General features: G+C 32.4%; 9 protein-coding genes and 1 pseudogene across 19 annotated transcripts in view; 5 read left to right on the top strand and 5 right to left on the bottom strand.

Annotated features, from left to right (window-relative positions):
- LOC111277014 (plant cysteine oxidase 2-like) overlaps positions 1-3271 on the top strand; it is a 3316-nt gene extending 45 nt beyond the window's left edge. The window contains exons 1-5 of the mRNA XM_022863102.2: positions 1-468; positions 1687-1808; positions 2202-2361; positions 2460-2663; positions 2759-3271. The exon at positions 1-468 is cut by the window's left edge and continues 45 nt beyond it. Of these exons, the coding sequence (XP_022718837.1) occupies positions 219-468; positions 1687-1808; positions 2202-2361; positions 2460-2663; positions 2759-2889 (867 nt within the window). The 5' untranslated portion in view covers positions 1-218 and the 3' untranslated portion in view covers positions 2890-3271. The remainder of the gene's footprint in view (positions 469-1686; positions 1809-2201; positions 2362-2459; positions 2664-2758) is intronic.
- An 8353-nt stretch (positions 3272-11624) lies between these two features.
- Positions 11625-18312, top strand: LOC111277013 (putative inactive leucine-rich repeat receptor-like protein kinase At3g03770). Its single transcript, XM_022863100.2, has 9 exons — positions 11625-12490; positions 12768-14265; positions 14541-14674; positions 15277-15517; positions 15932-16137; positions 16220-16269; positions 16649-16760; positions 17361-17655; positions 17901-18312. Exons 2-8 carry the CDS (start codon positions 12912-12914, stop codon positions 17637-17639), a joined length of 2376 nt encoding a protein of 791 aa, XP_022718835.2. The 5' UTR covers positions 11625-12490; positions 12768-12911; the 3' UTR covers positions 17640-17655; positions 17901-18312.
- A 903-nt stretch (positions 18313-19215) lies between these two features.
- LOC111277011 (uncharacterized) lies at positions 19216-23428 on the bottom strand. Of its 2 annotated transcripts, XM_089763863.1 has the most exons (3): positions 23292-23428; positions 20504-21545; positions 19216-19680 (listed from the first exon to the last, which is right to left on the bottom strand). In XM_089763863.1, exons 2-3 carry the CDS (start codon positions 20882-20884, stop codon positions 19327-19329), a joined length of 735 nt encoding a protein of 244 aa, XP_089619989.1. In that variant the 5' UTR covers positions 20885-21545; positions 23292-23428; the 3' UTR covers positions 19216-19326. The 2 variants fall into 2 exon arrangements, with proteins under 2 accessions (XP_089619989.1, XP_022718834.1); XM_022863099.2 differs by lacking the exon at positions 23292-23428 and having other exon boundaries at positions 20504-21937.
- On the bottom strand, positions 21945-24077 carry LOC111277012 (histone-lysine N-methyltransferase SUVR3-like; annotated as a pseudogene).
- A 272-nt stretch (positions 24078-24349) lies between these two features.
- On the bottom strand, positions 24350-28770 carry LOC111277010 (putative zinc metalloprotease EGY1, chloroplastic). Of its 2 annotated transcripts, XM_022863095.2 has the most exons (10): positions 28199-28768; positions 27409-27873; positions 27125-27265; positions 26809-26910; positions 25931-26142; positions 25684-25734; positions 25527-25596; positions 24886-24954; positions 24736-24786; positions 24350-24615 (listed from the first exon to the last, which is right to left on the bottom strand). In XM_022863095.2, the coding sequence occupies exons 1-10, from the start codon at positions 28595-28597 to the stop codon at positions 24457-24459; spliced, it is 1719 nt and encodes a 572-aa protein (XP_022718830.2). In that variant the 5' UTR covers positions 28598-28768; the 3' UTR covers positions 24350-24456. The 2 variants fall into 2 exon arrangements, with proteins under 2 accessions (XP_022718830.2, XP_022718831.2); XM_022863096.2 differs by lacking the exon at positions 24886-24954 and having other exon boundaries at positions 28199-28770.
- A 975-nt stretch (positions 28771-29745) lies between these two features.
- Positions 29746-33564, top strand: LOC111277009 (BTB/POZ and MATH domain-containing protein 4-like). Its single transcript, XM_022863094.2, has 4 exons — positions 29746-30203; positions 31411-31756; positions 31906-32185; positions 33066-33564. Exons 1-4 carry the CDS (start codon positions 29830-29832, stop codon positions 33338-33340), a joined length of 1275 nt encoding a protein of 424 aa, XP_022718829.2. The 5' UTR covers positions 29746-29829; the 3' UTR covers positions 33341-33564.
- Positions 33565-36368: 2804 nt separating this feature from the next.
- LOC111277008 (cationic amino acid transporter 4, vacuolar-like) lies at positions 36369-43308 on the top strand. Of its 9 annotated transcripts, none has more exons than XR_016343637.1 (15): positions 36369-36834; positions 37346-37547; positions 37693-37777; positions 37892-38032; positions 38159-38277; positions 38364-38460; positions 39461-39633; positions 39745-39811; positions 40078-40236; positions 40337-40598; positions 41013-41121; positions 41824-41897; positions 42068-42180; positions 42600-42675; positions 42788-43308. XR_016343637.1 is itself a non-coding variant. In XM_089763860.1 (14 exons), the coding sequence occupies exons 1-14, from the start codon at positions 36687-36689 to the stop codon at positions 42900-42902; spliced, it is 1866 nt and encodes a 621-aa protein (XP_089619986.1). In that variant the 5' UTR covers positions 36369-36686; the 3' UTR covers positions 42903-43308. The 9 variants fall into 9 exon arrangements, 4 of the variants coding, with proteins under 4 accessions (XP_089619986.1, XP_022718827.2, XP_089619988.1 ...); XR_016343636.1 differs by having other exon boundaries at positions 42783-43308; XR_016343634.1 differs by having other exon boundaries at positions 41858-41897; positions 42788-42848.
- Positions 43309-48444: 5136 nt separating this feature from the next.
- Positions 48445-54282, top strand: LOC111277007 (cationic amino acid transporter 2, vacuolar-like). The gene is made up of 14 exons (XM_022863090.2): positions 48445-48905; positions 49550-49751; positions 49967-50051; positions 50176-50316; positions 50424-50542; positions 50621-50717; positions 50808-50980; positions 51074-51140; positions 51656-51814; positions 52314-52578; positions 52736-52844; positions 53357-53469; positions 53571-53646; positions 53823-54282. The coding sequence occupies exons 1-14, from the start codon at positions 48746-48748 to the stop codon at positions 53977-53979; spliced, it is 1923 nt and encodes a 640-aa protein (XP_022718825.1). The 5' UTR covers positions 48445-48745; the 3' UTR covers positions 53980-54282.
- A 1073-nt stretch (positions 54283-55355) lies between these two features.
- Positions 55356-57201, bottom strand: LOC111277797 (uncharacterized). The gene is made up of 4 exons (XM_022864214.2): positions 57065-57201; positions 56530-56764; positions 56377-56432; positions 55356-55643 (listed from the first exon to the last, which is right to left on the bottom strand). Exons 1-4 carry the CDS (start codon positions 57197-57199, stop codon positions 55473-55475), a joined length of 597 nt encoding a protein of 198 aa, XP_022719949.1. The 5' UTR covers positions 57200-57201; the 3' UTR covers positions 55356-55472.
- Positions 57202-62673: 5472 nt separating this feature from the next.
- Positions 62674-67468, bottom strand: LOC111277005 (replication factor C subunit 3-like). The gene is made up of 11 exons (XM_089763859.1): positions 67222-67468; positions 66989-67099; positions 66594-66626; positions 66046-66214; positions 65582-65763; positions 65220-65356; positions 65019-65117; positions 64707-64776; positions 64559-64633; positions 63704-63749; positions 62674-63032 (listed from the first exon to the last, which is right to left on the bottom strand). Exons 1-11 carry the CDS (start codon positions 67303-67305, stop codon positions 62974-62976), a joined length of 1065 nt encoding a protein of 354 aa, XP_089619985.1. The 5' UTR covers positions 67306-67468; the 3' UTR covers positions 62674-62973.
- Positions 67469-68584: the final 1116 nt, after the last annotated feature.

Genomic DNA, 68584 nt, shown 5'->3' with positions numbered 1-68584 from the left:
TCTTTGCCAGTACCAACTACCAAGGCTTATCTTTTCGATCCAAACGAACCCATATTACACAATCTGAAACCAAACTATAAAAAACTTCAGTTTTTCTTGGTGGGGTTTTTTTGTGTGTTTTCATTGGGATTGGACTGGTTTCTTTTGATCAAAGATTCTTTTTGGTGTTAGGGTTTATGCATCAAAATAACGATCTTCAATAAGATAGCAAAAACTTTATGATGCTGGAGGGTGGACTGGTGGAGCGAAGAAAGGATATTATGACAATAAGGCATGTAAACAACAAGGTGAGGTACGTGAACAAGGCAATCAAGAAGAACAGATCATACAAGAAGAGAAAAGATCAGTCTGTTGTTCCAAGCGTTCCTGAAATGCTGCAAGAGCTGTTTGTTACTTGTAGGGGAGTCTTTAAAGGCTCTGGAACCGTTCCTTCTCCTCCTGATGTAAACAAGCTACGCAGCATTCTTGGTAAGTTATCAGAATTCAGGGTTTTTTTGCTTGATTTTTGTTAAAAACTGGGTTTGGCTTTTGGTCGTGCTGGTGCAGTATCATTTTTCTCAATGCATATTAATTCTCCCATGAAATAATTTACCAAATCAAACCAAAATAATTAATGCTAAAATATTGATATATGAACATCAGCCAATAAGCCATCTAATCTAAGTCAAATAATTCTTCAGTTTTGTCTGGGCATTTATTTTTATCATTTATAGCAATAGTTTTGGGTTTATACCAAAATCAAAGATGCTGTCACTGTCCAGAAGTAGCTGGATTCTAGTGGTTACATGTAGAATTTAGGGATCAAGATGTTGAGATTTTTTTATATATAGTGAAAATCCAGTTTCTGTAAATTGTTCAGTACTGTTATTTTGTAGTTTTCACTGTTATATAACACATCTAAATCAGTTTAATTTTATCAAATCTTTACTACTAAATATTCTTGATACATGCATGAAGATTGACATTAAAACAAATGGGATCTTTCTTTGATTACTCTTAGCTGTTTATAGACCAACTTGATTCTGTCATTTGCCACTTGGTTTTCTCACTATTCCTGAAAAGAATGATGTTTGAATTTGCCAAACAAACACTGAAGATTTTGATAAGAATAAGAAAAAGGTTATTCACAGAGGAGAAAAAAAAAAAGGACAGGAGATGAATGATAATGGTTGCTTGCAGATGAGTTAATTCAGTCAAAGTCGTGGCCTTTTTTCCTCCATACACGTGTGCCTCTTGAGTGGATACCAAACAGTAATTTCAAAAATGAATACCTTATTATAATTTGCTTTAGGCCACACCAATCTTTTGCCCCTTTTCAATACCCCATGTGACAATGTGAGCAACCTTAATAACTGCTCCATCAAAACAATTTGATCCATACTCAGATTTTTTTATTTAAAATTGTCAGGAATTTTGATTATTAAAATTAAAAATTTAGCACTCTATCCATAAATTAAGCCTTTAATTTGTTGCCTTAATGCTGTATATATATAACAAGGTTTACTTATTTCTATGTGCGCATACTGGTTTTGAATCTAATTGAATGAAAATTTATTAAATATTTCTATCTTCTTTGTGCATTGTGTATGAGAGTTCTATCATTTCTTTATTTAACTTTTGGTGATTAATTTAGTTGCATTAGTAATGGAACCGGCACTATTGACATTGTATCATTTTCTTTGGTAGATAAGATGAAGCCAGAAGATTTTGGGCTTAGTAGAGATCTAGAGTTCTTCAAGGCTACCGGCGCTGTTAAAGGAAATCCAAGGGTCACAAATACAACCATATACCAATGTGATGAGTTTTCGGTAAAGATATTGGCTGTCTCTCATTTATTATTTGGTTACATATTATTGATTTTTAAACTAACCATATACATTAGTATTATTTTCACAGATTTATTTGAAACTATATTATTGGTTTACAGAAAATGGTTTTTTTTTTTATGTTTTTTATTCACACATTCTATCATGGACTGATCAATTACTGAAAGGATTATATAATCCAACCTATGGATAAAAATGTCATGTGGTTACATGTCACCTTGATTTTGGAAGCCAACAGCTCCGTGGCTTGTTGGTAGGGCATTGCTGGACTTTTAGTTTCCGTTATCAGTTCAAAATTTGACAACTTCAAATATAAAAAGGAAAAACTTGATTTTAAATGCTGATTGAATTTCTTGTTATTTTCCTGTTGTGCAGATGTGCATATTCTTTCTTCCAGCAACTGCTGTCATCCCTCTCCATAACCATCCAGGGATGACTGTTTTCAGCAAGCTTTTACTAGGAAAAATGCATATAAAATCCTATGATTGGGTTGATCCTGTCAATTCTGAAGACTCTATGCCACCCAACTCCAAATGTGAGAATTAATCCATCTTTTGCTTGATCATGAACTAATTTGAATCTCAGAAAAGAATTTATTTTTGACCTTGATGTGATTATTATTCAATTTTGCAGTAAGATTGGCAAGGTTGAAGGCCAATAGTGTCTTTACTGCCCCATGCGACACCTCCGTCTTGTATCCTACAACGGGAGGTAATATCCATCAATTCACAGCGATAACACCTTGTGCAGTGCTTGATGTTCTTGGTCCTCCTTATTCTAAAGAAGACGATCGCGATTGCTCCTATTACAAAGATATCCCATACTCAGCTTTCTCGAGTAAGTAAAGTTTTTGATCACTTATCTGCTTAATCTAGTTTAGCTAGGCAGGCTGTGTCACCAAAGTCTTAACTCGTGTCAATTGGGCTGTGCAGATGGAGAAACTAGAGTGAGTGAAGAAGAGATTGAAGATTTTGGATGGTTGGAAAAAATTGAAGCGCCAAAGAATTCAAGGATGGATAGCATTGAGTACTTGGGTCCTCAGATCATAGAAACCAGTTACTAAGAATGCCTGATGAAAATAGTTATAAGAAAGTCCGATAAAGATGGGAGAAACAGTCCTCAATTGGTGGTGTAAAGTGCTGGAGTTTTAGCTGGACTTTTTGTTGAAGTGATCAGAAATGTTGAATTCTTAATTTCAGTAATCACAGAGTATCAGGTGCAAATTCAGCTTCAATTACCTTTAAAAAGTTAGATGTTAATTACCTTTCATAAGAAAAAGATAAAAAGTTACAAAAAAAGAAAACAATGAAATTATGGTCAAGTTTGGCAAGATATAATTGTTTTATTCCGTTGGTGCTTTGAAAGTTAGCCTTGTAAATGGTGGAAATAGCAGTGTTTTTTTGAATGGTGTTGATGAAATGGTTACGTACTTTTGCTTTGAGCAACTGGAGGTATTGTTGGTTTGACCGGTTAGGCTCATGGTTTATGAAAAATTTTCCTGTAGCTTGAGAAAAGACTTGGGCTCCAAATATTTAGTCAATTTTGGTGAAAAGGTTGGTTTATATTAATAACTCTTCTCATATACCACCTTTTTTTCATTGGGGTTTGACATTTTCTTTGTCTAGACTTATCCATAGATATTTTTCTTGCAAATTAAGGTACAAGAAAATATTATTGTATATTATACATAATAATCTCTTACAGTTTCAAATATCATAATATATAATAATATAATAGATAATGCATTAGACGTAGTTCCATGCATTCACGTCAGTAATTGAATCTTGGAAGTTTCATATTGATGATAAAAATTCTTAAAATAATAAAAAAAATTGCCATCCATTTTTATTTGACAAAATTGGACGTGAAAAATAAAAATAAAAAGGAAAGATGAGCAAAATGGAGGAAAAAAAAATGAAAGAGTAAATTCCAATAGAAGGTACATGGCCTTTTGGGTGTAAAAGAATGTCTGTCCCTTCTTAAAATAAAAATTAAAATCATGTACTAACTGGGCCATTCAAAACATTTAAAACATTCAAAAGATTCAAATTCTCTGGTAAGTAAAGTTTTTGATGACTTATCTGCTTAATCTAGTTTAGCTAGGCAGGCTGTGATACCAAAGTCTTAACTCGTGTCAATTGGGCTGTGCAGATGGAGAAACTGGAGTGAGTGAAGAAGAGATTGAAGATTTTGGATGGTTGGAAAAAATTGAAGCGCCAGAGAATTCAAGGATGGATAGCATTGACTACTTGGGTCCTCAGATCATAGAAACCAGTTACTAAGAATGTCTTATGAAAATAGTTATAAAAAAGTCCGATAAAGATAGGAGAAACAGTCCTCAACTGGTGGTGTAAAGTGCTGGACGCTGGAGTTTTAGCTAGACTTTTTGTTTAAGTAATCAGAAATGTTGAATTCTTCATAGCGAATCAGTTACAAACTCAGCCTCAATTACTTTAAAAAGGTTAGATGTTCATTATCTTTCATAAGAAAAAGACAAAAAGTTACAAAAAAAAAAAGAAAACAATGAAATTATGGTCAACTTTGGCAAGATATATTTGTTTTATTCCGTTGGTGCTTTGAAATTTAGCCTTGTAAATAGTGGAAATAGCAGTGTTTTTTAAAATGATATTTATGAAATGGTTACGTACTTTGCTTTGAGCAACTGGAGGTATTGTTGGTTTGACAGGTTGGGCTCATGGTTTATGAAAATTTTTCCTGTGGTTTGAGAAAAGACTCGAGGCTCAAAAGATTTAGCCAATTTTGAAGAAAAGGTCGGTTTGTACTAATAACTTTTATCAAATGCCACCTTTGTTTCATTGTGGTTTGACATTTTCTTTATATAGACTTATCCATAGATATTTTTCCTGCAAATTAAGGTACAAGAAAATATTATTATATATTATATATTATATATAATAATCTCTTACAGTTTCAAATGTCATAATATATAACAATATAATAGATAATTCATTAGACGTGGTTCCATGCATTCAGGTCGGTAATTGGATCTTGGAAGTTTCATATTGATGATAAAAATTCTTACAATAATAAAAAGAACAATTGCCATCCATTTTTATTTGACAAAATTGGATCTGAAAAATAAAAATAAAAAGGAAAGATGAGCAAAATGGAGGGAAAAAAAAATGAAAGAGTAAATTCCAACAGAATGTACATGGCCTTTTGGGTGTAAAAGAATGTCTGTCCCTTTTTAAAATAAAAATAAAAATCATGTACTCGCTGGGCCATTCAAATTATCATCGTCATAACCCTCCAACACCCCATGAAAAGCCCAAAAAAGTGAGTTTTAAGTTATAACTCGCAGAAATTTTTTTTTTAATATATATAAAAAAGACAAAAAAAAAAAGTTTTGTTGAAATCTGCTAGATTTTTTGTAAAAAATATTAAGGGTAAATTTCAGGTTGGCCATGAAAGAGACAATTGCTGACTTCTAAAACAAATTTTCAAAGAATGAGAATAACCCATGATCTTCCATTGAAATGCGACTGATTGCTGCTGCAAACATAGGAAAGTGACAAGAACTATTCATAAAGGAATCAAAAATTCAAAATGCCAAAACTGTCCTCGCCATATACAATTTTATATGAAAAAACAAGGGGTATCCCAGGTATTTTGACCACTAGGAGGGCCAGGATTTGGGGTCCAAATCTGTGGCCACAATGAAGTCTCAATTGGGTCATTAAAAAACATCCAATCTCCCATCAATATCTTCCAACAATAAACTTTCAACAATATTGGATTTGAAGTTTTGAAAATTTTCCAAGAAAATAATTCAGCAATAAGAGTGAAAGGCAAAAGAAAGAAGGAAAAGGACATTGTTTCCCACAACCTTTAGCATATGTCAATTCTATGGTGAGTTTTTGTTACTTTAATAAGTGGGTCTTGATATCTTTTAGAAAGTTCCCCAATGGAAATTTGCTTTTCCCTGTTTGAGTTCCACTGCCTTGCCGGTTACTCTCACTGTTTCCTCCACCACAAACTAATGTTAGCAAAATTGTGTAAAGAAATTTATGAAATCTATTTCCCAAGTCAAATCAAATTAATTTCAATTATGTACCTTAGACTTTGTCTTTTTTTTTTTTTTTTGTAATTTTAGGTCTTCACAACAGGAGCAATGATAATGTTAAGATGGATTAGTTAAGTGAAAATTGACCATTAAACTTCATGTTTATTTGAAACCTATTAAACTTGGGTTTAACCAAAACAGGAGGCATTGAAAGGACCAGAACTTCTACTTTTTCTTAAGACAAAACCCGTTGGTAGGTTATAAATTATAGTAATAGTAATGCTAAAAATGTAAACGAATGGAATTTTTAATATATCGTTTACGAATATATTTAATATTTATTTATTTATTAAATTTAACAAATAATTTAAATAATATTTTTACGTTCGTTTATTAAATGAATCAAATATGAACAAAAGTCTATTTGACGTGTTTGATTCGATTATGTTTATAAATAAACTCATTTAAAAATCATTTAAAATTCGTTCATCTAGGGTTTATTTATATTTATTTATTATTCAATAATAATAAAAAAAATTTATATTTTTATCTTTTATCTTAATTATATTTTATAATTCGTTTATATTCATTTAAGATTTGTTTAAGGTCTGTTTATTAAAATTTATTTGGTTATAGTTTATTTATTATTCATAAATATTTTCGTTTAATATTTACAAATAAATTTTTTTTATTTAACTTAATTGAATCAAACACAAATAAAATATAAACATCTTGCTAGTTATATAAACCAAACTCGAACAAATAAAATAATTTTTTTATTAATCATAAATTGATTTCAAACACCTTTAAAAGTAAATGAATAAACCATAGATATATGTTTGCTCAGTTCATTTACATTCTTCAATAATACTCAATAGCTAAAACTTTTATTTAGAGGGATTATTAAATTGACTTATATGAGATTAAAAACAATAATGACCATAAAATTAATTAAATGGTTATTAAATGCACCTTTTTTTTTCTCTTTACACTCTAGCTTTTTTTTTTTTTTTTTTATAAGTGAAATTATTTACTTATCCTTTCTCACAAGTTTATAAATATCCATTTTCAAAAAATCATATAACTTTTTGAAAATTCATTTCCAAAAAATGAAATGTAGACATCAAATCTGTCTGGGGTCTGTTTATTTTTGTTAATTAGAAATAATAAAGAAAAATAAAGAAAAAAAAATAAAAATAAAAAATTAGGAAAATTCTAGGGTAGTTGGATTTGCTTAGGGCTATTTTTTCGGAGTTATCAAAGTTGTGATAAATTCAAAATTAGAGATTGAATTTAAAAAGGATCGAAATTCCTTGAACTTTAGGGGTACCTGATCCTATAAATACAAGCTTGCATTAAAAAAAATAGAAAGCAATAAAAACACAGTGTTCAGAGAAGAAAAATTACATGAAAGCAGATAGAAGGTGTGAAAATTTTTAGGGAAATTTTTGGGAAAAAAAATCAGGGTTTTTTTTTTTGAAATTTTTTGGAAAATTTTTAAATTTCGATAAAATTTTTTATGTTGGTTGAATTTTTCGACATCAGTTGAATTTTTTTATAGGCTTTTCAGAATCCAATGAAGATTCCAATGAAAGTTGAATTTTTTGACAAATTTCTAACAAACCAACCCATTCGGGGTTAAAAAGTGAGGGAAATAAAGGAAATGATGAGAGAGAGATGGGAAGAGAAAATATGGTGAAAAAAGATCGAATTCAAACTTTTATGTTGGTCTCAAAACGATGTCGTTTTCACCTTAAGAAGCCTTAGGGTTTGAGCGTTTCTATTTAGGCGACCTAACTCATAGCGTTTTTAACCTGTGTTCGCTCGCCTCCAGCTTTTAACTCCAGTTGAGTTGAGTTGTGAGTCGAGTTGCCAAGTTGCGTCTTGGAGCCACCTTTTCTGTCTCTAGCCAAGCCAAATAGTTTCATTTTTTTGTATTTCTTATTTTTTTTGTATTATTTATGTGTTTGTTTTTTTTAGGGGCATTTTTTTGCATGATTAAGTTTAAAGAACATAAATTTTTTTTAAGAATAAGCATTAATTATCCAATGATGAAATTTTTAAAAATTTTCAAATGGTAAATTTCTATAAAATTTATAGGTAAGAAATTTTATTTAAATTTATCCGAAATGGTGAAATAATTTAGATAAATTTTAATAAAAATAATTAATATTTATTTTCAAACAAAAAAAATATTAAAATTTTGAAAAAATATTAATTACCCAAGGTTGAGATCTTAAGAAATTTTAAATAGTAAATTTTTTTAAAAATTTTTAGGTGAGAAATTTCTCTAAATTTATCCCAAATTGTGAAATTATTTAGAGGAAATTTCAATAAAAATAATTATATTCTTTTTCAAATAAAATTTTAGTTGAAAATATTTGACAATAATCCAAGAATGAGAATCTTAAAAATTTTAAATGATAAATTCTTAAGAAATCTCTAGATGAGAAATTTCTTTAAATTTGTCTTAAATGGTGAAATAATTTAAATGAAATTTTTAAAAAAATAATTGTCATATTATTTTCTTTCTAAAAAAAAGAGAAATAAAAAAATTTTCTAAATAGGCCCAAATAGTGAAAAATTTAGAAATTTAAAATGAAAAAATATTTTTAATTTGATCCAAATGGTGAAATAATTAGATGTATTTTTTATAAAAAAACCAAAAAATAAAACTAAAAAGAAAATTTTTTTTGACGACGAAATTTCTTCAAGAAAACAAATGAGATTCTTGAATACTCTCGATGTGAGAAAATATTTTTAAGAATGTAATCAGATTGATAGAGAAATCTTAAGAATTATTTTCAATATTTCAATATAAATTTTAAAACTATTAGAATCAAGACCTTAAGATAAATTTAAAATTAAATGGTACCATTATTTGGCTGAGCATGTGGGGATGCTATAACATTCCACATATGTAACCAAACTTTCGAATCTTATTTTGGTTTGTAAACCTGAATTTATTTTTTTAGGGACTCTTAATTAAACTTAGAAGTTCCTTAAAAGAATGATTTATTAGGTGGTTAATCACACCTAGTTAAAAAATATTGGTATTAATTCAATTTGTTAAATTTAACTATAAATTTACGAATCTATATGTTATGACATGGAATAGTAAAAATTTAAAAAAATAACAAAAAATAGAATTTTATTATAATTTTTTATTAATTAATGTAAAAAAAGTTATTATTAAAAAAAATCATAAATTTAAAATTAATAAAAAATTAATTTTACTATTTTTATTTTTTTATAAATTTAAAATTCCTATTGTTTTAAATAAATATAGTTTTGATATTGATTATTAAAATTTTATAATAACTCTAATTAAACTGAAATGGAAAATTGTCTCTTCATCTTTTAATCATGATAGGTTTTTTTGGTTAATATATTAGATTTTGATAAAATTATGTAATATTAATTAATATTATTTGTACAACTTTTAAGAGTTTTAATTTTTAGATGTTGATCAAATTTGATAGTTCATTCATCATTTCTCGTAACGTTAAGAGATGAAATGTTTAATTAGAGTTTTATAAAATTTTATTCTTTTTTTAAGATCAAAATAATAAAATTAATTTTTTTAATTAATTTTAAAATTTATGATTTTTTTAATAATAATTTTTTTTCATTAAACTAATTAATAAAAATTCTAATAATTTTTCTAAAATTTTCACTATTTCACTTTCTGAAAATAAATTTTTGAAATATCATATAAGTTTTCAAAAAACCAAAACTTACCGGAAATGAATATTAAAAAATTTGTTAGAAAATATAATTAAATAATTTTACTAACAAAAAAAAAAAATGGAGTGTGAAAAGAAAAAATAGGTTTTCGCTCCCCTCAATTAATTATTTTAAGGTGAAAATAAAATCATTTTATCATAATTGAAAAATACTTTATATTTCAATTTTAACTAAAACAATCGACTTTTATGTCCCATTCACTGAACCATCCCTCTCAAGTCTCCTCTCCGAAGGAACGATAGACTCAATTTGATCGTAAAATACTATCTAATGCACCTCATCAAGCAGTTGGCTAAAAAAAGCCTAAAACTTTTTAAAGTGATTATGAAGGAATATAAAATACAGTACAAAGAACAGGGAGATGGAAGTAGTGTGAGACAGTCTGGCTAGCATGACAAGGCAAGATGCCTGTATGAGTTCCAAGGCAATAAATCAAGAATTTGATATCACCAATTAATCATGCCACATGCTTATTGCAATTGCAAAAAAATAAAAATAAAAAACGATATCCCTTATTCTTTTTGGTCATAAATAAAACCGTGTTCTTTTACTATTCATTACTCTAGGATTCAGTTTTAAATTAAATTTCTGATAAGTGGGTTCAGGCCAGAAATATTTATGGTCCTGATCTGAGCTCTGTTTTGTAATTGAAACCTGTTTTTTCTCTGATGCTTTTTAGGTTTGTGTAATGTGGAGAATGTGGGGGTTGATAAAGGCACTGTGGTTGACTACCAATTTCTTGAATTATGTTTGGTTTTCCCCAAAATTTACTTCATGCAACAATTAATCCATAACCAATTCTTCCATCTTTAAGCCAAACATGTTTTAACTAAACATTTCCAATATTTGGCAAACTCATCTTTCTTCCAGGGTATATATCCATGTTCTAGGGAAGGTGCTGTAGTATATAATCCTGGCACTTGGTTGCAATTGCCAATACAATTTCTTCATCTAACAGTTAAAAATTAAGTTAGAGAGATTTCTTACATCAATAAAAGCCAAAATAATTATATATATGATAATTTATATATTCGTATTATATAATTTTATGTCAAATATATATAAAATATAAAAATTATCATGTTATAATTCATGTTTATATGTCAAAAATATAAATTTTTTACTTTCACCAAATCTACATACAATTTTTTTAAATTTTAAATGATATCGATTTCATATTTTTTTTGTTGTGTTATTATATCATGTTTAAAATTCATAAGTCTATATATAATCAAAAGAATTTGTTGGACTTATGGAAGAGCTATATTTTCTTTTTCAAGTACCAAATTGAGGTAACGAGCAGTAAAAAACTATTGATTTTACAAATTTCTTAGCCCTTGTTCGAAGTATGATGGTTCAATAATGATATATTGATATTCATTTGAGATTTGAATTGAAGTCTTGTAATTTTACAAGAGAAGTGAAAGATTGCCTTGGTTGTAGGGCATGTTGGGTGGCTTTTCAGCAAGCTATAGAGGGTCCAGAAGTTTGGAGGTTCAAAGAATAATTGAATACTAAAAGGCGGCTTGGCAATAAGGCATCTTGAATAATTCTATGCTTTTTAAATTCTAATCATTCATCTTCTGATAATGCAAATTTTGATCTACTATTTGAAACCTCAAGGTGTCTTTCAAGAAAAAAAAATAATGCAATTAGTTCTAAGCTGGAACTGATAACAGTGTCACCAGTCATATAATAATGGAGCGAGCTGAATTTAAAAAATGAGAAGTTCACTATTGGAGTTAAGTGCAAGTGGAACTCACTAGGCCTAGCAGCGAAGCAAAGAGAAAAGAAAAATAAAAAATGAAAAGAAAGGCGCCAAAGGTAACAGACTGAACCATGGAAGTGGGGTCACAGCTTAAAGCAGACAGGACTACAGAAAGCCAAAGTTTACCAGACCCAGAAAGCGAAAGCTTTCATTACAGTCTGTTCTTATGTGACTTAACATGTTTTTATTTGTAACATAAACTTTTCATTCCATTATTTATCCAAATCTGATAAATAAAAGCCTGTTTGCATTACAAACTGAATTATGGGGAATAAAGGGTTCTTCTCTCTTCTGCAGGATTCCTTTTTTTCTTTTTCTTTTTCTTTTCCATATCCAGCTATATCTTCTTTCTCTTTTTGTTTTTGGTCACAAGCTATAGCGTCTCTTTAAGACTCTCTTAAGGGGAAAAAAAGAACAGTGACAAAGTTATAGAAAGAAAAAGAAACTTGTTTGTGGGTACTCTTTTTTATTTTTTTTTTCCTTGAGAAAGAAAATCTGAAATGTCGGTTTGTGGGATTTACAGGACAGCTTTGGTGTGAAACATCTGGCTGTTACAAGTTTCTTTGAAGAAACCCGTGTCACATGCTTGTCTTGGCTTGCATCATCAAGAAACTGACACCGGTTTTAGAAAAAAATTTCTCCTTCTGTCAGTAGGATTTAGAGGTGTCCCTGAGTGATTGTATGGTTGATAAGTTTTTTGGGTTGTTTTTGTTATAGTGGTGGTCAAAAGAGTTAGAGGACAGTTCTGGAAAGAAACAAGAAACCAACTGAAGTGGGGTTTTGGTTGGGGGGGGGGGGGGGGGGTTTGTGTGTGAACAGGTGAAGTGTGAAATGCAAGTGAAAGTCCATAATCTTAATTTGGTTTAAGGTCACTTTGAAAGGTGATGTTCTATTTTTGGAGAGCTTTCTTTGAGGGATTTTGGCAGAAAATTTCTTTTTTTGAAGTCACAATTATTGATTCTTAAGTTGGTCTTAATAGTAAAAAGTCTCAAGTGCTCTCCAGCAAGAAATTCCTGGTCCAAACTTGTCTGCGTCTACCTTTTCAGGAGTACTAAGAAGAAAGAGATGTAGTTTTGCAGGGCACACCAGTTGAGCTGGGGTCTGTTTAATCCGTTCTCTCAAGAGGTAAGCTTTCTAAATCTTTGAAACAAGTTATAGTGCTAAGAACATTGTATTAAAAATGTGTTATACAATAATAAATTCAGTCAAAACTTCTCATAAGGAGCAATAGGCCTCTATAAATAATAAATTTTACGAACTATATTTGATTTTGTTGAGTGTCTCTTTAGTGCTAAATATCTCTATTAAAAATATAATTTTATGCCAAATTTGAAAGCCTCAATTTTGTATCTATTTGAGTTTATTTCTTTTGCCAATGTTATGACTATGGTAATGTTTGCAGAGTTTCAAACTACAACACCCTTTCTGCTGTTTCTGCAAATGTGGAAAACAAATTACAAGCTTGCTACCTATTTTGAGTTGATGGTATCTCTGCAGCTTATGCTCATTTTCTAGTCCTTCAAAGCTGCTCAGTGCTTTTCCCCTAATGCTGGCTCTGTATATGGTTCCAATGGCTAAAGGATTCAGGCATCAGGCATGCTTAGTTCTTGCTATCATTTTACTTTTAATCAATCAGTCAGAGCAACTACAATCCTCCCAGACTCATACCCTTTTAAGACTTCAACTGCTTTTGAATTATCCAGATATTTTAAGTAGCTGGAATAGCACCATAAACTTCTGCAATGCTGAACCTACATCCCAAGTAACCGTGGTATGCTATGAAGAAAGCATAACTCAGCTGCATATAATTGGAAATAAAGGAAGTCCTTCGTTACCTAGAAACTTTTCCGTGGATTCCTTTGTCACAACACTTGTTAAGCTTCCAAACTTGAAAGTCCTTACATTGGTTTCTCTTGGTTTATGGGGGCCATTGCCTGGTAAAATTGCACGTTTATCCTCATTGGAAATACTTAACATGACCTCAAATTTACTATATGGAGCCATCCCTCATGAGCTTTCATCTGTAACGAGCCTTCAAACACTCATACTTGATGATAACATGTTCTCTGGTCGGCTACCTGAATGGCTAGGTTTATTTCCAGTTCTGGCTGTTCTGAGTTTGAGGAAAAATTTGTTCAATGGCTCTTTGCCTGATTCTTTTAGCAGTTTGGAGAACCTTAGAGTTCTTGCACTTTCACATAACCACTTTTTTGGAGAAGTGCCTGATTTTAGCAGTTTGACAAATCTTCAAGAGCTTGATCTAGAAGATAATGCTTTTGGACCTCAGTTTCCTCAGCTTGGCAACAAGTTGGTTCGCCTTGTATTGGGAAAGAACAGGTTTAGGTCTGGCCTTGCATCTGAATTGAGCTCCTATTACCAACTTCAATGGCTGGACCTGTCATTCAATAGATTTGTTGGGCCATTTCCTCCATCATTGTTATCCCTACCTTCCATTACTTATTTGAATATTGCAGACAACAAACTCACTGGGATGCTTTCTGAAAATACATCTTGCAATGCAGAACTTGAATTTGCAGATTTATCCTCAAATCTTTTGACTGGACACTTGCCTAGATGTCTTTCAGATTCTAAAGACAGAGTTTTCCTCTATGCTCGAAATTGCCTGGCAACTGCAAAGGAAAATCAACATCCCCTTTCCTTCTGCCGCAATGAAGCCTTAGCTGTGGGAATCTTACCTCATCATAAGAAGACCAAACCTTCTAAAGTAACTCTTGCCTTGGGCATAACTGGAGGAATTATTGGTGGAATAGTACTTCTTGGTCTCATTTTCATATTTGTTAGGAGGTTGAATGCAAATAAGACAATCAATAAACCTACTACAAGATTGATTGCAGAGAAAGCATCAACTGCATACACATCAAAGTTACTATCCAATGCAAGTAAGGCTCCTTTCTGTCTCTCTTTCTCTAGTTACAGATAATGATTCCAAATAGACTTGATTAACTAAGAATACTTTCTTAGGCTCAAGTTCAAATATGGTTTAACAAAAAACTCCAGTTGAATGTGAAATTGTTAGATTCCACAACCCTATGAGCATCTCATTTGTTGGTTAGTACAAATGCATAGAGAACAAAAAATAAATATAAAATAAATGTGTCCTACCATAGCTGTCATTACTTGCAAATCTGACCATATGACTTTTGGCTACTTGAAGGGTATATATCTCAAACAATGAAGCTGGGTGCACTCGGACTTCCGGCTTTTCGAACATTTTCGTTGGAAGAACTTGAGAATGCTACAAACAACTTTGACACAACTGCTTTCATGGGTGAAGGTTCTCAAGGGCAGGTAGTTAATATGGTTAATATATACCTGATACTTTTGCCTTGCAGCAGTGTAGTTTACTCCCATGATTTTTTTTCAACCATGAGCTTCTTGAAGCTCTATTTCACAACCATGATAGGTTTTCTTACTATGCTTCCTCTAATAACAGACTTTTCTGGCTGGTTGATTCCATATAACTCATTTTCAGCCTTTTGGTTTTGCGAATTAAAATTGGTTTCAATAGCCTTTGTCCTTTGCTTCTTGTTTCTTGATCAAGCCTTCTTCCTTTTGTTACTTTCTTATTACCTTGTTCGAGTATAAAACCAGTTAAAAGTGGAATGATTCTCTAACACGGTACCAAAGTTTGTTTAAACCGGTGGTCTGATTTTCAAATCCCAGTAGCCTTGTCATTGGTTAAACTAATTTCAACACATGATACTAAGTGAGCCTGTGCTTCAACAATTTGCAACGGCATAATGTGCTTTCATGTAAATTGTCCAAACCATCTACTAGCTTTAGTGACCATTTATTGAGTCTTTTCTGGTCGTGTTATTTTTATCTGCATCCAAAATAAGGGAAAGTTTCCTATGTAAAATCCTTTAAACCTTTGCTTTTTATGATTTCAGATGTATAGAGGTCAGCTGAAAGATGGCACCTTTGTGGCCATTAGATGCCTGAAAATGAAGAAAAGACACAGCACTCAAAGCTTTATGCACCATGTAGAGCTGATTTCTAAATTGAGATATCGCCATTTAGTCAGTGCTCTTGGGCATTGCTTTGAGTGCTACCTGGATGATTCAACTGTCAGCAGAATATTTCTCATCTTTGAATACGTACCAAATGGCACTCTGAGGAGCTGGATATCTGGTAATCTGAAACTCTATGTTAAATTTTTTCTGGAATGAGGATTTTGAGGCCACACTATATGAACCCTTCTTCTCTGCATCTTAGGGTGACTAGACACATTAATTATTCTCTAGAGGAAAAGTGCATTTTGTCAGTTCTATGACTAGAAGAGTTCTTTGCCTCACCTTTTGATCATTCGAGTGGATCATTTAAAGTATGAAACAAAAGGAAAAATGGTTATGACAATGAGTGACTGCTTTGTTCAGATTGTTTCGCTGTTGTTCATCTACATGACATTGGTATCCAATCTGTTTCATGTTATGGTGACATAAAAGCACCATTTCATTTTCCTGTCCTCCATCCTGACAGACCTGAATGTTTATTTTATCATCTTTAGTTTGGATGGCATGTTATCTCTGACATTCTGGTTAACAGAAGGACATGCCAGACGATCACTTACATGGGCACAACGCATATCAGCTGCAATAGGGATAGCAAAGGGCATCCAATTTTTGCACACAGGGATTGTGCCTGGTGTGTACTCAAATAAATTGAAGATAACTGATATTTTGATGGACCAGAACCTTGTTGCAAAAATTAGCAGTTACAACCTTCCCTTATTAGCGGAGAGTGCAGGAAAGGTATGAACAAATTATGTAGGAACTTTTTGCTTCCTTGAAGTGGACGTTGCGAGATAATATTTAGCACTACTCATTCTTGCAGGTAGGTCATGGAACTTCTGTTCTACCCAAGGATCCAAGTAATAGTGCAAGGTTTGTAATGACATCTTGGATGATACTGATATTACAGTTATAGTTCGAACAGATATTGCTCAAGTAAGATGTTCATGATGCTTTTTAGCACGTAAACGGCAAGTGACTGCATATCACCCTAATTGTATTTATCTGTATATGATTTCTTTAAAGGTAATATTCATGTGAGCAAGATCTATAAATTTTACTTGTATGAGAAGTAAGGACTTCCATTGATCTGAAATCTTATTCTCCATACAATCATTCTTCTTTTGGGATAGCTAATTTATTCATTCCCTTGAAGTTCATCCCCTCTGAGTTTAAGTCAGTGTCAATAATGGGAGGATCTAAAGTATGATAATTCATTAAACTGTTGGCTTTGGCTTCTGTAACTTGACAGGGTAAGTTATGAAGATAAGGCTGATGTCTATGATTTTGGAGTGATTTTACTAGAAATGATTCTGGGGAAGCCATCAAAATCCAGGAATGAAGTCCAAATCCTTAAAAATGAGGTAAATCATAGTCTTACTTTGTGATAATTGTGAGTTCCAATTCTCATTCCCATTTTCTTTCATTTCTAATCACAAAACACAAAAGACAAACATTTTCATGACAGACAACAAAAACTTTGAACTTAAGATATGAACTTAGAACGCATACAAGTTGGTTGCCATCAACAGATACATGTGTTTTACTTTTATTGGCCCCTTCATAAAGAGGTCAGCCAATGTTTTGTAATATTCGTCCAAGGTATCAGCAAGAGGAAGAAAACATATTTTTACTTCTTTTTCTGTATTTTTCCCCGAAATGCTAGCACAGGAAGAGACACTTATTTTCTTACCTTGTCAATTGTCTGGACTTGGTCTAGGAACTTGTACTACCATGATGTGATGGTTTTTGCATCTTCTGTGTCATTTTTATGTTTCTAGAAGAACTAGGTTTCACGTTGGTTGATCGATATCATGAATAATATACATGGTTACTAGACAACGTTACTTGATAACTAAGAAGCAACAGGGCTTCCTATAAAAAGAATGTTGTGTTACCTCTTCAGACTGTACAAAGCAGCTCATGTACAAATCTGTAATTCATTATCCTTTAATCCTGTGCAGTTACGAGCAATTATGGCAACCGATGATGGCACTAGAAGAAGCATAGCTGATCCAGCGGTTCAGACATCTTGCTCGGATCAGTCCTTAAAGACAATGATGGAAATTTGTGTGAGATGTCTACAACAGGACCCTGCAGAGAGACCTTCTGTTGAGGATGTGCTGTGGAACTTGCAGTTTGCTGCTCAAGTTCAGGATGCATGGCGGGTAGATTCCCAGAGCAGTGATGGATCTCCAGGCTCTCCTTCCCAGCCTCCACACCTTCGTGTTTCCTTCCGTTAGTAAAAAATACTTTCAGGTATTTCTACTTCTTATCAAATTTGTTTTCAGGTTGTTGAACTAGTTTGTTGCAGTGATTTAGAGTGTCAATGTCAACTGAAATTTCTAATTTACATTTAACAAATGAAAACCACAAGTTGTTTATGATACAACTATCAGTAATTTTGTTTTCCATCCTATCATTTTTAGAGTAAAAACACCAAGAATGTCTTTCATGAAAGTCGAATCTGGGGTCTTTCATGATGTCCTTTACTTTCTGTGCAGGATATGCATGGCAGTCACAAGTGTAAGACACTAGGGATATGTACCCCTTTGTTTGGAAGGATGGAGAAGAGTAAGGTAGGGAAAACTTTTAATCCAATGGTTATGTATAAAACAGGAAGTTATGAAACTTAACTATAACATTATTTCCACCATGTCCCTCGACTATCTTTCCTACCAAGCAAAGCCTCGGGAAAGTTATTTTTTCTGCTGCTGCTGCTGCTACATTCTTCATGCCAAGCTATCTAAGCTCCCCAAAAGGTGTTATCATCATTTCCTTACACTCAAGTCATCCCTATTTCTCCTCTTGTGATTATCGGAGTTAGTAATATAGTAGCTTGACAAAGTTGGAAATTTCAGAACCAAATTGTCTATACTGGTTTTCTGAGAAATACAGAAACCTGTTCTTTTTTTTTTTTTTTTTTTTTTGTCATACTGTCGTCTCGATTTCTTTTTTCTTATAATCCATAATTACACTTACAATTACCATCTGAACAACAAAAAGGAATTGCTGCCAGGCCTTATTAATTATGCGATGTTCAAGTCGTCAACTAATGCTATATTATATGATTCTCTGTATTCTTTTAATCCTCATCACTTTGTTTGGTTACTGCCAGGGAATCTTAGGTGGCTGTGATTTTATATCACTGAAGCCAGCAAATTACATCCAAAATGTTGAAAATGTTTTATCACTCAAGAAAAGTGATCTCCTCGTTTATTTTAGAACAAATTTACCCTTGTAATGGTGCTGAATAAAACATGTTTGTTTACAAATTTTTAGTTTTTATAAGTTTATATTTATTTTTTTATACATTCAGCTTTAAGTGGTATTTGGCACTTAAAAATCACAATAATCAACAAATAGTTATTAGATCATCACATTTGATAAAAACTCGATGATCTTATATGTATGTGACAATACATGTGATAGTAATTTTAAATCATCTAAAGTGATTATTTCATGTTTTGAAAGATGATTTGATTTTCATCTAAAATGATAAAAACTTTTATTACTGAAATAAAATAAATTATAAAATTAATTATAATCAATACTCAATATTACTCATTTAATATAAAAATTAAAAACTCGCGTTCTCTTAAAATTATAATAATTTTATATTATAAAATTTTACCTTTTTAAAATAATATTTATTGTACTAAATTCACAAATAATTTATACGATCTTTTTAATTTTCTTTAATATATTTTAGAAACAATTTTCTTTAAAATTATACATACTATATATAAGAATATAATATATATATATATATATATATATAGTATAAGATTATATAAATAGAAATATATTTGTGCATGGTAGAAGAGAAACTGCAGGACACATATATGTCCATATATTAATGAAGTCAGAAGTTTATTAATTTGCAAGAAAAAGGAAAAAATAAAGGAAAGGAAAAAAAATCCTAAGGTTTTATCTGCTGTGAATAATTTGATTGGCGAAAATGGCCGGAATCTGGCTATCTTGTTCATCATCTTCTTCATCATTGCATGGTTCAGAGAGCTGAAGACGGTCCATGCTCTGAGAAGAAGGTGCAGTAGTTTCAGCCACAAGGTCAAAATTGGAGGTAAAGTTGCTGATGTTTATGAGATTATTGGAAGCTGAGGAATTGTTTGAATATGCTGGCTGCAGCAAAGCAATACGTTGTTCATGTTGTTGTTGTTGCTGCTGCTGTTGCTGTGAGCTTTCAAGTGCATTTACCATGGCAATTCGACTGTTGATCAGTTGGTTTTGCACCAGTGCTAGCTCAGCCTGCAGAGATGCAACCTGCCAAAAAAAAAAAAAAGAAAATCACACCAATTTTCTATCAACTTTAAGCATGAAATTAATCACCAAAAAATAGAATAAAATCTGATCCAAAGAGATTTTAGATTCAAGTCGTAATACTCTTTATATACATATTTATTCTCACATATAATAAAAATAAGGATTTAAAAATTACGTACTTTTAGCAATAGGAAAGAATATTTTAGCAAAATTTTTTTATCAGATTTAACAATATTTTACTACAAGAAATTATTGGAGCAATCTTTTGGTGTTAGATATAGTAAAGAAACTTAAACATTACCCTATTGATAATTAAAGGACGTATAACTTTACATCTTGTTAACTGTTAAATTCATATTGTCTGGTCTAGGCAAGGCAGAAAATACAATATTTGAGAGAATTCGGGATTTAATTAAATTAAACCGGTTCATGCATTTATTTTTAAAAAATAACATATAATATATTTAAAATTTAAATTTCAATATTTGTAATTTATTTTTATCTCTAAACTGCAATCTCTTATTTATATATATATATATATATATATATATATAAAATATAATACGTGATAGTATTTTTTTTCTAAGGTAATTAAATTAATTATACATTTGTTTTTTGTCAAGCTAAATCAGCACAATACTAAAACAATGAGAAAAACGTGAAGGCTCGGTGTCCATTGGTTCCTTTTTCAAACAGTATGCGACTTAAAGAAGATGTTGCCAGCAAGAAAACAACTTAGCCAACATCATTTAATTGGTTTCCATTTAAAAAGCCAACAAAAAAAAGGAAGAAAACTAAATACGGTAGTGCATGTGTAATTAACCTGTTGTTGTAAAGAAAGTATGGTTGAGACACAACCATAAACCGGGTCCGATAGCCTGGCCTGAGCTTCATACGATATTGTGACCACAGCATCATGTCTCTGGTTCACCGGGATGTGAAGCAAGAGCTTTGAAACGTTACTAGCACCGAAAACCTTGTGCACGGCAGCAAACCTGGCTGCACCCTGGTCTGAACCAAAGTGGGGTGCAAAAATGCACCCACTAATACACTTCCGCCTCAAGAACTTGCATGCCCCACATGGTGCTGCTGGGACCGGTGCAAGTTCCGCCACCACTGGCTCAGCCTCGACCGGCATGGTGGCACGCTTGCTGGTTCCCTTCCTACGAGTTTCAGACACGCCATGGCATTGTGGCTCGGCCATTGAGGGATATTAGGGTCACGGTTGAAGAGAAAGCAAATGAGAAAGGTGGTGAGTTTGGTTGCTTATATGTGAAAAAAATGGAAGAAGTGCACGTTTGTCTCGTGAATAGGGTTGCCAAGAGGAATGTGGTAACCTTAATTTTCTGTCTTTTTTTTTTTTTTGTTAAAAAAAACTTTATAATATAAAAATTAAATAGAGAAAGAGAGCAGGGGCGTTATGGTTGGTGGTTGGTGGTTGGAAGGGAAGGGAGTGAAATGGGAAGAGCATGGGTGGTGTGAGGGGCACGTGCAAAGGGAGTAACTCTGTTTGATATAGGATTTGGGGTTTGGTTAATTATTAGTTTAATCAAGATGTCAGATATGAGATTATATGTAAAAAAAAAAAAAGGGGGCAAAGAAAATGAGAAGTTTCACGTATGAGAGTTGAAGAGGGTTGTCTTTATGGGAGGGCACAAAATTTGTGCTGCCTGTGGCGTGTGGGACTTGTAGCCAGCTATCAAACGTTCATGGATGTCATGCCATGGATGAAGTTTCAGCATCTAGTCCCCTTTCTTGTTGTGATGGTTATATTTCTGCTAGTACTCATTGCCAAACATAAGAAAATTCCATGTCTAAATGGAACCGGAAACAATTTTCCCTGTTAACTTGTACCATCAACCAAGCTACAAGAAAAAGTTACATCATTGAACAGACAAATTCTTGTTGAATTCAAAAGAAGAGTAAGAGAGCAGAAAGAAAATTTTCTTTGACAAAGGAATTTTGACAAGAATGCAAACAGTTAGCAGATAGAGAAGAAAATCTACAGATTGTTGGTCTTCATGCACACCTAACAAACTAGGTGATTTATGCTGTCAGAAGGAATGAAACTTTAATTTTGAGTAAAGAGGTAAAAGCTTTTAAGTAATGAATTCTAATGGGTAAATATTCAAAAGTTCAATTTGTAATGCTCTCCTTGTACCAAAAAACGAAGGATATCTAGCATGGTTCTCTTGAAGAGACATGACAGAAAATTAGCACACAAATCAGGCTTACTTGATCGCCTTATCTCATAGCTATACATTTAGAAAATAAATTTATATTTTATGAAAATCACCAGTCAATTGTGGAGCAATCCCTTTAGTAACAGCTTATGTGCTTTCAAGTATGTTCTGAACGTAAATATTTCAAGCCCTGAGGCCTGACCCAAAATTCACCGTAGCTAAAGGTAAGCTCCTCATCTTCTTTTACGTCTTTTGAAGCAAAGAAAAAAAGACATGGCAAGAAAGCTCCTGAGCTTCTCACAAGTATTGTTGATAGATTACCACCATCACAAGAATGGTTAATTTTGCGACCAACATTTCCAACTCTTGTGGCATCTATATTAATCCTCAAGCATGCCTTCCCAGATGGAAGATGGTCTCTCACAACTGGAAGAGCAGAAGAAAAGTGACCGTTTGAAACAGGTTCATCACAGATTTGTTGCCTCCTAGCTTCTTTGGATGTTAAAAGCTCACCTATCCAAGCAAATTGTAAAATAGAATAGCATTTAAGGACTAACCTCCAGAGATACAAATTATGCACCAGCTGTGCAGAAATGAGGAATAATAGAAGCAATTACTTCCATCCAAAATATGTCTCAAAACAATTCCTTCCAGACAGCACGTTCTTCTAATGCTGGGGGACAATGAATGATGTGCACAAAGAACAAAACCAAATAGGTATGATGGAGAGGAGGGTGGGGAAGAATCATGATTAACGGTAAGACGAAGATGGCATTGTATTTACCAGAGGAAAGACACATTAAGGTTTACAAGTTACAATAGTAAGAACCACAAAGCAAGAAGAAGAAGACTGGTAACAACCAGAAAGCCGAAATGGGATGATGGCAAGGCAAACCATCAGCCTGCTCAGTAAGGAGTGACAGCCACCACTTTGCTAAAGATGCCAAGTTGTTATGCATTGGTGACATGAAGCAAAACAGCAAAGGAAAATGGTAGGAAGAAACAGAAAGCTAGTTGGAATGTTGAATTGCTAGAGCAGAAATATTATCTAGCCTGCGTCATTAATTTGTGATGGTGCTGTCTCCATCTTATGTACATACATATCTTCAAAACTTATTTCATTTTCCATATGCTTTGCACAAGTCATCATAATCTTTTCTAGTTATGGAATTCCTCTGGCAATAAGCCCTGACCAGACTCATGCTTCTCATTTCTTAAACATAGCGCAGTCTTTTAAGAATCATCAATTAGTGTAACCAAAAAACCCAATACCAGCTACAAATCTACTGAAAAGGCAACTAAATTCACCTAAGACACTAAAAACAATACAATCTCCAAAACATTTCATATTAAAAGATTCATTTTGGAGTAAAAGGAATACATATAATAAAGAATAAAAAAGAAAAGCTAAAATTTGAAATTAAGTACCTGCATACTCAGACGAATTACCCCCTCTGAATCCATTGAGCAGCATATAAGCCCCACCCTTTTCTTACGTCTCTTCCAATCATCAACTGAACTCGTGTTCATCTGGCTCAGCGGACTCCCACACCGCAAACCACAACGGCAACTGGGTCCACATTCACTCATTATCCCATTCCCCACCCCCTCGGCCCCCCTTCAACTCCAGGCATGGACATCCAATCACATTATATTCACTCACCTTTTCACACCTCTCACACCCGACTCGTCCACCACACTCACCCGACTTGCCCCAAGTCGGGTCATCAGCACAACCCATTTCAGCATTAGACGAGTTCGACCCGGAAGGATCTGACTGTGCGACGATTTAGGACAGAGTGAGTTGGATCCCCAAAAATGGCGCTTTAAAGAAGAAGAAGAAGAAGGAATGATTTGAGAAGGGGCACAGATGAAGTAGGCATATGGGTATTGATTGACCGTTTCGTGAAATAGGATGGGAAAGTTTTCAAAGGACCTGGGAGCATCGAGGGAACGGTGGAGAGTGATGGAATGGGCTACTTGGTAAAGGTTTGCAGGTAACGGAGATTGTAGCTAGTCCTTGAGAGGTTAGCCGTGGAAAGATCAAGGTTGCGCACTGAAAGAAAGGGTGGTTCAAGCGTCGGGTTTGTGGGTCTGGTTCGTTTTGATGGGACTTTTCGGCCGCTGTTGGTGGCGGCAACATGAACCGAACTAGTTTGGTTTGGTCTAGAAAGTTGGAGCTGCTAGTTTTGAGATGAGTTTCGAATAAAACAAATGGTTACAATTGGATAATTTGTTTCGACCTCAGTTTCTTTTTCTTTACCTTATGATTCTAAATGATTCTTAAATCGAATCAATGCCAAGCATTCAAATTTAATAGTCGACAATTACCAAGAAAGATAACAAAAGGAAAGCAGCTGCGAAATCTTATTGGACTAATTTCTTGGAGGAAGTTACAACAAATTAAAAGGTTTTATATTCCAATGAATCTGGAACCAAAAATTACGAACTAAGGGAAAGAGGAGAACGATTTACAACAACATATATAAATTGAACAAGAATTGCTTTGGCTATTATTTGAGTTTTATTTGGCTTTATATCAAAATTGGCTTCACTCTAATTTCTTTCTTCATAACCTACATATTTATACGTATTAAAATGTGCTTACAAGGCCTATACCTAGCTCTTCAGCAAGCTCATCCCATACAGGAAGCAGCATCAACACAACAAGAAAAATAGCTACTGTAACGGCTGTTTTCCTCCATGTTCCGACGTCAGTTACATCGTTTAAGCAGGGTTTTTCTGGAGTCCTCTGACCATTTGTCATTACAATCAAATGATAAGAAAGCATATAGTTAATCCTACTTTATAAGAAAGATTATAGTTAATTCTACTTTAATTTCTTATACTAAGTAAGGTTCGATTGGCATACCTGACATATCAGCACATACAGCCCCCAGGGAAGTGATAAAGGTCCTCCAATCTGCAAATAAGATCACAGAGATTAGTTGCATCATACAAAAGATTGGGGAAACTGGTTTATAATGCACGACCAGGCTGAGTCTAACTAGTATGAGCATACCACTCCTAATCCAAGCAATGTGTAAGTTGTCAGACCAAACCCAACCAGCGCACCCTTTCCAAAAGCACCCTGAAAAAGTATGCAACTAAATTTCATAAATCTTGTACATAGTTCGCATTAGGTAATTAGAGCTATTTCATGCATGATCAAATTAAAGTTGCTATTTCTCAATTTGTTTATAACACTTGGAGCCTAAAAAATAGTCCACTCAGTGTACCTATACATACAAATAATAGAAATGCAACTGGTCAACTACTAGAACATGAAAACAAAAGAAAACTTGTTGATATGCAATTTTCCCTTGTATATGAAAGGATTATTTCTTTTTGTGTGGTACGAAGCTCACCTCCCCATTGGTTTTATCTTTTACTTGCCCTGTTTGTTCTATTTCCATAAAAAATTTCCTCCGTTCCTATCTCGATTTCACTCTTTAATCTATCTTCTTCCTACCAAATTACCCTGGTAATGGTTGTTTCTCACTCTAATCCCAAGATATCATCAAAGCTAGAGGATGGGGGAGAAGAAGTGAAAAAGGCTAATGGCTTGACACTGCTAATTCTTCAGTACTCTCTATTAGGAAGATGTAAAATTAGGGGGAAAAAAAAAAACCTCTGCAGCGCTGAGATAGAGACAGAAGGTACCTGCACAGCCCTTCCACCATCAAGACACCCCACAGGAAGCATATTAAAAGCTGTTGTGGTTAAGCCACACCTGCAACAGTAACTTGTATGGTAAGCATATTAAGAAAATCCAGACATTGAATTAAGGTAAGCAGATAATCCAGGAATTTAACCCTACCATCCTGCAATCACAAGAGGATGAATTGACACTGTTGCAGCATGGATTGCCCTGCAAATTGACAAAATAATTTGTCCATTATTTTCATCACAAAAATATGATCTCCATGACCTAACATGGTACAACTGCTAGATTAATACAAGAGGAAAATTGGAAAACAACATTATTGGCTCCTCAGATTTCATCAAAGCTCATGCATAATACTCTGTTCAGTCAATAATAAAGCTGTCAAAGCAAAAGGACATACGCATAACCGAGAGTTGCTCTACTGATGAGTCCAAGGAGCAATGAACCCTGAAACAGCATGCTAGGAACCTGCACAAAGTCCCCAGTTGCATCCGGGTTTGATGAAAGCAACAGACCAACAGCAAACATTGAAAAAGACAATGCAGAACCAGCAAATGGGCCAGCAAGGGAAATGTCAACTTTTGTACTCCGATCAGGAAGAATAGATTTGAACTGCAGGAAGTAAGAATTAAGGAGCACTTTTAAATATCATTTTAAAAGCTAAAGTATTTCAATTGGACATTCCTCATTCCTCATATTAAGTCAAGCCAAGAAAGCAGGTATTGAGAGCTCAAGCAGAAAATAACTGAAAAAAATATTGCATGAAAGAGAATGTTTGATAGCCAAGAATATAAAATCTAAGCTTTGCCTGAAATGTAAACAACATATTATATTTCAGAAAACAAAGACAAGGTCATTTTGACCCCAAGAAGCAGAAGAGGGAGAGAGACAAGAATGAAGTGTGTTCAGACAGAGAGATACTTTGAACCATCAAAAGATGAATCTCAAGACAATAAGATTAACTTAAGAAACCATAATAACTACACATCTATCACTACTGATTATTTTCATCTACTTCTCCTAAAAGGATAGGTTACACTGCATGAGACAAAGGTTTTCAAATTATTGAGGACACTGGAATAACAAATTTGTTGCTAAAGTCTCAATGAAGTGTATACAGGTACAAAATAAGTCTGTGTGGCTAGAATATCCTATCTATACAAGAAGGCAACCTCAGATGTTTGAACAGGGGCACCTTGTTAAGACATAAAATATTTAAATTTAATCAAACATAGAATTCTACCTTGAGTTTCCATACAGGAAATAAGTCACGCTCACCTGAGTAATAGCTCCAAAGCTTCCAAGGGTAATGTTTGGAATGAAGAAAGGAATGCTTAGTTTTACTTTCTTTGGAAAAGCAGCAAGAAAGTGCCCAACTTCCTGCAGGCAAAAGATTTCACGGCATAGAAAAGTCAAACATAAGCGCCTAATAAAAGCTAAAATTGATCAAGTTCAATTATGTTACTCATTGGCAGACCACGTTTATAAATATATCAAACACAAAATTGATCAATAATTGACAAATTGCATAACTAAAATGGAAAGGATAGTGAAACTTGCTAAGGAAACCATCAAAAAGCATGGGCATACTTACATGAAATATAAGCACCCCTAAAACACCATACGCTAGAGGCAATGCTGACTCCACAAATGGGTATAGCAGTTCCATATCTGGTGGTTCAACAGCATTTGGATCTGTAAAGTATTTCACAATCTCTGGAGAAAGTCGGTTTATCTGTCAAGAGATAGCACACTATCAATACTCTATCTCCAGAATGATAAAGATGGTATATCCACAAAAATGCAGAAAATATAACTTAATCTATCTTCTACAGGTCAATGCAGCAATGTCAAAGTATTTCTACATAAATGGAATACCTGAGATGCAATACCTAACTCCACGCTGGAACCTATAGTCAGGAGGAACAGCAAAAGAGCTATCACATATTGCCAAAGTGTAGTTGGTCCAGGTTCTGAGACCTCTTTCCTCAGCAAACCAAAGCTAACACGTGGCCCACCACGCGGGTCAGGTGCTTCTGAATTAGGCTCCTCAACCATGAAAAGATTGTATTTATCACCCATGATCTCAGCCAGTCGAGTATGGAGTTTGGTAAAAACATCTTCTCTCTTCCCTCTTAAATTTCCTAGAAAAAGGATGCCCTCACCAAGGTCTCCAAATGGCTCTTCTTTAGTCACCCAAAATGTGGAATAGCCAAAAAGCTTGTCCTTAATTAGCTTTACATCAGTAGGATCAACTTTCTCAGGTCCAAGAAGCTCCATCAATTTAAAAGAATCAATTTGGAAATCACTGTAGACTGATCCAAGAGGAGCTATGTTTGGTGGCTGACGAAAGGAAACACATCAACACATTAGAATCTGAGATGCCATTGCACTATTATCACAAACTTTCACTCTCTTCACTCATCTTCCTAAATTAAGCACAGAATTTAGCTACCAATGTCTAAGGGCACTTTTTTGCTTTCGAAAGCAAAAATTCAGTACCAAACTTAACCTAAAAATTTCTCCTTGAATATTTCTTCCTTCTTTTCATTTACTTTTAACAATTTTCTCCGAAAATGCCAACTAAATTTATGCCTTTTAATAAAACTTAAATACGTAATAAATATAACTAAGAAATGCAATAAAAAAATAGTAGCAAAAGCTGTACCCTTGAGGAAACAGACGGAGGCAGGTCATTGCCGGTGCTTTTCTCCTTCACTGCCTTCTCTTCGGGCGGAGACGCCGTCGTGATGGTGGATTCTGTGGATGAAGAATTATTATTATTATTATTATTATTATTATTATTATTATTATTATTATTCTCCTTAATGTCTCCATCATTATTGGTGTAATCACCGTGATTATCGTTACCGCCCCCAAAACACCTAATTTTGAAAAACTTTTCCCGTGAAACTTCCTTGGAAACTATTCTACTCCATACAAAACACAAATTCCTCTTCAATTTCCTCGACTCGAAGACTCGTACGCCAACTCTTTCGCGGAAAATTGAACTGGAATGGAACCGGAAATTCACCGCGCTAAAACTACAGCTCGTGAGAGTTCCCATCCAATAAAAATCTCCGACCAAGATTTAAAAAATAAAAATAAAAAACAAAGAAAAAAGTTTGAATTATATTTTTTTTTCTGGGCTTTTGGTGGGTTTTGAACAGAGAGCTGATGGGAGTTTTATCTTCTTCGTTGCGGGATATTAAAAAAAATATTTTTTGTGCGTTTCCATTTTTCTTTTTCATTTGGATTTTTATTTTTGCTAGCTTGACAGCGTGTCCTAATTTATTCTTCCACGCTGGATATGTGGGCTCCGATTACTTTATCCAATTGCAATTTTTTTTTTTATTTCGGTTATATATATATATATTATAATCCACGCATCTTTTGCTTAAGATTAGGACATTTGAATAAATTATTAATAGACTATTCTTTTATTATATTAAAAATAATGGTAATGATAAAATTAGATATTTTAATATTAAATTAAAATTAATAATAAATATAGTTTGAAATTAAAAAAAAAAAGATAAAATTAAATACGACGGTAAATTGCCTCAAATAAATAATTTAGTATTGATCGTTTTGCCTTTTTTTTTTGAAACTCGAGCATTGTACGTAGAAGGAAAAACAAACAGTTTATCGGAAGATATGGTCTAAGACTCATTTTCTTCTTTTTCCTTTCACTTATTTAAGAGTTCACTAAATGTTATTTTTTTTTAAATTATTAGTACAAAATAACTTATAATTATGATTAATTATTACATTCATATATAATATATTATTAATTAATTAATTAGTTAATATAACAAATTAAAATATAAACGAATAATTAAATTCACACCAAATAAATTTAAACTTAATTGATTTTAGAATTTCTTTCTTGCGGCTGAACCTTGACCTCGTCGGCTGCTGCATGTTGCTTAAATGCAGCAAGTTGGTGGTATTTCCTTTACTAATTTCTTTGCTCCTTTCTATTTGTTGGTCAAATTTGTTACATCAAATTCCATGTCTATGGGCTAAATTTGATCCAATTGTGCTGCAGGTCCTCTTTAGGCTATGCCGGGCACGGGACTGTTGGACTTGATCAGATGCACTGGAGAGCCAATGAAGCCCATGCTACTTAATTTCGGCCCATTGACTGTTCATACCGTTGGTCTCCGTATCAATCAGCTCTCATCACAGCATAAATAAATCATCTACAGATTAAAACAGCCAAAATATTTGGTCATTTACCTCACTTTCCCAATAAAAGAATCAAAATCCCAGAAAACTCCCAAACTCCTCCCACCCATGCCCTCTCCGTTGGGCTCACCCACAAGTTCCCGGTCTGTAACACAGACCCTGAATGGCTCCCACCGTTTCACGATCAAAGGTTATTCCTTAGCCAAAGGCATGGGCATAGGCAAACACATAGCCAGCGAGAGCTTCTCCGTCGGAGGTTATCAATGGGCAATTTACTTTTACCCTGACGGTAAAAACCCAGAAGATAATTCAACTTATGTCTCAGTTTTCGTAGCTTTAGCAAGCGAAGGCACAGATGTTAGAGCCCTTTTTGAGTTAACCCTTTTGGACCAAAGTGGGAAAGGGAAGCATAAAGTTCATAGCCATTTCGATCGATCTCTTGAAAGTGGCCCTTATACGCTTAAGTATAGGGGAAGTATGTGGTAAGGCAATGGCTTTCTTCTTATTGGTTTATTTTTTGGGTGTTCTTTGATCTTGATGATCTTTGGGTTTTAAAGGGTTTTGGTAGAATTTTTCTAATACGCGAGGGAAAATATTGCTATTATTTCTTTTTTTTTTTTAATTCTTGGTGAAATTTTAGTTTTTTTGGAGATTTTTTAGGTTATTGGGTTTGAAGAAATAAGTGTTAAAGAAAAGGGGAAAATGAAAAAGATTGATGCTTTTGAAGGATCGGAAGTGAATGGGAAATTATGATCTGCTGAAGAATGTATGATTAATGCATTGAAAATTGAGGATAATTTTATCACCTTCTCTTAGCTCAAGTAGTAAGGATGGGTGTTATGAGTAGGAATTTTAGGTCCAAGCCACAGTGCTACCCGTTGTACCAAACAAAATTGATTCTAGTTGTTTGGTTTTTTATTTTTGTTAAAATTTTGTTTTTGAGGCTTTGTGATGGATATTTTGCCCGCATTTTGTAAATGAGTTCGTGAAAAAAATTAATAATGGCAAAATTGTATGATTAATGAATTGAAAATTGGGGTTATTAGATGGGGTTGATTAATAGAAGGGATTAATTAGAATAGACTGTAGCCATATATGTTGAGTAGTACTGATGGGATCTGTAAAACTCCTACCTGCATACCCAAATACAATGTAACTTTTACTTTGCTTTAGGTCAAACTTAAGTTGAAGTGTCTGCTATATTACTGAAGTTAGTAATCTTGTGAAAGAAAAAAGAATCTCATTTGGGAGTGATTATCATGTTAATTAAAATTTAAGATTGTATGTTCCAGGAATTTCCATTTTCACCAAGCCCCCATTTTCCTCTTAATTTTCTTGAAACATAAGTTACTAAATTATCAATGCAGTTATTTGACTCTACATCCTAATGTAGGAATAAGTTTTTGGTCCGATTTTAAGGGCTCCATCAATTAATTTGTTAGTAAACATTCTTAAAATGTTCCATCAATAACTTAAGTGGTGTCACTGTAGTTGTGAGTATGGCAGGGAAGGCAAGGAGGGCCTTCCACCATTTTAAGTGAACCTTACTTCTTTTGGAAACATGGTTGTTTTTCCTCTTTCTTATTTGAAGCAATTAATTTGCTTGCAATTGCTTATCTAAGTTGGCACACTTGATTCATTTTCAGTTTCAATAGGTTGAAATCAATTCAATGCCTTCTTTGTTTTCAGGGGGTACAAGCGTTTTTTCAGGCGGGCTATGCTTGAAACATCAGATTTCCTCAAGGATGATTGCTTAAAAATAAATTGCACTGTTGGTGTTGTGGTTTCAGGAACAGATTGCCCAAGATTGCACTCCATACAGGTCCCTGAGTCTGATATTGGAACCCATTTTGGCATGTTATTGGAAAATGAAGAAGGTTCTGATATTACTTTTAATGTGTTTGGGGAAAAGTTTCCTGCTCACAAGTTGGTATTAGCTGCTAGGTCTCCTGTATTTGAAGCTCAATTTTCTGATAGGATGGAAGAAGATAATAATGAAATAGTTGTTACAGATATGGAGCCTAAGGTTTTTAAGGTAGCATTTTCTACCTTATTTCACTTACCTTTGGATTTGGTTGTAATGCTGCTTAAGTTCAAGTTAGCTCTCTTGATATGGCACGAGAATGTAGCGTATGCCTGGTTATTTTATTTTCTTAACATTCTCTACCATGTGCATTTGGGCAGGCTTTGCTGCATTTCTTATACAGAGACAGTCTTATTGATGACGAAGAGTTTGTGGGGACTAGCTCATCTTGTATGCCATCTATATCTGACGCATTAGCTGCAAAGTTGTTGGCAGCAGCAGACAAATATGACTTGCCTAGACTCAGATTAATGTGTGAGTCTGTAATCTGCAAGGATATATCTGTGAACTCAGTTGCAAATATTTTAGCTCTGGCCGATCGATATCATGCTATGGATCTAAAATCTGTTTGCTTAAAATTTGCTGCTGAAAATCTTGTTGGTAAGTTCTTGAGTTTTTTTATTGCTTTCCAAGTTTTACGTTATATAGAAACATTGGAGCAATGTTAGCATGTGCTGGGTAAAGCCTGGTGTCCTTTTTATGACAATCTAAGTGTATTTTGTATCTGAAAATGTCTTGAGAATTGAGATGATGTTAGCATTCAGTTTATGATGAATGTCAAAAAAGCTCATATATCCCTTTTATGACAAGTCTACGTGTATTTCATATCAGAAAATATCTTGAGATGATGCTCAGGATTCAGATTTATGATGAACATGAAACAGTTTAAATATTTGGTTTTTGAGAACGGTCATATTTTCTTTTCTTGGTTCTGGCTGTTTTCATGGTCCAGGCAGCCTGCAGGGCCTTGCCTGTTTTAGGCCAGGCTTCTGCTATGTTTTTCAAGCCTAAGCCTCACCTAACCCATGGGTAAGGTTAGTATCCAAAACTCCAGATGATCAAAGCTGTTGTCAGATAAAATCTAGTGTGGCCATTATCTTACGTCTCTATGTTTTGAGAGTGAGTCCTCCAGTCCTTTTTTTTTTTGGGGGGGGCGGGTGTTTGGAGGGGGAGGGGGCGTAGATTATAGGGTTGTTGGAAACAGTCATGCTGCCCGTTTGGAGAAATGATTGCTTTAGCATCACTAAAGGCATGTTAAACTGTCAATTTCTTAAGTTGTTTAATTTTGATGGACTTCAGTTTGACATGTCAAATGATGTTAAGATTAAACAACTTCAGCACATTCTGTTTACAAAGTTGTTTGCTCTTCAGGAGGTCCTATTACTAGAAGCTAAGGTTTCCATTATTACTATAAGCTATATTCCTTCAGCTCCCTAACTTGTCAAACCACATTTTCTGACTTGCTCTATCTGATGCACAGCTGTTATGCGCTCTGATGGTTTTGAATACCTCAAAGAAAACTGCCCGTCACTGCAGTCAGAGCTCCTCAAGACAGTTGCAGGATGCGAGGAAGAGTTCAGTGGTGGGGGGAAGAGCCGAAGCGTGTGGGCACAGTTTTCTGATGGTGGTGATACGATCAACAGGAGTGTAAGGCAGCAAACCTGGGAAAACGGAGGGGAACAAAATCAAGGCTTGTGGGTACAACTTGAAGGAGTTGATGATGGCGGCGAGGGGAGTCCCAGGCAAGAAGAATGATGTTGGAAACATGGTAACATTGTTTTTTAAACTAACATTGAGGACATTAGATGGCTGCAAAGGAAAAGAATTGTGGAATGAAAAAGAACACTAATTGTGAGGAAACATTTACCTCTATCTTGTGAATTGTCTCATGTTTTATGTTTCAAGTTTCATGTTTCACGTTGTATTGTATGTTGTGTCACTGACTAAGCTATGGTGGCAATGTACTTATGGTTTCTATATACAGTATAATTTGCCTTTTTTTTTTTTTTTGAGTTTGTATAAGAAAATTAAATAACTTTTTTTAAAAAAATCACTTTAAAAGCATTTTTCTACTGACCAACATGAAAAAGTGATTAAAATTTAAGATTTCATTTTATTTTTCATGCTTTGAATTTGATTTTTTTTTTTGATAAGTTGAATTTTTATTTATCCAAAGTTAACAGGAATCTACTACAATATAATTGTTCTATAATTTAACAATCAAAGAAAAACAATTCATAAACAATTTATTTTAAAAAATCTACTTTCATGTTTCAATCTTCACTAAATTGTTCGTTTATCATATCTCTTGCAATATGTTTCAATTTATGCAGTTTGAATCTTACAATTTCTTTGACTTTGTCCACCATTTGTGTTGTTGTCACCTTGTCGTCACCTCCCGTGCTTGAATATCCTCTTGTTTCTTTCCCTCCATACGAAATACACACAAGCATTTTAGGCAATCTTTAATAGAGTTGAGATCAAAGCTTTCCCTTTTAATTTTTTCTTTGCCCAGCACAGCTCTGTGTACCGACTTCCTATTTCTCTATCAATCTTGCATAGCTGAAGAAGCTTTTGTCAAATCTTTCTTGAATAGATATATTTAAAGTAAATATGATCTCTTGTTTTATCTTTATTATGGCATAAATTGCATCTAATATTAATTTTCATTCCTCATGATTGCAATCTATCTTTTATTAGAAGTTTATTCAAAATTGTTAATCAAATTATTATCGAATACTTTGAAATGTGACATTTGAACCATATTAATTTTTATCAATTTACTTTTCGTTATTGTAGTCTAATTTTTTTTCATATTATAACAGCGTCATAACGTTTTTTTGAAAATGATCATACTTCTACTCTATTTTTCCTTTTGATAAATTTTCACGCAATTTACCTTGTTTGAAGTAAAGGTGTAAATGATACATTAGCACTCGCAAGCTACTCGGGTTCGATTCGAAAAAAACTCGAATTCGGTTTGATTATTGTCGAGTCGAACTCGAGCTCGAGTAGCTCGACTTATCGATCGAGCCGAATTTGAGTATTCTTATATCTGACTCGAGTAGCTCGCGAGCTTAATCGAGCTTTTATATTTAAATATATTTTTAATATTTTAATTAATAAAATATTTCAAATCTGAGTTTGAGTTCGAATTCGAGCATGAATAATCAAACTCTTATCGAGTATACGAATCGAGCTTATTTTTACATATTAATCGAGCTTAATCGAACGAGCTCGAGTAGCTCGAATTCGATCACGAATCGATGTCAAGCTTAAAAAATAAAACTCGATCGAACTCGAGTCGAGTATCGAGTCCCGAATTGTGAGTCGAGTTCGAGCTCGAACTTCTCACTATTCGACTCGGCTCAGCTCGTTCACACCCTAGTTTGAAGCAATTTCCTCCGATTCCACCAATTAGTTTGCTTGGCTGCTACTTGCCATATGTTTCTCTCTTTCAATTCATAAGCTTCGATTCAACCGATCCATAAGGAACCAGCTTCAACAATTATCGATCAGATATTCTACAAAACACAAGCCAGATTCAAGGTCAAGATATCTTTAACTCTTAGCCCTTCCTCAGACCTAAGATAACATAATACTTGCCAACTTACTCGAGTTCCTTTTGCTTATCCTTCTTTTCTTTTCCAAAAGAATCCAGAACAAAGCTTATTTATCCTCCTCAGCACATGTTTTGGGAGAATAAAATGCCAACACCAATAGTTCTGCATACTAAAAAGCACTGACTGCACTAGTTGAATTTGAATTTCGGATGAAAAGGAAGTATCTTTCATTGTGTAATCCAACATAAAGTAATTATTCTTTTTTTTTTCCCTCCTTTCTTAAAAATCTTTACAAGGCGATAGATTACACAATTTCATGGATATTAATAAGCAAAAAAGCCCGTGCTGCCTAAAAAAAAAATTTATGTGGTGCACTGCAATAATGCACCATGAACCTAGACATGCACCATGAACCTAGACGTGATTGTGCACTGCAATAATGCACCATGAACGTAGACGTGATTGTGGGCTTAATTTCACAAGCCACCATTTCTTTAAAATAAATCCAAGTGAGAAGATAATTTCATTCCACTTAATTCACTTGAAGATGATATTATGTATTTATATTCTTTTAAATTTATAATTTTTAAAAATTTAACCAACATACATATTAATTCGATTAAAATATTGAATATTAACGTGAGTTAATATTAAAAAAAATATTATTTTTAAAAAGATTCATCGATTCATTACCTAAAAAATGTTCACATAATGATATTATACGCCCATTTTCACATTTCAATTTTATACACAAACCATGTATAATACAAGGCTAAATGTATTTCTAATCTTTAAACCTAAGTTTGAATCATACTTGTTTTTAAAAAATATATAAAAGGGAAATGAACAGAGAAAATCCTTAATCCAAAACAACCGATTAGTATATATTATCCTATTTATCAACAAAATGCAAGTGAAAAATCATGTAAGTGATTAATCTCTTGACAAGCTCTACCATAAAATTAATTAATTTTGTTGGGAAGATTGAAATAAGATATCCCATTGAGAAATTATAAAAAAAAAAAAAAAAAACTGTGTCCCAAAAGCAAAATGATTATCTTTGAATTTCAAACTTGTTAATGTTTTTTTTTTTTAATAAGAACGTTGATGTTTCTCATAAAAAAAACTAACTAGATGATTAAATCCTGAATTTATTATTATTATATTTTTAATTATGCATTGGATGGGCATTTTAGCGGTTAAGAAAAAGATGTTATTTTACACGCAATCATCACGTTCACGTATGGCATATCTTTCAGAACAGTTATCTCTTTGTGTCTGTCTCTCCGTTTGAATTTTATCTCCAAACAAAAAGTCGAAAAATTTCCAAAATCAAAATCTGCTCTTTTTCTTTTATTTTCTTTTTATTTACCAATAATATGGATGGGAAGGTGGGAACAGGGCAGATGGGTTTCTTCTAAATTGATCAAAAACTCAATCTTTTTTATTTTGGTCATTTTTTCAGCAAACAAAACACTTTAAAAAAGCCTGTCTTTTCCTTTTCTTTTTTTTTTTAATTTGGAAGTTTGATTGCTAATATGCCAAACAAGGGTGGAGTACTATTTTCGAAGTGTTCAAAGGGTTTAAAAAGCTTAGTTAGAAGAAAACAAGTTGATTCAGTTCATGCAAGGAGAGAAGGTCACCAGTTAGCCAGGAAACTATCTGCTCTCGACCTTACTGCCATTGGTATCACTATGACTTTTTACTTCAAATTGCATTTTTGGAACTTGGGTTTATTTTATTTTTGCTCATCTTATTCCTTATTTTTGTTTTTATTGAGTTGTTTTTGCTATATGGGATTCCAGTTTATTTACGTGTTCTCTTTTTGGTTGGTTTTGTTTGCAGCAAAATGATGGCAGTTTCTGTGAAAATTTTCTCTTCAGTGTCTTTATATATAAAGATAGTAGTTTTAGTCATGGAGATGGAATTAGACTGACTGTATTTGTGCGTGCTCTTTTTTGAAGGAAGTAGTTGCAATCATAGAGATAGAACTAGAGTGACTGTCTATTGAGCTTGTTGAATTTGGCTTTATATCATGTGAACATGTATATATCTATTCTCTTTTATCTAACCCTTTATTTGGGTGGTTGTTGGTTTTCTTTGAAGATTTTATTTATGTGCAATGGAACTAGAGCAACTGTCGCATTTAAATGTTCTCACACCTGGACATTTGTAAAATGTATGCTCTGTTAACCAGGGGTAGGGACAACCATTGGAGCTGGAGTGTATGTTCTTGTTGGTACAGTTGCTAGAGAGCACACAGGACCTGCTCTTACTGTTTCATTTCTCATTGCTGGACTAGCAGCTGCTCTCTCAGCTTTTTGTTATGCAGAGCTTGCTAGTCGTTGTCCATCTGCAGGGAGTGCATATCATTATACATACATATGCATTGGAGAAAGGTGATTTGAATCCGTTGGTCATTTTGATTACTTGCAGTTATTACTAAACAAAGGATAAGATCCGGGACATCAGTTATGGCACCAGGTTTTTCTATATAGTTGCGTCTGCTTTAAGTTTCTAACCTAAGATTGTGGTTACTCTCAGTGTTGCTTGGTTGATTGGTTGGTCTTTGATTCTGGAATACACAATTGGCGGTTCTGCTATTGCCCGTGGCATATCTCCAAATCTAGTGAGGATTTACTTCTAAAAATATGGTGTAATTTATTGTATGTGCAATGCTGAACATATGGGAGAACCTTACCTCAAGTGAATGTTGTAACATCCTCATTGCTCTACATTTCAGGCCTTAATTTTTGGGGGTGAAGATAAGCTGCCTGATTTTTTGGTTCGTCACACTATCCCTCAGCTTGGTGTTGTGGTGGATCCATGTGCAGCAGTTTTAGTTGTTATTGTCACTGTTCTGCTGTGTGCTGGAATCAAGGAGGTAGGCTATTGGTTTTAATCTTTACCTGAACATATTTTAATGCTTTTCTTTTGCATTGTGTGTATCTTTCTCTTTTAAGTGTATGCAGTTTTTCTAATTGCTTTCATTTAACACTTGATGTTACAGAGTTCACTGGTACAAACAATTGTTACAACAGTGAATGTCTGTGCCATGCTTTTCATCATTATAGCTGGTGGGTATTTGGCTTGCAAGACTGGATGGGTTGGTTATGAACATCCCAGCGGGTACCTATTGTGTTTTTTTCATCTACTTTGCTTAGGTCTTGTGTATGGTATATTTTCCTGTTTACATTTTCCATTTGATTTTGCAGGTTTTTTCCCTTTGGTGTAAACGGGATGCTTGCAGGATCTGCTGTTGTGTTTTTTTCATATATAGGTTTTGATGCAGTTACTGGTGCAGCTGAAGAGGTATCACTAGATTTTCATGGTGCTATCCTTCCATTATCTATCATATGCCATAGATAATACAAACACCATGAATACTAAGATTTCCAACCAAAACCCTTGAAAGTATCAAAATGGGAAGATGATTTAGATACTGTAATAACCTCAGGGGAGTGTTTATAATTGTTATTTACATCTTGAGATTTGATTTTCAAATTTTTTAGGCCCGAGGGGGGGGGGGGGAATTCTTTAAGAACCTGTAGTGCTTTCATGGTATTTGATGCTAGCCCCGGAAAGCATGTGATTCTGTTGTTGGATTCATAAAAGATGTATGGGACGTTTCTTGTACCTGACTTGTGTACTTCCAAGGGAAAAGTTGTTACCCTTTTCCATCAATTAATCATCTCAGTACGTCTAAGTTGCATCAGGGTGCATAAAATTGGCCTTTGACATAAGATGCCTCTATAAGGGTAAATTGATAGATCAAATGTTGAATGCAAAACTTCCTAACCTAAACTTTCCTAATAACATAATAGGTAGCTTTCTCGACTTTGCAAAGTGTAAGGTAAGGAAGTAAATTGAAGTGTAGTAGTGGGAAATGCTACGGTTGTTCCATAATCTATTGTTTGCTCTGGTCCTTCCATCTCTCTAATTTTTTTTATAAAGAACCCAACCATTGGAATAAACAGTATACTTGACAAATTTTTTTAGGACATGTAAATAACCACTAGTAATTCCAGCATTCACTTGTTTCGTACATAAATTTATCCTGAGTGAATAGATATGTTTTTCAAATAGAATTTCATTTTTAGGTTTGTTATTCTTGGAGATCATGTGTCTAGAACAAACTGGATGGCAGGTATGCAATCTTGTCTGTGTGCAAGTGAAAGTACATGTGATGGGAGCTGATATTTCCTTTTACATTGAATCACTTCATATTAATTGACAAGGCACCTTATTATAGAAAAATTAGTTTAATTATGATTTTTTTTATTTATATCTTTGTTTTCCCCCTTCATGGCAGGCAAAAAGACCTTTGCAAGATTTGCCCTTGGGCATAGGAATGACTTTGTCACTATGTTGCATTTTGTACATGCTCGTATCAGTTGTTATTGTTGGGTTAGTTCCGTACTATTCATTGAATTCAGACACCCCTATCTCCTCAGCATTTTCTGCCAATGGAATGCAGTGGGCTGCGTAAGTATTATATTCTTTTGGTAGTTTGTGGTGTTGGATCATTCTTTAAATTTTAAGATCTGTTCACCAAAACAAACTTTCGAACTCCATGTTTGATGTTTATAATTGTAGATACATAGTCACAGCTGGGGCAGTTACTGCTCTCTGTGCAAGTTTGATGGGTTCACTTCTTCCTCAGGTATGGTAGTATGCTTACTGCCAGTTGGTAATTTAGAATAGTTATTAAATATTAACCACTTGACATGGGAAAAGCATCAGAGTAGCTTTAAGCAAAACTATTTTTCCTGAACTTAAACAGTTGACTAAACTTTTGATTCAACTTTTTATTGCTGCTTAACCAATTCTAAACTTGCATGAGGATGAGGTGCTCTATAAATTTGTTGAATTACAGTTTTACATTTGTTAGTCACTCCAAAAAGTGACTTTATATTTATACGTCTTCAGCCACGACTCTTGATGGCAATGGCTAGGGATGGATTATTACCCTCGTTCTTTTCAGACATCAGTACGCACACCCAAGTTCCTGTAAAGAGCACAGTGACAGCTGGTGCCCTTGCTGCAGTGTTGGCTCTTTTTATGGATGTATCACAATTGTCTGGGATGGTAAGTTGATTCATACCTATTATCTATGATGTAGAAATGTTTCATGGGAAAGAATGTATGTCTCTTTAGCATGAGATACTTTTTTCCATCTCTGGTGCAGGTTAGTGTAGGTACTCTTCTTGCATTCACTGTTGTCGCAATTTCAATCTTAATACTCAGATATGCTCCTCCAGATGAGGTGCCACTTCCTTCATCATTTCAAGAGTCTATTGGTTCAGCGAGAATGCTGCTTGATGATGATAGTCAGGGGACAGAAAGAAAAAAATTTAATGATGTCGACAATGTCAAGCGAAGTTCACATCAGTTTGTGGATGGGGAGGCATCAATTCAATGTCCTCTTATTCAGAAGCAAATCACTGAAGGTGATCATACAAGTTCATTCAGAAGGCCATGTGCAGCATGAATGAAATTATGCAAGGAAATTTTTTATTGCAACAATTTAATATATGTTATATTTGTTTAATGGAGCACTCAGAAACCCCTCTTTATTGACCTCCCATAGTCAATGAAGTGAAAAGTACTTGTACACTTGGCTTGTTTCCTCAAATGTGTTCTCTGGAATATTCTGCATTCCTTCTTATCATCCAGAATGTGCCTGCTTTTGATGCTTTTGCTTTCAGAGTTGGCAGAGCCTTTGTTTCCATTGTTTTTTATGAACAATGCATTTGTTTAGAATCTCACCATGCATATTCTTCATTCCTGGAATGTTTAGGATACTCCTTCCCTGCTTTTGAGTTTCTCTAATGATAGCATTTTGGCTTCACATTCCTTTACAGATAAACAAAATCAACGGAAGAGGAGGAAAATTGCAGTGTGGAATATAGCCCTTTTCTGCATAGGTGTTCTTGCTCTTACATCGGCAGCTTCTGCTGAATACCTTCCCAGGTTTGTTAGCTTTTTGGAAGTCTTCTACTTCAATAGTTTCTTCATCTGGTGCTTGTGGTATCATTCTCAAAAGCACTGTCCTTCCCCAAGAGAAAACAGTAGAAGAAGCTTCAGGGTCTAACTTATATTCCTTGCTTGACTAGAAAAATAATTTTGGTTAATCTAAAAGGATCAGGTTATCTTCCCACATTCACATTGTTCCTTATGCACATACTGAATTCACATTTTATTTGAAAGGCCTTTAGCTCTAGTGGTGGGGAGGCATCTCACTCATGTGAGGTCAAATACTTGATTTGGTGCATTATGGTGGGTATGGGAATTCTGTTTCCCATTGGTAGGCTAAAAAACGAAAAGGAACCCTGCCTTCATGTGGAGGATCATAATTTAATGACAAACATGACATGATCCATGCGTTTATTCACAACAGAGTTTAAAAGATGAAAGAGTTTGTATTTGTGTTGCTACTAGCTATTCCTAAGGCTTCACTATCACTTAGTTTCTTTTTGTGATTTCGTTCAACTAGGGCCTTATAAATACATATAAACACAGACACATGTATATATAAGCCAAATGAAGGTTTTTAAAAGGTTTTCTTTGCCAAGCTAATATCTGTTTGCAATTCCCTTAGGGTTTGATATGTGTTTGAAGTCAATTTGTTAAGTTTAATTGGTTAATTTTATTGTATGATTCTTCTTAACTCAGTTTGAGGTGACAACAAATGGAACTCTAATTTCAGAACTTTCAGGATGGTGGGACATGAGTTTAATGTGCTCAAGGTGGATAGGCTGAGAACTACATATCATATTTTTTTTCTTTTGAATTGATGAGTAAAAAGCCAAAAGCTTGAGCATTTTCTCTGGTGTGGAATGACACCTTAAGCATGATTTTTCTCATAGTTTGCAACAAAATTTTCTTATGCTTTTAATTGTCCTGTTGGTTGTGCCAGGCTTCTTCGTTGCAGCTTGGGGGCAATAGGTGCAGCTATTCTGTTGTGCAGTTTGATTGTTCTTGCATGTTTAAACCAGGATGAAGCAAGGCACAGCTTCGGGCACACAGGAGGTATGTTCAAGTTTTATGCACTAAACATGGGTGAGATTTTGCTTCGAATCGGGGCATGGTATTGATATTGTCTCTCATATGTAATGTTTCCAAATCGGTCTAAAGCTTCTAAGAGTATTCCTTGGCAAAGGTTCTTAAATTTTGAGCTGTTATCTACCAATAACCAGTTTGATGGTGCTTAAACTGATAAAAAGATTAAACCAATTGAACTCAGATAATGTCTTAAAATCAAATCACTTGATGGAATTTCCTGAAGTTAAAAACCAAGCAAAATTGTTCTTGGAGGAGAAAATCTCAATTGCTGTTTTTTTTGGAAGGAAGAACTTTTATTCAATGGGAGATCTAATGCTGTTATTATACTTAAAATACCACTACTGCTACTATTCGGTTTATGCATTGATTAATTCATCTGTTTACAGGTTTCCTTTGCCCATTTGTTCCGTTTTTACCCGCAGCTTGCATTTTAGTTAATGTATACTTGCTAATCAGTCTTGGGTGAGTGTTTAACCATAAATCTTCTCTGCCTCTCATTCGAATCAACTAACTGATATATTCTATCAGTATTTTTAAAGCCTGATAACCCATTTGATACCTTTCAACAGAGCAGGCACATGGATCCGTGTTTCAATATGGCTGATGTTAGGGGCATTAGTTTATATATTTTATGGATGGAGCCACAGCTCTCTCACAAATGCAGTGTATGTTCCTATAGCATATCTTGATGAAATTTACCGCGCATCATCGAGTCATCAGGTGTAAACTTGCAAGGCATTGGTTGTCGTTCTAAGCATGTGATCTTTTTACAGCAAGATGCTTCTTTAATGTATTATTGTGCATCATTATCAATCTTGTTGCATCGTGAATAACTGAAATCTTTCATGTGATTGTATAGCAATATTGCCATGGTAGCTTAGGCCCTTTCTGATTTGTTCGGCAGAGAATCGTGTATAACCTTTTCATGACATACATTTGGGTGATTGACTTAACCTGGATGTATAGAGCTGGATGATGAATCCTTCTTCTATTTTGGTTGATCCACCATTGTTTTCCTCTGGTGGGAAAATATGCTTGATGTTAAATATAATTTGTTCATACACATTATCCAAATATTTTTTTTGTTACATTTAATTTTCAAAACTTTTTTTTTTTTTGGGAAGGTACATGGTTTGTCTGTCATGGAAAGTGGAAACCTTTGAGCCGGAGAAGATAACGTTGTTTTAGATTTTACTTAAATCTTGTCATTTTCATGATCTTAATTATTTCCTTCGCTTACGCAACGATAATGCAAGGAATAATGCAAAGAGATTTCCTCATCTTCGGACCACTATTATCGTTTATGCTTCCATGATCATGTACATTTTTTTTGTTAACACGCAACTTATGGTTTGTGAATTGTGAGCTTGAGGCTGTTAACAATTATCAATCATTTCACACTTTTCTTTTTCTATATCCCCTATTTTTCTTATCTTCCTTTTTCCTATTTTCATCTACTACTCTACATGTCAACGTTATTTTAAAGCGTATATGGAAGTGTATGAAAGTTTTAGGTTTTGACCTGCAATGGTCGGTATCACTTATTTATATTGTATAAAATATTAAATTTTATATATTTATATTATATTTTATGTAAAAATTATGTGTCATAATTTATGTTGATATAAAAATATAAAATATATATATATTTTATTTTATTAAACTTATATATAATTATTATTATAATTTTAAGTCACATTTTTTTATATTTTTTTTTATCGTATTCTTATTGTATTATTATATTATATTTTACAATATCATATTTAAAGGCCAATATATGCTACGGCAGGAACAAATTTTCAACTTTATATACTATTATATAGAAGATTAAACGTGAAGAATTTGACTTGCAAAAAAAAATTCAATTTGAAAGCTTCATAAATTGGTCTCTCAATAAAATATTATGTAGTAATAAATTAATATGGTTTTGATACAATTACTAGTCATAATCCATAGGTTGTCTTTATGTAAAGACATATAATCATATTATCTGATTTTGTTTAGTTGGTTATCAAATTCGATTCTTTTTAGTATAAAATAAATCGTAGTTTAAAGATAAAAAATTAATTATATAAATTATAATTTAAGAATAAAAAAAATTACAAAGTGTTGAATTTAAAATTTAAATTTGTACTCAAATAAAATTTTTAGTTTTATACAAGATTCTTAATATAGTACATAAATTTTCATAAAATTTATATAAAAAATTTTGTCTAAGTTTTTCTACTCTAATTATAACCAAATGAAAGGAGATATTAAGAGAGTTGAATATGTGAAAGGAGAAACAATGACAAAGAAACTATATAATTGTGATATATTTAAGGGTGTAATAAAGTCGAGTCAAGTTAATATAGTAAAAAGTTTGAGTTTGAGTTCGATTTTCAACTCGTGATTTGATATTCGGCTTGAACTCGATTGAATTTCATTTTTTTAACTCGAGTTCGATTCGTAATCGAAATCGAGCTACTCAAATTCGCTCGATTAAACATGATTAATATGTAAAAATAAGCTCGATTCTTAAATTCGATAAAAATTCAATTATTTACGCTTGAGTTCGAGCTCGAATTCGAGATATTTTATTAATTAAAATAATTAAAAAAATTTAAATATAAAAATTTTGATTAGGCTTATGAATTACTCGAATCGGATATAAAAATACTCAAATTCGATTCGATTGATGAGTCGAACTACTTAAACTCGAATTCGACTCGATAATAATCGAATCACATTCAAATTTTATTCAAATCGAATCTGAATAATTTATTAATATTAATATATTATTTATACCTCTAAATATAACTAGCTATAATCTTCATAATTTTCTTTTGGTCCCCTCCATGTTTCCTTTATAGGTTGTGATCCAAAAGGACTTTGTTTTCATTTGGAGACTTACTGCTATAAAATACAGATAATAATAATTTACAAAAAACAAAAGTAGTTTTAATTTCAGGTATGGTCTCGGCCACATGGAAAGATGGGAAAACACATGGGCAACCTAACCTAATGTTTATAATTTTAAATTTATTTATTATTATTTCTTACTCTATTTGAAGAATATTGAAGGGATCTATCCTTTCTATATATGGATATATTCAAAGTTAATATAATTAATATTATATCAATGATTGTTGATTCAAATGATAAAAAATTTAATTTTTTTAAAATAAAGTATCAATTTCGAGTTTTATAAATAAAAAAAATAAATTTAAAAGAGTTTTTTTTTTTATAAGATTTAATCTAATTTGACTCCGAATAAATCTCAAAAAAAAAAAAAAAAAGATATATATCAATTCTCATTAATTTCTTGTGTGATAATGCGAACATATGCTATTGCATATTATATACTTATGAAATTAAAATTTTCATTGATTATATATGGAATGATTTTTTAATCCATTGATTTAAGTATATTAAAGGTTTTTTTTGTTAGAATATTTTTTATTTTTTTATAAAAAATATTATAATCTGTAAAATAAAAAAAATTATAAATATTAAAATTTAAATTTTAAAGTTGAAAATTTTGACTATATAACTGCGAAAATTCAATTCAAATGACTGCCTTTATGGAAACAATGTGTCCTCCTATCTAAATCCTTTATTTATCAAACACAATCAACGTATGCATCATTAATTCTAGAAGAGAAAAACTTCAATGCAAATCACATTTTACTAGAGTAACATACGAAATTTTATGTTATAGGATGGCCTAGAAACTGGCTTTAATGTCAAAATTTCCAAATTCTACTCCAACATTCATAAAATTTTCAATTTTTTTTGGTGTGGGTGGCCACTACAAATTTATTTCTGTTGGCTTTTCCTAATCATTGTCGAGTGTGGAAGGCATAATATTACTAATATTCAATGTGCTGAATCTTCATTGGAACAGTTAAATCAGACCACAATTTCAATAAAAAAATAGTCCAAAAGCTTAAGGTAGGGTTGCCCATGGATTTTGATTACGAACAGTACATAAAACTAGTATTTCTATTTGTTTATTTTATTTATTTTTGCAAAGAGAAAGCATGGCGTAACAGTTCCAGATTTGGCAAATCGCAAAGGCCACCGCCCAAAGCAAAGCAAATGACCAAAATTCTTTTTCCAATCTTCGGCTTTTTGAGCTTTTTGCCTTAAACCGACAGCCTATCAAGTCTCAAGTCACGTGACAAAATGCCCAACAGCTAACATGACCACCCTTATGCCATTTATAATTCGGATACTTGAATTATATAAAATATTAAAAATTATATATTTATATTATATTTTATATAAAAATTGTATATTAAAATTTGTATTTATATTAAAAAATAAACTATATATTTTTTATTTTATTAAATTTATATATAATAATTATTTAAATTTTAAATCTTGTTATTTTTATATTTTTTATTTATTTATATTATTTTATTATATTTTAAATTATCATATCTATTATCATATTATTAAAAAAAAAAAACCAAAACACACAAAAAAATTATGAATTTAGTAGATTTGGACTGGACCCAATTAAAATCAAAATATTCTTAAAATAGGCAATCAATTACCTAATTTTGCTAAAGTTCTTTTCTAAAAAAATACATCCTACTAATAATTTAGTATGGTGCTTCTTTTGTCGGTTGTAATCATGATTAAATCAGTTTATAAGTTGGATTTTTAACAAAAATTTTTAGGTTCGATTTTGATATCATTTGTTTATTGGAATTATTAATTTAAATATAAAATATTTTTTAATGTTTTAATATTATTTTAAATAATCAAGCAAATGATGTGTAAGTTAGTTTATGAAATTTCAATTTAAGAATATTAACTTTTTTTAATGTAAAAGTACACTAAAAAATAAATGAAATGTCAACATAAAACATTTTCCTTATTTAGACTTTATACATGTATTTGGAAGCTTGTAATGTGGCATATTGGCGTGCCATGGAATCTCAAAAGCTTCCTTATTTGGGTAATAATATTAATTAAAAATAAAAAAAGTAATATAATTTAAAATTTAAAAAATATATACAGATTTTAAAAAATAAAAAATATATTTTATATTTAATATATCAATACAAATTTAATATGTTAATTTTTGTACTTTATACGTATTTGATATAAAATAAAAATAATACAAAAACATTAATTCTCTTATCTAGACGACACCATCTTTTTTAACTTTGGCATATTTCCTTCATTTGATCTATTTGCTTTAGCTTTATTATTTTTCTTAAAATAGTTCCAATGTAATTGTCTATCATCATAATTATTTTTGGAACCTATTATCTGTAATATTATAATTTATTAAATCAATCACAATTTAAAATTACGTGAATTGCATAAAAATTTTATTTGAAATTTATATTTATAAATAAAGAACCCTTAGATAATACAATGTAACTAAATAATTATATGATTGCAAAATTATAATAAAAAATTATAAATGAAATGCTTGCAACTATATCTATCATTTGCATTTACATTAGTTTCTTCATTGTACCACCCCATTTAAAATTGAAGCAATACTCACTTCGTTTTTATTTGTTTGTCTTACATTGACTTTTATGAAGTTTAAGAAAATTTTTTTTATTTTAATGTATTTAATATTAAAATTAAAATTTTTTTATAAAATAAAATATTTATAATTTTTAATATCAAAAAATAAAAAATCATAAAAAAATAATTAAAAATATAAAAAAAAGTTTTAAATTATAAAAAAAAAAGGCATAATTTTGAAACATAAAAAAAAAAAAAAAAAAAACAGAGGAAATAATATGATAGGAAAGGGTTGTCTTGGTATTGAACCCATTTTTATTGCATAACATTACTCACCCACATGTTACTTTGGTATTACAATTATTTTTGTCAAGACTCCATCACTTTAATGCTATTTTCCAATTTTTTTGGGGTGGATTTTCCAACAAATTTTGAGAAAACAAACAATTAAAACTATAGATTTTTATCAATTTATGACGTAAACATTTTCTCCATTCATGTATATGTTTTATTATCTTTTTGACCTCAATGACAATAATTTTTTTTGTTGTGTTTACTTACAAAACAAATGATTTTTTTATTGACAATAATTGGCAAGTGGTTTATTATTATCCATGAAAAAATGACGTCGATCATTTTTGGGCAGCTCAACTATTGGTCAGTTCTTAAGCAACGGGCAACGGGCAACGGGCCGTTTCATTGCGCCCTTTTCCTTCTTTAAAACCCACAAGATACCATTTGCTTAAAAAAAAGGCTAAGTAAAAATTCACAAAGAGAGAGAGAGAGAAAAAAATCAAAACTTTTTTCTCTCTTGTAAAATCTGCCCGCTTTGATTCCCTTTTAAGAACATAAAAAAAATTGAAGGTTTGTTCAACCAAATCTATATATTGAAAGGGGTCAGGGGGCGGATTTTAATGTTAATAAAGGTTTTCATTTTGTAATTTATTGTGCATAAATTTTTATTTATTTTTTTAAGATAAGTTTGTGAATTATCATTATAAACAATTGTACCGTTAATTATTTGGGGAAAGTTGATAAACTAGGGTGGAAATTCTTGATGGGTTTTTTGGTTGATTCCCAAAAAGAAGGTGTTGGTTCATCATGGGGTGGTTTAAAGAGTTTGGTAAGAAGAAAACAGGTAGATTCTGCTCATTCCAAGCGTTTGGGTCATCATCAATTGGCTAAAGAATTGACAGTTCCTCATCTCATAGCAATTGGTAATATTTTATGTTTTTAGGGGAAATTTTTTGCCTTGATTTGTGTGTTTTAGATTTTTCCGGGAAAGCTTGACATTGGTTTTGCGTTTTTTGCTTTTTTTTTTTTTTTTTTCTTTGGGGAAAATTGGATATCTATTTTTTGGGGAGAGGAATGTGGGGATTTGAACCTGAATTTGTGTTTTTTAGCTTTTTTCTTTCTTGGTTTTGTGTTGTTTAGCTGTTATTTGGGAAAATTTTTTATCTTCTTTTTGTGTGTTTAACTGTTTCTTATCTTATAGCAATATGTTTATTTGATTATTTGTTTTATTTTTAGTTCTTTTTGGGGAAATTTTGATCCAGTTTTGTGTTTTTAGCTGTTTTATTTATTGATTTTGAGGTGTTTTGGATGCTGGGTTTGGATCTTTATTCACACTTTTGTTGTATATTACTGGTTTTTGTTACTTATTTCGTATTATGGATATCTTTGATGTATTGGTTATTTTTCTTTTTGAGTTTTGTTTGGTTTGATTTTATTTCTTCTAGCTTGGACTTGGGCATATTTTAGTTCCTTTTACTTTTAAGATTATGGTTTCTTTGCCTTTTTTTTTTTTTTTTGGATATCTATAATAGATAGCTTATTGTGAAATTTGGTGCACTGTGATTAGGTGTTGGATCAACAATTGGAGCTGGAGTTTATATTCTTGTTGGAACAGTTGCTAGAGAGCATTCTGGTCCAGCTCTTACCATTTCATTTCTAATAGCTGGAATTGCTGCTGCTCTCTCTGCGTTTTGCTATGCTGAGCTTGCAAGTCGTTGCCCATCTGCTGGGAGTGCCTATCATTATTCATACATTTGTGTTGGTGAAGGGTAATTTCTAGTTTTCTTGTTTTATCTTGTACATTTCTTACTGTTGTTCTTTGTTCGTGCAATTTGAAAAGTTGATTGTTAGGATTTAGCTTTAATAATAGTCTTATTTGATAAAAGAATAAAAAGTAGCTGTAAGGGTACAATCCTTCTTCTTTCTTTATTCTCGAGGATTTATCATTTTTCCAGCCTCTGATATAAGCAATATCATTTTGTAGCGTTGCCTGGTTGATTGGTTGGGCTCTGATACTGGAGTATACAATTGGTGGAGCTGCAGTTGCTCGTGGCATTTCCCCTAATCTGGTTATAATGATTTTTCTTAGTCAAAAATTTTTTGCCTTCCTGTTTTTGGCTGGACTGGTTATAGTGATTTTGTTTGCTACTTGCATTGCACTCTTACTTATTTTGTTTTGATTTTTGCATCTAGGCTTTGCTTTTTGGAGGTGAAAATAGTCTACCAATTTTTCTAGCTCGTCAACATATCCCTGGTCTTGATATTATGGTGGACCCATGTGCTGCAGTTCTGGTTTTCATTGTGACTGGGCTCTTGTGTGTGGGAATCAAGGAGGTGCTTTCTATCACCTTTTTCAATTTCAGTTCCTTTTCTTTGTGTGGCTGATGACCAATCATCCTTTGTAACTGTAAATTTAAAGCATCTCTGCACTTCTCATGCAGAGTACAGTTGCACAAGGCATTGTCACCACTGCAAATGTATGTGCCATGATTTTTGTGATAGTAGCTGGTGGTTATCTGGGTTTTAAGAGTGGATGGACTGGTTACGAACTACCTACTGGGTAATTGGCATTTCTTGCTGTATTTCCATGTCAATATGATAATTTCAAGAATTGTTATTTAACTTATTTATCCAATAGGTATTTTCCCTTTGGGGTGGACGGAGTGCTTGCTGGGTCTGCAACAGTCTTCTTTGCTTATATTGGTTTTGATTCGGTTGCCAGCACTGCTGAGGAGGTATATGGTTTCTTTTCTTATGGCAGTTTACCATTTATTTAAAGTTGTCTTTTCTTGGTGATCTAAAGAATTTGAAATCATGTATGACAGGTGAAGAATCCCCAACGAGATTTGCCACTGGGTATCGCAACAGCCCTCTCCATTTGTTGTGGGTTGTACATGCTGGTGTCTGTTGTGATTGTTGGTCTGGTCCCCTATTATGCAATGGATCCTGACACCCCCATCTCTTCTGCATTTTCTAGCCTTGGAATGCGATGGGCGGCGTGAGTATTGTTCGTGCATTCAAAGTGTTTGTACTTGTTTTTTGTTTTCTGGAACCTTTTTACACGAGGAACCTTCCTATTTTGTTGTTTCAGTTACATAATAACTGTTGGAGCTGTTACTGCCCTTTGCTCAACATTGATGGGCTCTATCCTCCCTCAGGTACAAATCAAGTTTCCAATGGTGTAACTGTGAAATTGTTTGGCATTCTGCAAATATTCCATCAATGTGATGTTAATTGGCCATATTTATTGTCCATATTACATTACTGTTGTCATTTTTTCTCAAATGATGGTCTCAAATTAGAATTATTGGTAATCATTCTAATTGCAGAGCTAAAGATAACCCAAGATGAGAACTACAAAGTATATGTTCAATTCAATGTTGCATCAAAAGATATACTAACTCTAGAGATCCTTTTCAACTATCATAGCATTTGGATTCTATTGTGACTTCAGAACCGATGTAAACTTGTTGATTGCATATATATATATTAATGTAAAGATATGTATCAACTTTTTAATTAGTGTTGTCAGAACTTCAACCTACTCACTTATCATCTTAATCCGTAAATAATAAAATCCTAGCACCTAAATCTACATGATTGATCATAGATCTTTATATTTTTATTTTTACATTATTTAGTTATTTAATATTACTTAATTGTGTGTTTTCAGCCTCGAATTCTTATGGCAATGGCTAGAGATGGATTGCTGCCATCCTTTTTTTCAGATGTTAATAAACGCACCCAAGTTCCTGTCAAGAGCACATTGGCAACTGGTATAGTTGCTGCTACATTGTCATTCTTCATGGATGTTTCACAATTGGCAGGGATGGTAAGTAGGGCCAGCATTTCTTGCAATTGGGGTTGGATTCTTTTCCCTTTTTTGGGGCCTCATGGTGTAGACCACACTATTATTTTATCATTTTGAATATGGATTTAAACTTGCAGCTGTGTGTATGCTATGCTTGTAGTTTGCTAGGTCTTGGGTGCATTCACTTGCTGTGGTGACCCTTTCTTCGTTAAGTTGAAAGTAAAAGGAAATTTTATAACCATATAATGATATATCTCTGATTGTTGCCATAATCCGATTGATTATTTAAAGTTTGCAATACAACATTAGTAGGCTGTTTACAGTTTTAGTTTCTTTTCTGAGTTTTGATTCCAGCTTAAAAGTCTGCTTTAGGTAGGTGCTTTATCACAAAAATTGATGTCACAAGGTTTCCATGAACTAGGCTCCTCTGCCTCGAGTTTTAACTTTTAAGCTTATTAACTGGCCCTTGGATGCATATCCCTACAATATAGAGCTCCTAAGAGTTTCCTTTCTTTTGCAGGTTAGCGTGGGTACGCTTCTTGCATTTACTATGGTGGCAATTTCTGTGCTGATACTTAGATACGTTCCACCAGATGAGGTGCCACTTCCATCATCACTTCAGGAGTCAATCGATTCTGTCACACTAAGATATAGTAGTGATGCTCAGGTGATTAGTGGGGGAAACCCTAAGATGAGTTCTGGAGATAGTTCTGAGCCTTTGCTTGGAAACAAGAATGTTGCAGTTGATTGTCCCATTGTTGAAAAGCAAGAAGCTCTATCCAGTTGTAAGTTCCTTGCCTTCTGTCACCTTTTGTTATAGAAATCATATAAAATTAATTTAATAATCAGCATACAATGTCTTGGTTTGTCACTAACTTCCGTAAGCAATGTGCTTGAAGGCTTTTTCCTTGCTTTTAGAAGGCTGTGTAATTATTATTGCAGGTACTCTCGATGAAGAGAACAGACGAAAAGTTGCTGGCTGGACCATAATGTTAACATGTGTAGGGGCATTTACCCTTACATATGCAGCTTCAAATTTGTGGCTTCCAAGGTAGTTGATCATGACAGTGTTTTAAACTTAATGGAGTCTGAGACAATTGCTATTCTTAACCATTATTAAACTTTTCAGTATCATAAGTTAGGGAAAGGGGTGGGGAACTTTCATGATACAGGGTAAAAGACAGATATTTATATATAAAAAAAATGGGATCAAAAAGAGGGAGATGGAGAGGAAATTTCAGTGCTCTGGTGTTATACAATGATATGGCTGAAGAGAGAGAATTGAAGCCCATATTTTTTTTCAACGCTTGGCTGTAGGACATGTATTATGTCCACTATTTTGTTTTCTTTATTAAGGTGCTTGAAATGAAAAAAAAAGGGGGAGGGGGTGTTTTATATTGACATAGGATAATAGAAAAATAGCCCTGAGAGTCATTTTGTAGTGGTTTGCGGTATATATGGTTGAAGTTTATTTATTATCTTTCCATTGAATTTTATCTTTTTAAATGGTTTCATTATTTAGTTTTTTCTTTCTGTTTAATGGTTGTTGGTGTCTTCCTTTAGCCTTCTTCGGTTCACATTATGTGGAGCTGGTGGTGTTCTTCTTCTGTCTGGTCTGATTGTGCTCACCTGTATAGATCAAGATGATGCTAGGCATAACTTTGGACATACAGGAGGTATGCTTTCTTGCCATCCCATTTTGATATCTTCATGATTTCATCTATTTATGCATGGTTAATTAATGAGATAATATTGATATATATTTATATATATTCAGGTTTCATATGCCCTTTTGTTCCTCTCCTACCAATTGCCTGCATTCTTATCAATGTCTACCTGCTCATTAATTTGGGGTAAGTGTTAACTAAATTAACCTGTTCTTTATTTCTCTTATTTTCACGTGGCCTTTGGATGCTGCTGATTTGGTCATCGAGAATTAATCACAACTTTGGTACCATCAAATGGTTACTCAATTTGTACATCTTTTTCACTTGTATTATTCTCATACTATGTTCTATGTCATTGTCAGGGCTGCTACCTGGGCTCGGGTTTCTGTATGGCTCGTAATAGGGGTTCTTGTTTATGCATTTTATGGCCGTACCCACAGCTCACTGCTCGATGCAGTCTATGTTTCTGCAGCTCATGCAGATGAAATTTATCGCTCCTCTGGGGACTCTTTGGCTTAATTGCCCCTTAATCAAAATTTACTATAAAGAAAAGATATAGGGAGAAGTGTGGAATATGTCTGCACCAATGCTTGTTGGTCTTAGTTTTAGAGAAGAATCTCAATGTTGTATGCTTGTAATTTTTTCTATCCCCAATTATTGTAATTGTAATCTATTGCGGCAGGTTTGATGACCTTAAATCAGTCGCTTGCTTGTATGTCACATATTTTCTCAGGATGGGAAAACTCATTGAAAAATGTAAATGATTAGCGAACTGAAGATAGATTTCTCTCGACAAGTAAAGGGTTAATTTTTTTTTTCTTACATTAAAGGTCAAGTTTCGCAACTTGAGAATAAGAGAAAGGGTGGAGATTTAAATTTTAGATTTATTGTATGTTATTTTTAAGAGTGATTGTATAATTAAACTTCAGATATAAAAGGTAGCCTTTCAAGAAATGAATCAAGTAGATAACCATAAGTGCTATAATTTCGAAGGAACCATTTCATTTTTTGACAGCTTTGCTGGAACAGGGGACAAATGACAAAAGAGGCTACCTATGGTTTAAGCTTTGGGGCTTGTTTGTAGCCAAGAAGACTGCTTGGTCCTTGTTGTCTCTTTTGTGCAAGTTAAGGTTCATTTTTGTTACGGGGAAGCAAACAGTATTGCTGGTATTTGGGAAAGGAGAGCTGCTATTATTCATGGACTTGATTTTATTTACTCTGCTCCATCTAGAGTTATACTATTGTTTATTGTTGGGTATACAAAATTATAATATGATAAGATAAGCTGATATTATACATAAGATTATATCAAATAATGTTATTTTATTTCATATTTGATGCGTTAAAGATTAGTATAAGATAATCTATTTAATGGTTAAAATTATCATTTCTTAAAGTTTATATAATTTTAATTATTAATGTAATTTTTAAAAGTATAATAAGACATACAAATTTAATTCTATAAATTAAAATAATCTTCTTCATTTTAAGATGATTGAATCAATTTATATCAAGAAGATGATTAATACAAATAAAATATAATATAAGATAATTATCATCTAATCTTATCCATTGTCCTGTGCATTAAGCATGATCTGTGTACCTAATATCAGTCTGAAAATCTACATGCATTTTGTATTCAATCCTATAAGATTGGAGGTCACTTTCCTGTAAGCTCTATATTTTGCTAAAGTAAATAATCTTGAGTTCAGGATCCAAAAAAAAAAAAAAAACCGTTGGATTGATAAAAAAAAAAAATTCTTCTATGGATTTTTGTTTCTTGCTATAAATTTTGTTGCATGAATTCGTCAGGCACAATGTAAACAAGCATGCTTGGACCGACCCAGGAAGGAAATGTACTGGGTAATTGGTAAAACCCAAGAACTCTTTACCACTCAACACAGAAAAAGCATAAGTTATATAGCAGAATTAGCTTTAGGCCCTGCAGTGCTTTTGTTTCCAAAGAGTTCAAAGATGCAGAAATCAAATATATTTTTGAGATCGAAACACGGTTACATGGACGAGTTAATAAACAAAATTAGTCTAGGAAGATTCTCAAGAGCCAACATGAAAATTCCAGCCAACACGAACATCAAAATAAAAGCTGCCAGTATTTTTGCGATGTAAAGAAAACTGATTCCTGGTTTTGAAGCCCCCTTAGCAGAATGAGAGTCATCAAAGTTCTGTCAAATTGAAAACAAAGAAAAAAAATGTATTTCAGCCAAGCATATAAAACATTTTAAGGCAGGAAATGATAAAGCATCATCAACCCTAGCGTATTTCGTGAAGGAAAGAGATGAACATATCAACATAGATGATGAAGAAGACTACTTAATTAAAGGTACATAAGCTTTTAAATAAGTTACGGTAGTGATAGAACCTCAAATTTTAGCATACATTATGAGGGAGCAGCAAGTGTAGTCATCACAGTATGGAAGGTTTTCCATTTAGCATTCACTCTTTACAAACACTTCCTCCGTGTATTAACTACTACAATACTACTATAACTCTGAATATTCTTAGAGCTGTAGATATGCAACTGAAGGGGGAAAAGTTGGACTTGGAGTTTAGCTTAGTTGGTTCATGCAACCACCTTTAAGAGGTGGCATCTAACAGGTCAGGACCTCAAATCTCAGTACCTGCAATCCCTTCTCTTATTCCCAGGCTGTAGCCCCTTTCGTACATAAAAAAAAAGTTCGCGGTTAAACAGGGAGATGTTATTCTTAACTAGACTATCTCTACTCTCTAAGGGACCCAATGAAATGGGTTTTAGGTTTTCTCTTCAGGTTTTTTTATCCAGATTATGACTTACCATAATTTATTTGTTCTTTCTCATCAAAGCATAACCAAAACTTTCCACTGAAAACCTCCTAATTAAATTATTGAATGGAAAGAAATACCAGAGGAAGTTATTACCTTTACAAAAGGGATCTGTGTTGAAACTCCACGAACAGCATCTTCTTTTCTGGTGCCTAAACCAAAACACAGACAAGGGTATGAAAAATCAGAACCTACATAATTGCAACATTCCAGATCACAATATATTTTGAATTGATAATACTCAATTACCTGGAAAATCCAATTCAGTAACTGTTTGCAACTTCCAACCATTGTCATAATTAACAAGAACCGCATCAGGGCCAAAGCTAATGGGTTCCTCCCCTTCTTTAACTGCTTCAATATGCAAAGCAAGAGGAGCTCCAATACCCAACTTTCTATTAATCAATGACACTGCAAATCCGGCCTTGGTACCCACTGCAAACCGGCTTTTCTTACCAGAACTTTTGCATATAACCTCCAAAAACTTCATATTCAACAAAAGCATTTTAAAAACAAATAATCCAATCAGTGTCACTGCCCTCAAAATCTAGAACAACAGACAATCAAAATATCAATCAGTTTTTTTATGGAACATCTGATGAGAATTGATAAACCCCATTAATAAACTAGCATCAAAATTCAAAGTTTCAATCAATATCACAATCATATGAGACAATTGCCATCCCACCACTGCCAGCATCAGTCCACATACATGAACATACAAACATACACACATAAAAACATATAGAAATTTAAAGTAAATAGAGAGAAAAGAGGGAGTTACTGGAGGAGGCTGTGGGGAATTGACTTCTTCAGGAAATTCTTCTGCCATGGGAGACAGAAAAGAAAAGCTGGAAAACAAACGTGACACCAATTCTAAATAAGCTTTAATCTTATCAAAGATTTGGGCTTCAAACATATAAAAAAATGGGCTTCAAGTAACTCAATTATATATGAAATCCATCCCCAGTACTCATAACCCATCAATTCTTCCTCAAAAACCAAAGCCCAAAGGGCCAAATAGCCTCTGAAAAAACACACTGAAGAAATTTTATTTTTTTCGAATTCATGCTTGCTTTCACTCATACAAGAATTTATTCAATTATACAATTAAATCATATTATATTCACTACAAAAACTATTTTTTTCCCTTTTGAACTTCACAATATCAATAGGTCTTTCATTGCTAGTTTCCCTAATATATGTAATATTTACTTTTAAATTCTGAGATAATATTTAAAAGATATTTAATCTGATATTTTATTTCATATTAAACATAGTATTGATAAGGACCACGAGAATAAAGTTTTCTTGGGAAATTCCTAATTAATCCTTATTTTTTTTTAATTTAATTTTTGGGAAAACTTCCATTTCGTGAAAAGAACAACAGCAAAGTATTGGTGTCATAATCTAAGCTGAAGATCAACTGATCCTTCCGTCATCCTTGGAATTGTAACAGTGGTAAAATGACCATTGGTAGATGAAACACTGGAAACCGCAATCCGATTGGCATTGGCATCATTGGGGAGTCGATATTTAGCACAAATGAAGCACAGGCTTTGATCATTGTTGACCCCAGTCACCTTGAGCAACCCATTCTCTTCAACTTCAAACTTCAAGTCATCTTTCTTGAATTGGGGAGAGCAAATCCTAAAGGAATATGACTCCCCATTTCTTTCAAATACCAATTGCATATTAGATTAGGTGGATTTCCCCTGTTTTTGTCAACCTTTTTATTTCACTTTTAGGGAAAAAAAAATGTTTGCTACAAGAATTTTCCATTTGTGGAGGCAGAATTTATAGTTGCAGCGTGGATAGAGAAAGAGAATGGTGTAAGGCTATTCTATTAATTGCAACAAACCATGAATTTCTGTTTTTTATAACCAGTTCATGCTTAAGATTCTTTGCATGCTTTTTGTCATCTTTCACATTAATTGTCTCTTTCACAAAGTTTTTTTTCTATTTTTTGGTCTTTGACGATGAGTTCTTTGTATTCTAATAAAGAAACAGTTTGAACCAGAAATTTAACTTAATTGATTAATGAGGAAATAATATCCAGATTTAGAGTTTAAATTCTTATTTTCAAAAACATCTTATGTAAAAAAAAATTAAAAGATCAAAAATATTTTAAAATTAAAATTTAATAATCATTTAAATTTATAATATTTTATTATAATTAATTAAAATTTAATTTTTAATTTTGATTTAGTTGAATTATCAAATAGACGAAATCTAATAATTTAACAAAATTTAATCAATTAATCTTAAACTGCAATCGATTGAAACAATTTTACTTCATCATACATAGAGCCAGGGGTGTAGCCAGGGGACTGGTGGGGGTCGTGATCCCCCCGAAATTTTTTTACGCTATCGTAACAGAATTCCTCAACCCACCAAAAATAATACTTGATCCTCTTTTTCTTAATAAAATTACTATTTAACCCTTCCTTTTTCATATTTCTGACTTCCCCGCTGCATCCAGTTTCCCCAACGCTAAAAGGCCAAATGCCAAAGTCATGATTCATTAATCTTTAACATCTCTATTTTATATGCCAAATGGAAGTGTTACATGGCCATTATCTTTTGCTTGTAAAACCAGCTTGTTGAATGTTGAATGTCAACGTTTATATATTCAACAATCTTTCCTTTCTTATTTGATGTGAAATTAATTTATTATATTTATTTTATTAAGTACTTAACATGATATTTTTTTTATCCAATTTCATAATATTTTGATCAACACTATCACCTTACTTATTTTTTTTTAAATGTTTGACATGGTCAAACTTTTTATCACCGTGTCTTATCTTAATATCTTAGTATGATATTCTCTCTTATTCATGTTTGTTTGTGATACTCTCGTCAAGATTATCATCTTACCTATTTTTTTTGAAATATTTAATATGGTCTAATTTTTTATTACTGTGTATTATCTTGACATTTTATTAAATGATTAAATTAATCAATTTTACCTTATTTCGTACTAAAAAATTTGACATAAAATTGAATTATCATTTATCACGTGATCATTATTTTTTTTACAAAATTAATTTATTAAAATATGTAACACTAATATTTATACGCCTAACGTACTTTTCTTTCTTATCCGATACAAGGTTAATGCATGTTGTCCGCTCTTGGCGTGACATGAGCATCAATCACTGTACTGTTGGCGAAGAAACGTGCCACCAGTCGGGAAAAAGAAAAGATGAAACTCTCCAGTCAAATGATGGATAGACTAGCATTCATTTCAATTCCCAACCCTTAAACTTCTTGCTTCCTTCTGGTTTCGCTATAGGTGCATTAACAGCTGCCATATTTGCATTGTATTTTGCCCGAAGGGGATCATTGTATGTCCATCTGCACAAAAGCCAAACAATTAAAGTCATCATTTGCCAGGACTATAATTGTGTTTATATTTTGTGGTTATGCAAAAAGAGTAATATCAGGCATAGCAAATGTTCAGAAAGCATATCTTTAGGGTTCAAATCCAACACATCCAATGAAATTACAATGTAATGACCCTTTTAGAGATTATGTTCTTCAAATAAAAGATTTGATTGATAAGAAGCACATTCATTATCTATATCCTACCTGCCTCTGAACATCATTCTTTTTTAACTAGTTATATACTATTCAACTTATGGCATGCTGAATCAGTTCAGATGATCATGACAGAAACTAAACTAATTTACTCCGTGCATGTTCACTATAGCATCATACAAAATGGCACAATTCAATTATGAAGAAATCCAACAGGAGTAGCTTAATACTCTCCAAGAGAGTGATGCAGTGTTGAATTTGCTAGTAAAAAGAAGCCAGTGATGTGCTACTAGGAAGTTCTGTTACCCAATAAGTCCAGAACAACTCATACCAGATAAGGAGAGATTAAAATAAAACAAATCAGCAACCCTGAACCAAGTTCCACCAGATTTTCTTTGATTTGCCTCAGTAATAACAAGCTTTAGTTGTTACTAACATTCCATCCTTCATGTCATACATTATATTTATTGATATTATTCTCATAAGCGTGTTCTTCAGTTGATACAAAGTGCTTATGGAAAATTCAACAAATTAGTAGTTGAGTATCTGTGTGGCCGTAGGTCAAATTTTTTTTTTAGATATTCATATTTATCAATTTTTTTATTAAAAATTTTATGTAATTAAAAAAAAGCAAATAATACAAATAACTCAAATGAGGTTGACACATGGATATCCAAATTAATCTTTTATCTTGAATTGATTTGATATAAATTTTTACAAAAGCATCTATATCAAATCGACATGAATAAAATTATATCGATATTGATTGTTTTGTTATCTCTATTAATTGATTCATTTTATTGTAAAATCGATTTAATTTAAAAAACACATTAAAAAATACGCTATATGGACACTTTGTTTAACATTATTTTCTTACAAAATTTATATAAAATTAAATGGATAATAAAATATATACTTTATATATACCACAAAATGACTTGAGTAGAGCACCTTAAATTTATTTTTTACTCGTCCTTATTTTTCTATAAAAAACAAACCCAAGTTGATTCAATATTGGTTTTTATAAAAATATCTATATCGAAATGAGATGGATTAAAATTTATTGGATAGTGATTTTTTTATCAAATAAAAAAGTTATGGATTAAAATTTATTTGTTTTACCATCTTTATTCATTTTATTGAAAATTTATTTAATTAAAAAAGCAAAAAGTTAAAAAAAAAAACCTCAAATAAGGATTATATGTGAATAACCTTGATATCACAAGATATATTTAATTAAAAAAAATTTAAAACAAAATAAATTGTGAAAAGTAAAAAAACGAAAAAAAATGAAAAAAAGGAGTTCATAAAATGTACCGCATTTAAAATATTAATTTTTAAAATTAAAATATTAAATAATTATTGTATTAATGTAATATATATATATATATACACAAATGTAAAATTACATTAATAATAAGATATATTTTTGTATATATCCCAAAATGAATTGAAACAAAATATCTTAAATACACTTTCGCTCTAATGTCATATTTGATCAAAAACAACAGATTTTGATTTTAAAAAAATTGTTCTGTATCAAATTGGGGTGGATTGATATTAGTCCTATACATTTTATCTTGATATTTTTATCAATTGTCACATTTTATTATAAAATTTATCTAATTATAAGTACAAAAAAGTTAAAGAGAAAAAAAAAGACAAATAGAATACTACATAGATATTTTCATTGTCTTATTTTATTATAGCAAAATTAATTTAATAATAAAGGGATAAAAAGAAAAAAAAAAGAATTTAAAAAGGGAGAAGGAAGTTTATTGAGGTACTATGTGACATCTCAATTTAGTTAAAAATATTAATTTTTTAAAATATTAAATAATAATTTAATTAATTAAAAAATAAAAAATAAGAAATACGATGTCATATGTACAAATTCGTTTGTTTGTTTGTTTGTTTGTTTTTTTTTTTTTTTAAATGATCTTACATTAAGAAAGGAAGTATAAATATATATAAAGAAAAAAAATAAAAGATAAAAAAAAGAATTGAGTCAGCATTTGAAATGATTTTTTTCTTGAAAAATTTATAATTAATATCATGAATTAAAAAATTAAAAAAGACCGAAAAAAAGAGAAAATCAAATTGAGTGTGACACTGACACCTACTTTAATATTTTTCTTTAAAAATAATTAAATTAAAAAATAACAATAAAAGAAAAATATATATTTTTATAATCATATCAAATATGCCTCATATTTAAAGAAATTTTAAAATATAAAAAAATAAATAAATAAGCAAAAAAAAAATCAAATAACTTAATATATGATATACTCTTAATATCAACTGAATTTTAAAAAATATGATATAAAAAATCATTTATTACAAATATAAAAAATAATATATATTTATATATATACACACACACACACACATACTTATCATTAATATAAAAATGGTCTCATAAAAAAAATTCTAAAAGAGTTATTTATTAAACATTTTTTAAAGAAAAAAGTTAAAAAGGCTAAAATACCAAAAAGAAATTTTGATACAAGCCCTAAACATAAAAATATTTATATTTTTAAAAATATAATTAAATATTTTTAAAAAAGAAAAATGTAAAAAAATTTAACTTAATCTCACACATAAAAAATTACATCTTTAAATATATATATTTTATAATTTAAAAAAAATTAAAAAATAAAAATTTCAACTCATTTGTTATCCCTATCAATAGACTAATTTGTTTTAAAATTAAAATGATTAAAAACTAATACAAAAATACAAAAATAAACAGATAGATGTGTTACGTGAGATTACAGGATTGTTATCATGAAAACCTTATACCAAATAGATGTCTGTTTAAAAAAATCATCTACATAAATGTGGATAAAAGAAATTAATAGAGTAATTAGATAATTGTATATTACTCTTATTTGAAATTCCCGATTTTGCAAGTTAGTCCTTGCTTCTCAAAATTATTATCGTCAGCCGGAATCAGTTTCTATCATCTGTCAAATTACGTCCACGAGGAAAAAATTAACTGAAAACGAGGCATGCTAAAGACCACATGCAATTATATGCTAAAACTAAAAATGCAGGGTCTTGCTCGGTTCTCATTACAACAATGCTAACAGTCTCATTGCAATTATCTGTCAAAAGATGGAAAGGCGAGGGTGCTGCTGGTTGGGTTCTTCAGCCAAATGTTGCAATCAGAAAAGCCTTGTAAATGCTCATGAACTTGGCAACAAATGCTACAAAATTGATCAGAAAAAAAAAATGAATGATATTGATTACCAAAAACTACACTGCGAAACACATTGTCGAGCAATGTGTCAGAAAGAAGAGATACATTATGTCATGCAATTGAAATATATCAGAAGCCAACTCTATCTACCAATTATTCAGAAATTGATCTCTAAGATATTGGTTGAATATAGGCTATAAGTCCTTTAATTTTTACAATATAGCCAACTAACATGATTTCCAAGCTTTGGCACAATGGATTAAACAACATTTCTACTACAAGCAAGCGAGAAACCCACAATGTGAGCATATGTTAAAACTCACATTAGAATATAAAATATTGCTCACCTATCAACGAAAGAATGTTAAATTTTCAACTACTTGGGATTAATGGATGACCACTAGCCCAAGAAATAAAAAATTTTCTGTGTCTTGGACATGACCACTTATCTGACATTTATTGAAGTAATTAGTAGATAAGAACATTTTAGGCCTCATCTGAATCTCATTTTATACCCATATTAGTTAACTGATCATAGTCCACTGAGATATTTATTTGTAGGAAAATGGAGAAATGTCTACTTCAATTCACAAACATTTCTCTCACTTTCAAGGACAATTAAGTGGTTTCATATGGAATAAGAGCTCACTCAATCCAAAAATGAAAAATTTTCTCTACCTTCAATATGAAAGATGGCTTTCTGTCCGAGTCGCATCCTATGCTCCTGCAAAATTAAAAGAAATTGAAGAGTCAAAATATTAGTACAAAGAAATAGAGCTAGAGTTAAATTCAGCAGTATTGCTTTATATTAAGCAGGGTGATGCCTCATGACTTTCAGCATTCCATAAAAAATAGCACCGGATCCAATCACCCTAAAAGCATCTTACATGCCACCAGCATATGCTAAAATTTATCACATAACTGTAAAATTATTGCTCATTTCACAATTACTTGAAAATTTCTACCAATACCCTCATGACTTGGTTGTGATCTGCTATTGATGCGCATGATATCTTCAAATTAAATCCAAGAAGAATCCAATTTACACCGTGTATAAAAAATTTAAGAATTTCTTTCACCAAAAGCATAATCCATTTTAATTTGCACCAGTGAGAAATAAGAATTTTTGTGGACTATGCTTTGTGCAAGTAAATTAGGTGATTCTTTAAACTTCTTCCCAATTTTTTGTTAAAAAAATGCAATCAAATAGCAGCATGAATGTTTGATCAATCTATGTCATTCTTCTTTTTCCTTCACTTTTCAGTTTGGGGTTTTGCAAAATAGAGGGAAACCCAAGGTTTGGGAGAATACTGGCTTCGTTTTAAGGCCAAAGAATTGAGCTGAGAATCAAGGTCAATATGCTAATGATTATTTTCTATGAAGCACACAATAATCAGTCACAATTTAACCATAAGAAAACAGATATCTCATGTTGGTCAGAGAAGATAATACATACTACCTCGTCAGATTAGAAGTGAAAGGAACAACATCAATTATAAAAGCATGCAACATAGGATAGATTATTGAACTTACATAATATGCAGCCCAGTGGCACACCTCATGCTTTAGTTCTGCATCCAATTTCTTCAATAATTCATGAAGGAGCCTCTGAGACAGCAAGGAAAATAAACTTTAATTGGAGAAGATATCAGACTACAACATGACATTGAGCTGTATTTACCTTCAAGATAATCTCTGGAGGGATACAATTAATAAGCAATTCATACACCTTCCCTCGAACCTGAAACAGCCTAAATCACACACAAAAAGGTTTAATAAGAAAGCTGGAAGCAGGATACTGAAAAAGATACCATTAAGGACATTTACATCCTAATTCACTTCTAGTCATCCTACCTAGTACATCTTTAACATAGGAACTTTGCTTTAGTAATTAACTAACTCATTACCAAATATGTACTGAAAATAATTATGTAACTGTTGCAGCAATTTTCTAACAGAGAAAGAAGATAGTTTAAGATGCTGCACTGGAAACCTTTTAGGGCTCTGCTCCTTCATTATGTCAGTTGCTATTTCAGATATATATTCCTCCCAATCCATTGGCGGGATTGCTTGTTTGATTGTGAAAGGGTACCTATAATCAGGAATACAGTACAAAAACACATATATAGGGAAGTTCCAGAATTGATTTGCATTGCAGCACTATTGATCTATAAAAGATAACACCGAGCTTAACTGTTGAACACGGCAAGTCTCAAATGACAACATAGCTCTTCTTAAATTCCGGTTTGACTTTTCCACAATGCGGGCTGCAAAACCAGATGGAAGTTGCAGCCCTTCTTTCTTTCCAATGAACTCCAACACCTTAATGATCTGGCATAGAGAATTTTACAGAAATAAAGTTCAACTCACCGGTAAGAAACCAGACAGGAAGAGAACAAAGATTCTTCATGGAAAATAAAATGCATATAAACATCATATTTTTTGGTGACAACTCATTACAGGGGTTGATGGTTGACAAAGGGTTGAAGGAAAGTTCTTCAGAATTTATCTATGTATCTTTTCAAATATTAATAAAAAATAGTGAACTTTGCCAACCTGTTCTTCTGAAGGTGCATTTATTCGGATATTCAGACAACGGGACCGAATTGCTTCAGTGACTTTTGAAGAACTATTACAGCACAAAATTAGACGGCAAGAAGCACTGTATTTCTCCATCGTTCTACGGAGAGAATGCTGGGCTTCTCTTGAAAGCTTGTCAACTTCATTGAGTACTAGCACTAACTTTCATAAGAGATTATGTCAGTAAAATAGTGAACTTATATGCAATTACTCTAAATTTTAAAGAGAGACAAACCTACCAACTTGAAATAAGCATTAAGAATAATAACAAATAGACATAATAAATATGAAGGACAAACCCAATTAATGTTAAATCCGGAACTAAATACTAAAGAGACATATGCAATGCCATTTTTTAGACATATTTTAACACTGAATTCCAGTAGAGAGGCATGAAACAGGGATTTAATAGGTTGGAGAGGATGTAATACGAGAATTACCTTTATATCCTTTTTTCCCTTTGGTGTCAATAGGTCTATTTTTAGCCATTTCCTTAATTATCTCTTGAACTATATATCTATCCTGAAAGCCTACATCACTTGGACTCAACTCCACATGGTTGGTGCTTGATAACGTGGTCAACTCCAGATCAATGGTTCTACTTCCCGCCTGAAATAAAATGACAAGAAGTGGAAATTCTAGTTAGAGAGCAGAAAGGAAAAAATAGGCAATGATTCCATCAAGAATGGATCATAAATGCTCAATATAACAATAAGCTCCATTGTAGAATAAAAAGTTAATAATGATAAATTGTAAAATCAATTATTAAGGTCTCTTAAAGATTGAGGACTAAAATAAAGCTTCCAAGATACCTTTGATAGATGAAGGACATGAAAAAGTCAATCTCAGTGCTCTAACATGCAAGTCATCATTTGACATTTTTATTCTTACAATGAAAGCATTATTCACACATGCATACAACAGAATATTACATTTTACTATGTCAAGAAACTTTGATATGAAAATTACATCATTATGTGAAACTTACATCAATTTTCCAATTCCTATTCTCCACTTTCACCTGCAACCAAACAAACAAAATGATTCTTCTAAGCTCAATGACAACAAAACCAACAAAAGGTAAAAAAACCAGTAATCCAATGGAAAACAACTCAATAAACTTCCTCCCTTAATTCTATGACAAAAACCCAACTCAAAACTCAAGAAGAAAAATGGGAATGCAACTCAATTTCCCCTTTTTCTTCTTCTTTTTGTTCAAAACCCACGACATTTCAAGGCCCTCAAATAAAATAAGAAAAAAAATTACAATGGAACTTAAATATTTACCCACTTAACAAAACAATTATAAAAACAAAAATTAAAATCGGGGGAAAAAATTAAAGATTTGCAAAAAAAAAAAAGAAAAAAAGAAAAAAAATAGACCTTTTCGGCACTGGGACCAAAGATCTGTCTAAGAAGAGCCATAATTAGGGTTTTCTTGCCAGACCCAGATGGCCCGTAGAAGAGTAAATGAGGGCAATCCTGCTCTGTAACCTGTTTAATTCAAAGAAAAAAAATCCATGAAGTTGAAAGAAAAAAAAAAAGAGAAAGGGAAAAAATTAGGCATTTAAAACTAAATAGAAAATTTTGTAAAGAAGTAAAGAAAATATGGGTACCAGTTTTTTGAGATTCTTGGCAATTTCTTGATGAACCATAACTTGGTCTAGAGTTTTGGGTCTGTATTTATCAACCCACAACATCTTTCAAGAAATTTTTGCTTATTCTCAGTTATTTGAGTGAAAAGGAAGAAATAAGGAAAGAAAAAGAGGAGAGAAAGTGGCGGGAAAGAAGAGGGAAGAGCGAGAGAGCAGGGTTTTATACTGGGCTTTGGACTTCGGACTTTGCAATAACTGAAAAAAAAAAGTACATTGTTAAATGAAAAATCTTTTTATAGTATCTTTTATTTGAAACATTTAGGAAGGAAAACTGCGTCCCTAGCCACAGAAGATAATTACGAATTCCAAGTTTTTTAATTCAAGGGATAAAATTTGTATGCATAGAAATTTAATATTTTTAAATAATGTAAAAAATTATGGTTAAGTTTGAAATAAAAACAAATATCTTGATAATGATAAAAATAAATTAATTAAATTATTCAATATTTTAATATAAATTTTTAAATATTCATAAAATTAATAAGTTTTTGAAAATTATTTTTTTTGAAAAACCTATAATTTGAAAATAAAAAATATTAACATTTAAATATTTTTTAAAAATAATTACGTAAATTAATTAAGCTTCTTGATCACTTCTACATTCCTCTCACAATTTGGCTCAAACTCCAGATGACTTCTAGATTGTCTTATCATGACCCTCACATCCCATGGAAACTTGCTTTCATACACCGAAATTTGGTTAGCAAGGAATGCCGCTGTATTCAGGGATACCAACCTAAGCTTCTCCATTGTTCAACGAGCCTTGCGTAAAGCCGCAGAGTTTTAGGCCATCTCTGATCACCAACCGCCGTTCTCTCCCTCCTGCAATCCAGTCAAGTGTGTTAAGTATTTAATTTAAAATCATAAATATTTATTTCAACACATTCTCATCACATGTAAAAAAAAAATAAAAGATGAAAATAATTTATTTAGAAAAGGGTAACAAAAAACATTTTTTTGACACTAATATTATATTAAACATGTAATTTAAAATTAATTAATTGTAAATGAAAAAATTTAATCTGAATATAAAATTATAAATAATTAAATATTTATTAGACGTTGAATAATCTACTTTTAACAAAGTAAAGCAACCCCTGTACTGCATGGTATAAACTTAACATTGATGGCTCAGCCATTGATAACCCAGGCCGAGCTGGTGCAGGAGCCATTATCAGGGATCACATGGGCAACTGGGCAGCTAGCTCCCACAGATTCATTGAAAAAGCTACTAATGTGGAAGTTGAGCTCGGGGCACTTAGAGATAGTCCTACTCTTGCCATCCCCAAGCGAATTGAACGCCTGGAAATTGAGCTCGATGCCA

This window comes from Durio zibethinus, chromosome 7 (assembly GCF_047325235.1).
Source record: "Durio zibethinus cultivar Kanyao isolate XHJ-2024 chromosome 7, ASM4732523v1, whole genome shotgun sequence".
Lineage (NCBI taxonomy): Eukaryota > Viridiplantae > Streptophyta > Magnoliopsida > Malvales > Malvaceae > Durio > Durio zibethinus.
This window is presented reverse-complemented; position numbering and strand designations above follow the sequence as displayed.

Bases quoted from the DNA above. Each gene is read 5' to 3' on its own strand.
- LOC111277013 (XM_022863100.2), top strand. From the start codon at position 12,912: ATGCTGGCTCTGTATATGGTTCCAATGGCTAAAGGATTCAGGCATCAG. The intron at 14,266-14,540 runs GTAAGGCTCCTT...GGCTACTTGAAG, and splicing joins AAAGTTACTATCCAATGCAA to GGTATATATCTCAAACAATG. The intron at 15,518-15,931 runs GTAATCTGAAAC...TCTGGTTAACAG, and splicing joins TCTGAGGAGCTGGATATCTG to AAGGACATGCCAGACGATCA.
- LOC111277011 (XM_089763863.1), bottom strand. From the start codon at position 20,884: ATGGCCGAGCCACAATGCCATGGCGTGTCTGAAACTCGTAGGAAGGGA. The intron at 19,681-20,503 runs GTTAATTACACA...TTTTTTTGGCAG, and splicing joins TACTTTCTTTACAACAACAG to GTTGCATCTCTGCAGGCTGA.
- LOC111277010 (XM_022863095.2), bottom strand. From the start codon at position 28,597: ATGGGAACTCTCACGAGCTGTAGTTTTAGCGCGGTGAATTTCCGGTTC. The intron at 27,874-28,198 runs GTACAGCTTTTG...TCCTTTCGTCAG, and splicing joins CTCCGTCTGTTTCCTCAAGG to CCACCAAACATAGCTCCTCT. The intron at 24,787-24,885 runs GTATGCTCATAC...TCTTATTTGCAG, and splicing joins CATTGCTTGGATTAGGAGTG to ATTGGAGGACCTTTATCACT.
- LOC111277009 (XM_022863094.2), top strand. From the start codon at position 29,830: ATGCCCTCTCCGTTGGGCTCACCCACAAGTTCCCGGTCTGTAACACAG. The intron at 31,757-31,905 runs GTAGCATTTTCT...GCATTTGGGCAG, and splicing joins TGGAGCCTAAGGTTTTTAAG to GCTTTGCTGCATTTCTTATA. The intron at 32,186-33,065 runs GTAAGTTCTTGA...TCTGATGCACAG, and splicing joins TGCTGCTGAAAATCTTGTTG to CTGTTATGCGCTCTGATGGT.
- LOC111277008 (XM_022863092.2), top strand. From the start codon at position 36,687: ATGCCAAACAAGGGTGGAGTACTATTTTCGAAGTGTTCAAAGGGTTTA. The intron at 37,548-37,692 runs GTGATTTGAATC...GGTTACTCTCAG, and splicing joins TACATATGCATTGGAGAAAG to TGTTGCTTGGTTGATTGGTT. The intron at 37,778-37,891 runs GTGAGGATTTAC...TCTACATTTCAG, and splicing joins GTGGCATATCTCCAAATCTA to GCCTTAATTTTTGGGGGTGA.
- LOC111277007 (XM_022863090.2), top strand. From the start codon at position 48,746: ATGGGTTTTTTGGTTGATTCCCAAAAAGAAGGTGTTGGTTCATCATGG. The intron at 50,543-50,620 runs GTAATTGGCATT...TTTATCCAATAG, and splicing joins GGTTACGAACTACCTACTGG to GTATTTTCCCTTTGGGGTGG. The intron at 53,470-53,570 runs GTATGCTTTCTT...ATATATATTCAG, and splicing joins TAACTTTGGACATACAGGAG to GTTTCATATGCCCTTTTGTT.
- LOC111277797 (XM_022864214.2), bottom strand. From the start codon at position 57,199: ATGTTTGAAGCCCAAATCTTTGATAAGATTAAAGCTTATTTAGAATTG. The intron at 56,433-56,529 runs GTAATTGAGTAT...GTTTTGGTTTAG, and splicing joins TACTGAATTGGATTTTCCAG to GCACCAGAAAAGAAGATGCT. The intron at 55,644-56,376 runs GTAATAACTTCC...TCAATTTGACAG, and splicing joins CACAGATCCCTTTTGTAAAG to AACTTTGATGACTCTCATTC.
- LOC111277005 (XM_089763859.1), bottom strand. From the start codon at position 67,305: ATGTTGTGGGTTGATAAATACAGACCCAAAACTCTAGACCAAGTTATG. The intron at 66,627-66,988 runs GTCTATTTTTTT...GTTTGGTTGCAG, and splicing joins TTGGTCCCAGTGCCGAAAAG to GTGAAAGTGGAGAATAGGAA. The intron at 65,764-66,045 runs GTAATTCTCGTA...TATGAAAGTTAG, and splicing joins AGGGAAAAAAGGATATAAAG to TGCTAGTACTCAATGAAGTT.